The sequence below is a fragment of the Vulpes vulpes genome, chromosome 8, assembly GCF_048418805.1.
Source record: "Vulpes vulpes isolate BD-2025 chromosome 8, VulVul3, whole genome shotgun sequence".
NCBI classification, from domain to species: domain Eukaryota; kingdom Metazoa; phylum Chordata; class Mammalia; order Carnivora; family Canidae; genus Vulpes; species Vulpes vulpes.
The window spans coordinates 2,703,926-2,769,891 of NC_132787.1; the positions used below are offsets into that span (position 1 = coordinate 2,703,926).

Here is a 65,966-nt window from a genome sequence, read left to right on the forward strand (position 1 = left end):
CTCCATAGCAAAAAAGAAAAGACAAAAGTAAGCCAATAACTTGAATATAGATCAATAGAAATTATCCAATCTGAAGAATAAAAAGAAAAGAATATTGAAAAAAATACGTTAAGCATATATATATATATTCCTTGTCAACCCAGAATGCTATAGCCAGCAAAAGTATTCTTAAGAAGTGGGGGTCAGAATGACATTCTCAGATGAAAGAAAACTAAGAGAATTTGATGTCTGCAGACCTACTCTAAAAAGAAGGCAAAAGTTCTTCAGAATGAAAGGAAATGATACCAGAGAGAAACACAGAACTTCAGGAATAAAGGAAGAGCAATAGAAATGGTAAATACTGGATAAATATAAAACGATTTTCTTTCTCTTGTATTCTTTAAAATATATGTCTGACTATTAAAAACAAAAAATAAAAAAATAAAAATAAAAACAAAAATTGTAACATTATCTGGCAGGATTTCAATGTATTCAAATGAATATCTATGAAAACTATAACATTTTACATGAAGTGATGAAATATTAACTCTAGATAGACTGAAACATGAGATTATTTACACTATAATCTCTGGAATAGCCACTAAAAAAAATAATACAAAGATATATACTCAAAAGTCAATAAATAAATTAAAAGGAATACTTTTTAATATTCAAATAATCCAAAAAATACAGAAAAGGGGTACCAGAGAAACAAAAATTAGAAGGAACAAAAACAAAACAAATAATAAAATGACAGCTCTAAGTAAAACTATATTAATAATCACACATAATGTAAATGGTCCAAACACACCAAATTAAGTGGCAGAGATTGTCAGATTAGATTTTTTAAAAAAAAAACCTCAAATATATGTTGTCTACACTTTAGATACAAAGACATCGATAGATCAAATTAAAATGATTGAAACTGATATATCACAAGAACTATAATCAAAAGAAAGCTGGAATGATTATATTAATATTAGACAAATTAGGTTTAAGAACAAGAAATACTGCCAGCAGTAAAGAGATCCCATACTGTTATAAGGGTCAATTCAACAAGAAGACATGACAATTCTAAATGTGTAGCATTTAGAGCTTCGAAATACATGAAGCACAAACTGAAAAGTAGTGAAAGGCAACACAGGCAAATCCACAATCATACCTGATTTAAACACTTCTTTCTCGGTAATCAACAGAACAAGTAGACAGACAATCAATAGGAATACAAAAGACCTCAACCACATTATCAATCAAGCTGACAACTGACATATATAGAACATTCCACCTAAAAACAGAAAAATACACATTCTCGTCAGTGACAACAGGGAACATTTACCAAAACAGGCCACTTCTGGGCCATAAAACAAATCTTAACAAGTTTTAAAAACTCAACCCCATGCAAAACATGTTCTCTGACCATAATAGTATTAAATTATAAATCAGTATCAGAACAATATCTGGAGAATACCCCCCAAATACTTGAAAATCAAGCAACACATTTCTAAATAACGAGTGATCAAAGAGGAAGCCACAAGGGAAGTTAGAAAATATTTTAATTGAGTGAACACTAAAACACAGCATCTCAAAATTTTGGGATGCAGCTAATGCAGGGGTTAGAGGAAAATTTATCACAATGGATACTTAAATTATTTAAGCTTCCTTCTTAAGAAACCAGGAAAAGGGGGCATCTGGGTGGCTCAGTGGTTGAGCATCTGCCTTTGGCTTAGGTTATGATCCTGGGGTCCTGAGATCAAGTCCTGCATAGCCTGCTTCGCCCTCTGCCTGTGTCTCTGCCTCTCTCTGTACGTCTCTCATGAATAAATAATTTTTAAAAAAGAAAGGAAGGAAAGAAGGAAGGAAGGAAGGAAGGAAGGAAGGAAGGAAGGAAGGAAGGAAGGAAGGAACCAGGAAAAAAGGGGCACCTGGGTGGCTTGGTCGGTTAAGTGTCTGACTTGATTTAGGTTCAATTCATGATTTCAGGGTTGTAAGATCAAACCCAGCCTCAGGCTCCACATGGGGCAGGAGCCTGCTTGAGATTCTCTCTCTCTCTCCCTCTGTGCCCCCCTCTTAAAAAAAAAAAAGAGAGAAACTAGGAAAAGAAGAGGAAAGTAAACACAAAGCAAGCAGAAGAAAGGAAGTAATCAAGAAAAGAGCAGAAAATGATACTGAAAAGCAGAAAGACAAAGTAATGCAACTGAAAACTGGTTCTTTCGAAGACTAATAAAATGGGTAAACGTCTAGACAAGCTGTACGAGGGGCGGGGGAAGAGAAGGCAAAAAGCAGCCCTCTCAAGAGTGAGAGACAGACATCTCTACAGACACTGCAGATATTAATTAAGAGGATAACAAAGGAATATTACAAACAGCTTTATGCCCAGAAATCTGGGAACTTAGAGGGAATGGGTCAATTCCTTGAAAAACACAAATGACCAAAGCTGATTCAAGAAAAAAAAAATAGCCCAAATACAGGGACGGCTTCATGGGCATGTGTGACATTGTGATTTGTAATCAGAAATACGTGTTTGGTTTTCATCCCCTTCCTGGGATCAGATTCCGCAAACCCTTGGAATTTCCTAAGCGAGGAGAGTGATAACGTTGTCCTTCGTGTTAATAAGCTGATTTTTGGGGTGTACCTAAGGAGAGAGGCTAGTTGCAGGGGGCTCCAACCAGTGATTAGAGGGTTGGAACTTACCAGAGAGGGGCTGGAGGTTGAATGGATCAATCATGATTTTGTGCTGAAGCCTCCGTCAGAACCCAAAAGGGGTTGGTGAACACATGGAGATGGGACAGTGGTGTGTCTAGAGAGGGTCTGGAAGCCCCTCGCCCTTCCCCACACCTTGCCTTATGCTCTCTTCCACCTGACTCTTCCTTTTAATAAACCACTGATCTAGTAAGTAAAATGTTTCCCTGAGTGGGAAACCTGCCCCCGCCCCCCACACACACACACAGATGCCCACATCAGAGTGTGACCACAACTCTTAGTGTGTGTCCTGTGCAACATCACACAGGATCCTATATCACAGCATGCCCCGCACGTGGTTTACTGACGACTGTCATTAAAATCTTGAAATTTGAAATTTTTGAAAATTCTTGAAAGCCTTAACTTTTAACAACAGGCCCAACATTTTTATTTTACATCGAGCCCCATAAATTGTGTAACCAGTTCTACCTGAAGAGCTGAAGGTCTGCTAAAGGAACTGAACATGTGAGTTTTGAATCTCACAACAACAACTACAGGCCCTAGTGCTCTCGCTGGTGCATTCTACCAGACGTTCAAGGAAAAACTCAACCCAAGGCTCTTCTGAAAAACATAAGAGGAGGGAAACCTCCTAGCTCCTTTTATGAGACCGGCATTACCCTGACACAAAATCAAGCAAAGACATGAAAACAGGTAAAAACAGAAGACTGGGGACGCCTGGGTGGCTCAGGAGTTGAGCATCTGCCTTTGGCTCGAGATGTGGTCCCAGAGTCGTGGAATCAAGTCCCACGTCGGGCTCCCTGCATGGAGCCTGCTTCTCCCTCTGCCTGTGTCTCTGCCTCTCTCTCTCTCTCTCTCTCTCTGTCTCTAATAAATAAATACATTAAAATCTTAAAAAAAAAAAAACACAGAAAACTCAAAACCCATACTGCTCATGAACATAAACATAAAAATCTTCAACAAAAAATAAAAAATAAAAAAAATAAAAAATAAATAAAAATCTTCAACAAAATAGTAGTAAGTCGAATACAGTAGCAACATTAATAAATAACATACCAGAACAAGTAGGGCTTATCACAGGATTGAGTCATCCTTCAAAAATCTATTAATGTTGGGCACCGGGGTGGCTCAGTCGGTTAAGTGTCTGCCTTGGGCTCAGATCATGATCCCGGGGTCCTGGAATCAAGTCCCACGTCAGGCTTCCTGCTAAGCGAGGAGTCTGCTTCTCCCTCTGCCTCTACCCCCTGTTCACACTCTCTCTCTCTCTCTAATAAATAAATAAATTCTTTAAAAAAAAAAAGAAAAGGATCTTTTTAAAAAATCTAATAATGTCGTTTATTATATCAAGAGGCTAAAGAGAAAGAAACCCTGCGGTTATCTTCATAGATGCGCAAAAGACATCCAGCATCCATTCCCGGTCCAAAGGCGCGGCATGCCAGCTCCAGACGGGAACGTCTTTAACCTGGAGAACGGCGCCTACAGAGGGAGGAACCACGACACAACAGATCTGCAGCCAGCAGCGTACCGAGGCGGAAGGCTGCGTGCTTTCTGCCCCGAGACAGAGCCAGGCCAGGGTAACTGCCTGCACCACTGCCACAAGCCGGCCTCACCAGTGACCTGGGGCAAGAAGAAGAAATAAGTCCCACGGGTTGGGAAGGAAGAAACAAAACCGTTTCTGTTTTCAGAAGGTTTATCGTTTTCTACAGAGGAAATCCCAAGAAATCTTTTGAAAACCTTCTACCAAGAATACGTGAGTTTCGTAAGGTTGCAGAATGCAAGGTCCCCCCCAGAGAGCCTCCCCCAGCGATGACATAGGCTTCAAAGCCACGGGCTCCCGTGTGGGCCGAGCCACTCCGTATCCCAGGCCCTAAGCTCCCCAGCCGTGCGGCCAGAGGCCATAAGTCTTAGGTAGCGATGTCCCCGGCTTTAGCTCACTTGGTTCTTTCAATAACCTGATGTGGTAGGTACTTTTACTGTTCCCGCTAACATTCCTTTATTATTACTTGAGAGGTGAACAAAACCAAGGCCCAGAGAGGCTGAGAGGTAGAAGCAGCGGCATCCTGACTCCAGAACCCACGCTGGTCGCCGCAAAGTTCTGGTGTCACTTCAGCTCCAGAAGCCTCTTGCCCATAAATTGAGAAAATATTTCCTACTGCAAAGAGTCGTCATGGAGATGACACACAGTGACACGACTGAGGTGCTCAGCACCTAGCCCGGCGCGCAGTGGGTGCGCAGCGAATGTCTGCTATCGCTCTGCTCATGGTGGCAGCGGTGGTTCTAGTTTTATGACTGATGGAGAGTCGCTGTGTTCGGCAGCTCAACCAGTCCAGGAGCAAACGCGGGTGGATGCTGAAGTGTCAGCCGGCTGTTTCTGGCATCTTCCTCCAAAGCCCTGTGTCCTGGGCCACAGGCAGGCAGGCAGACAGGTAGGCAGGCAGGTAGGCAGGTACGCAGGCAGGTAGGCAGGGAGTAGGGAGTTAGGCAGACAGGTAGGCAGGCAGGCAGGCAGGCAGGTAGGCAGGTAGGTAGGCAGGTAGGCAGGTAGGTAGGTAGGTAGGTAGGTAGATAGGTAGGCAGGCAGGCAGGTAGGTAGGTAGGTAGGTAGGTAGGCAGGCAGGCAGGTAGGTAGGTAGGTAGGTAGGTAGGCATGTAGGCAGGTAGGTAGGTAGGTAGGTAGGTAGGTAGGCAGGTAGGCAGGCAGGCAGATAGGTAGGCAGGCAGGCAGTAGGCAGTTAGGCAGACAGGCAGGCAGGCAGACAGGTAGGCAGGCAGGCAGTAGGCAGTTGGGCAGATAGGTAGGCAGGCAGGTAGGTAGGTAGGCAAGCAGGCAGGTAGGCAGGCAGGTACGTAGATAGGTAGGCAGGCAGGTAGGTAGGTAGGTAGGCAGGCAGGAAGACAGGTAGGCAGGCAGGCAGTAGGCAGTTAGGCAGACAGGTAGGCAGGTAGGTAGGTAGGTAGGCAGGTAGGCAGGCAGGCAGACAGGTAGGCAGGTAGGCAGGTAGGCAGGCAGTAGAGAGTTAGGCAGGCAGACAGGCAGGCAGGCAGGCAGGCAGACAGGCAGGCAGGCAGGTACGCAGGTACGCAGACAGGCAGGCAGGCAGGCAGGCAGGCAGACAGTAGTCAGGCAAGCAGGCAGGCAGCTCCCAGCCCTCTCGCTCTGCATCCAGGGCGCAGCCTCACCTGCCAGCGGTGGGGGGTTGCTGCCCTCTACTGGTCACCAGCTTCCCAGGAGGCCCTACATGGGATTTTTGAAGCACACTGACGCTGTGGGCAGCTGAGACTCTTATATATTTTTTTTTTTTTCTGAGACTCTTTAAAAACAATTTTTTCCTCCAAGATTGTGCTTAGGACACAAACATTACAACAATGAAGAGCAACTTTGAAAAAGAAGCCCTCTGTCTCACCAGGCCCAACACCACCCCGCTTACACCATTCTGTGTTTCTGTGTTTGTTCCCACAGGTGCTCAGAAAACCACCACCTTTGCCCAGGAAAAAGCTGCGGTGGGCCCTGAGTCCTGCGAGCTTCAAACAAGGTGACATTTTCTGCCAATACCAAATACCTAAACTGAGATTCCCGTTCACCTACACGTGTGATGGGTCGACAAGTACTTACTAAGCACTTCCTACATCCCCAGTGCTGCCCTAAGTGCTTGGGAGCCGTCAATGAACAAAGCACACAGAGTCCCTGCTCCCGTGGGGCTCCGTGTTGGCTTGGTTTGGCTTGATGGGGAAAAGCAGAAAGACTGACAATAATCAATAAATAAAATAAGTCGATTATCGAGTGTGTGAGAAGGTGTTAAGTGCTGTGGGGGGGAGAAAGAAAGAGGCCAGAGCAAGACAGACCTGTTGCAGAATGCCCTGGAAATGGGAGCCTAGATTGTCATTTTAAAGAGAAGGGCTGGGCAGCCTCTTCGAAGGTGAGACAAGACCCAGAGGTGGCGATAGAGCGAGGCGTGCGGCGGAGGGAAGAGCATTCGGGACAGGAGGGACAGCCAGTGCACAGGCTCTGAGTTAGGAGAACTGCAGGTGTGTCCGAGGAGCCGCAGGAGGCCAGGGTGGCGGCCGAGAGCATGGAGATGAGCCGAAAGACATGACACCAGGGACAGGCGGTCCGCGACCTTGTTGGGCATCCCCAGGACTGTGTCTTTTGCTCCGAGTGAAATGGGGAATCCTCAGAGCATTTGAGCAGAGGAGTGACATGATCCAACCTCGTGCTGTAAGGGGCTCACTCTAGGTGTTGAGAATGGCGTGCAGGGGGACAGGACAAGCAGGGGAAGCAATGTGCCAATCTCACCTGTTTTATAAATAAATCAATCTGTGCGTAGAGTTACATAGTCATATAGACGGCTTTAGACCCCTGTTTTCCTCCTGAGATTCAGGGAGGTGGTTCTAGTGCCGAAAAAGACAAGAAGAAACAAGAAAAAGGCTCCAGACCAGTACTAACGTACAATCCTAAAATTGGAGGTGGATCGACTGCTCTGACCCAGAGCGGCTGCGGGCAACCGCAGAGCCGCCAGGTAAGCTGCCTGCGAGGTGTGGGCAGCTTTCAGGAGGGAAGCACACTGCTTCTCGCAGCTCCTGGTGGGGAATCCTGTGACAGGGAGGTGGGCAGGCCAGCTTGCAGCTTGGGGGCTGCAGGGGAGCCCTGCCCTACGTGCACTGGGCTCAGCCCAGTGGCTCATCCAGCTCCTCCCTGTGGTTGCTCAGACCTCGCTCCTCTCACACAGGGTCAGGAGTCATGCCCAAGTTTTAGGAAAGCCAAAGAAAGTGTCACGGGGCTAGAAGACCCTTAAAGAGCTTTGTCTCAGCCCAGGAGGTGGTGTAGATTCACAATCTGAAAGGCATGGAGAGGATCAGCAGAGATGGTGGGTGATGCCCAACTTGAGCGAGCTGCGCGGGCGGCCGCCGAAGCCCTACCTGGGCATGATCCAAGGGGAGTCCAACAGGGTTGATTCTAGAGAACCAGCCAGCCAGGAAGGATAGAGAGACGGTCCACAAGAGCCCAGAGAGACACAGATACAAGAATGCAAGGGCCGGCCGGCAGCTCTAAGGGCAGACAGGGAAGGATGGGAAGATGTCAGCACGCCTTTGTCTTTGGACAAATCCAGAAAGCCTTCCTAGAAGCAGGGGGGTTTAAAGCACAGTAGACGGAGCAGAAGGGAAGGTAGGTAGTGATCCCCGGTGTGGGGAAGAGCAAGCGTGCCCCAGCAAGTAGGTAGCACACAGGAGCAGGGTGGCTCATCTGCGGGGAGGCGTGTGGGTGATAGGCCTCTGCGGAAACCCCAGGAGATGGAGCAGATTCCGAGGGAGTCGTGGCAGTTGCCTGGGTCTCCAGGGTGGGGTGAAGAATCTCTGTCTCTCTCTGGGGTGCCTGGGTGGCTCGGGGGGTTAGGCATCCAACTCTTGATTTCATCTCAGGTCATGGTCTTCGGGTCGTGAGATGAGCCCCACATAGGGCTGCGAGCTGAGCACAGAGCCTGCTTCGGAGTCTCTCTCTCTGTCTCTCAGATAAATAAATACATTTTTAAAAAAGAAAAGAATCTCTGTCACTCAATCAGCTCTTGAATGCTTCCTGGACCAAGTGCCCGCTTGGGAGCATTTTACATTGCAGAAAGGACGTGGGTTCTTTTTGGTTTTTTTGTTTTGTTTTGTTTTGTTTTTTAGGTCGTGGGTTCTTAAGTGCCCGTTCTCGACACTGGGTGTGGCCTTCAAAACATATGGGGGTAGGAGGGGACAAGACCAAAGAGGGTGATGGATGACAGCACCTGGGACAAGAGGGTGTGGAAGGGGATAATTGGAGTTACCTGGGAAGCCCCGGAAAGGGCATTTTATGAGCTGCCTGCTGAGACAGAGGAGGAGAAATCACAGCCTCCCTCTGACTAGCTCACAAAGGCTTCCTGGAAGAGGTGGCCAGCCACTTAGGAACATTCCAGGCAAAGGTGTGACCAGAGAGGAGGTTTGGGCGTAGGGAAAGGGGTGCAGGGAACCTATAGGGCACAGTGGCAGTAAATGAGGAGGAGGCAGCCAAGGGAGGTCAGGCTCCCACCGGAGAGTGAGTCCCATGAGCAGAGGTGATGGGTAATGAGTAGAGCCAAGCGTGGGGCTATGGGTCCTCGGTCCCTTTCTTGGGTAGAACCAGACGGCGAAGGCCCAGGTCTGCTGCGTCCACACAGACCCTCCAGGGCAGCTGTGTCAGACTGGCCTGGTCTGTGAGTTTCTCACTTGCTCTGCACAACCTGGGAACAGCCTCGGTAAGAACTGAGCCTCCCTCTCCAGCCCAGCCTCTCTGATCCAAAGCACCATGCAGAGGGCGTCCCTGAGCAGCCCCAGCAGCCCTGGGTTCAGCTGCCATCTGCAAACTTCACCCAGCGCCCATGAGCACATCCCTGTGCCAGGCTGGGCCTCCCCCCACCCCCACCCCGGCACACTCAAGCTCCCCCCAGGTCTCCTGAGCCCCCCAGCATCCTCTTCCCCACCCTCAGTGCCCAAGCCCAGTTCAAGGTAGAGGTTTGGGAGGGGTGTGTGCACGTGTGTGCACGCCTGTGCGTGCATGTGTGTGTTGGAGGCTGGAGAACAACTGACTCAGGAGCCTCTCAGTGGCACAAAGCCTCCACTCTCTCCTGCCCCAGGGAGCAGCAGAGAAGGATCTAGCTCCGTCCTCTTCAACACGCTGAAGGAGAGCAGAGGCTCGTGGGGGTTGAGAAGAGGAGGTTCGTGGGCTTCCCAAGCCGGCTGAGCAGGGGGCCCACCCATCTTCTATCTCCCATGTTCACTTGTTCCCCTCCCCCTGCCATGTTCAAAGGGCCCAAATCCTTTTTTGGTTCCCAACACACCAGCACCAGCTCCACACAACAGGCAGGCAGGAGCTCACCACCCAAGGCACCAGGACACATCCCTGGGCCCAGGCCACCAGGGCCCCCACTAGGGAGTGGGTGCTGGGAAACCAGCCCCCGTGCTCCCTAACCTCCCCTCTCCACCCCCAGACTCCACCCCAAATTTTTATACTAGTGAAATCAGGTTAAAGGAAACATTAAAAGCAGCCTTGAAAGGGTAAAGCCGTCATAAATGTGCCGAGGAGGTGAAGACCATGGGTGGGGCAGGGAGCACACCCACTCCCTGCCGGGTGAGGGGTGCGGGAGTGGCAGCGGCGTTTCCGATAGGAAGCAAGAAGCTCCTTCCTTTATACGGAGTTTCCTGGCCCCCAAAGCACACGCTTGCGTATTAGCCACACAACCTCCCAACAGCCCTGGAAGGTGAGGATGAAGCCCACACTGCGGTCAAGCGCACAAACGCTCAGAGAGCCGAGAGGGCCCTAGAGCCGCACGGTGGGAGGCATCGGAGCTGACACTGGAACCAGGCCCTCTGCCTTGGACTCCGCTGCCCGCGTTGACCGTGACCCGGAGATCCTTCGGGGCCAGCTGGTGAGGCTGCCTTGGTCCCCCTCACCCGCTGCCCCAAGTCTCTCTGCCCTCCTTGGAAGAACACGTGTGGAGTGTGGAGACAGAAGCCAATCGCCTGGCTGCGGGGGAAGACCTGCAGGGGCCCAGCCAGGGAGATGAGGGCAGAACCAGGATGGAACATCAGGCACGCGAGGGCCCCACGGCGGCAGGGCTTGGCTCTGGGGGGCTCCCCGGAGGGGTTGTCCCCCTCCTCGAAGGATGCTCATCTGCTCTTCTTCCCTTCTTGAAGTCCCTAACACCTCAGGTGCCTGGTTAGCCTCCCTGGGGGCAGAGACCACATCCCCAGCTTTGTGCTCAATGACCATTAAAAGAATAGCAATCATTATCCTAATAAGTGGCTCCAGGGTACACAGGGAAGCAGGGACGTTATGAGGAGCCAGGCCCCCAGAGCCCCCGGTCGCCAGAAATCACAGCATCCTCAGACAAGATAAATAAAGCCACTTTCCTGCCCCCGTCTCTAAAAGTTACGGTTGTGGGGCTGGCGAACGGGATGTGCCCCTTCTCTGGCCGGTGGTCCTGGAAGGGAGACTAACAGAACCTGTTTCTTCTTGAAGAGCCGAGGGAAAGTGCCCAGAGCAAGTTCACAGCGGGCAGGTTACCCCAGGATTGGGTTCCTCCATCCTTGCCGCCCAGTGGGAGAAAGTGGCTGAAGGGGAGGCTCCCCCATTATCCACAAGTAGCCATTATTGTGGCCACTGGGAATGGAGTGGTTTGCAATTTTGCTGAGTGAGGAACGAAGCTCTAAGACAGGGCCCCTGGGCTGGAATCCAGAAGGTTCTAAGAGACCATGTGCTCCAGGCCCGTGTCCTGCAGGGAGTGTGGTCAAAATGGTCCCACGGACCTGAACCACCTTCCAGGCAATGGTGCCTGGCGGGGCCTGGACTTGCCTGATCCGTCAGCCCCTGAAACACGGTGATTTACCCGAGAACACGTCCTGCATGGAGCCGGGAGGACAGAGCTAATGCGCTCCTGGGGTCTCACCCAACCTGGGACACTGGACCTTCCCCCTTGAGACAGCAGGCCCAGCCTCTACCCCAACGCCAGCCACCTCAGACTGTTGAGTTCAGATCCGTCTCCAGGTGTGGGTTGGGGCCATCTTACAGGGAGACTGCAAGAAAATTAATTGCTTAATGTATGTAAACGAGCTTTGAAGATGAAAAGTGCAAACACAGTGTCCCTAATAACATCTTCAACCCTTTTACGGAGGCCCCACGTCGCCGCTGAGCTCACCTTTAAGACGAGTCTTTGGGGAGTTGCTGGCAAACTCCCCAAGCCAATAAACAACATAAAATGGCTTTTCACTCCTTTTATGCAGCCAACCCCAGCTCTCCCCACCAATAAAAGGACCAGGGAGGATCAGAGAGGCCAGAGGATCCTAAGCAGCGCACCCGAAGCCCTCACTTACTCCCGTGGCACTCGGCCTCTGCTCAGACCCGCACGATGTCCTGCCGCTCCTACAGAATCAGCTCAGGATGTGGGGTCACCAGGACCTTCAGCTCCTGCTCGGCCGTGGCCCCCAAAACTGGCAACCGCTGCTGCATCAGCGCCGCCCCCTACCGAGGGGTGTCCTGCTACCGGGGGCTGACCGGCTTCGGCAGCCGCAGCCTCTCCAACCTGGGCTCCTGCGGGCCCCGCATGGCTGTGGGCGGCTTCCGCGCCGGCTCCTGCGGCCGCAGCTTCGGCTACCGCTCGGGCGGCGTGTGCGGGCCCAGCCCGCCCTGCATCACCACCGTGTCGGTCAACGAGAGCCTCCTGACGCCCCTCAACCTGGAGATCGACCCCAACGCGCAGTGCGTCAAGCACGAGGAGAAGGAGCAGATCAAGTGCCTCAACAACAGGTTCGCCGCCTTCATCGACAAGGTCAGTGAGGCCCAGGACGGTCCGGGGAAGGCCCCAGCCTCCGTCCCCTCGGGAAGGTCCTCGTGTGTCGGGGAGACAGCACGGAGCCGGGCTGGAGGCAGCAGAGGGAGAGAAACGCAGGCAACAGAGGCAGAGGATCGGTTTCCGTCTTTTAACTCCAGCACAGGGGCCCGGTGGGGGCCAGAAGCGGAGTCTGCGGCCTAGAGCGTGTGCGCGTGTGTGTGCGTGTGTGCACTTCAGCAGACAATGCAACCCAGAAACATCAGAGGCGCCCCCGGAAACCTGGACGGGGTACTGGGTGCCACAAGAGTGGGAGATAATGGGGAGAGTAAAAGGCACACGGCTCCCAGCCCGGCAGCTCGGGCAGTGGGCGGGCTTGGCCCGGAGCCACCGGCCTCCCCGTCTTTGCTCTGCCCCTCGGCAGCACGAGGCCTCGGCCGTGTGACCTGTCTGGATACCAGAACCAGCCTCGTATGCGTGTTTGTGGGCGTGGATGGCACACAGTAGGTGCTCAATGAGTGCTGGCTGTCAGCATGATTGTTCAAGGATAGAGGGCCAGGAGGTGTGACGGGAAACCGAGCCCGCCGTGGACGGAGGGCTGGGAAGGCGGGAGGGGGCGGCCAGGCTGCGAGGAGCAAGCCCAGACGTGCAGAGTGTGGGAACCCCCACGCCGTGAGGCCGCCTCCCAAGCCCCCCGCGCCCTCCCCGCGTGCCCACGAGGCCTCACTCTGGCAGAGCAGATAGGACCGGGCTCTGGGGGTGCAGTCAGGAGCTCCGGTTACCATGTCCTTTAGCAAGTTGGGTTCATCTTCGAAATGGCCCAACGGGGTCGGCAGTGCTGTTGCCATTTTTCTATTATCAAATTGAAGCTGAGAGAGCTCAGATGAGCTGCTTAGACGTGGTGGGCAGGCGAAGGGGGCTCAGGGGACATCAGACCCCGACTCTCACTGACTATCTGTGTGACAAGGCGCTAGTCACCTCAGTCTCCCCATCTGTATTATGAGCAGAATAATACCCCCCTCTACCCGGGGGCTTGGGAGAACTGAGAGTGATGGATACACGGGTAGAGAGAGATCCACAGTTGACCCTTGAACAGCACCGGTAGGAGATGAACAAATCTACCTCCATGAGGATTTTTTTCCCGACAAATGCAGTACTGTGAATGCATGTTCTCTTCCTTATGAGTTTCCTAATAACAGATTTTCTCTAGCTTACGCTGCCGTACAAATGCAATATTTAATACACGTAACATTCAAAATGTATGTTATTCGACTGCTTAAGGTCGTCAGCGAGGCTTCCGGGCAACAGGGCGATGGGGGGGGGTGGGTACTAGTAGTTCAGTTTTCCGGGAGTCAAAAGTCATACACCAATTTTCAACTGTGCGGGGTGGGGGGCCGGGGCAGGCGTCGTGTCCCGCATTGTTCAAGGGTCAGCTGTAGCTACAGGTGGATAGGTGTGGGCGGCTTAGCATGGGCGTCACACCACACAGGAACGTCTCAGGAAGCGTCCCCACCTGGATTAATACATGAGGAGCTGCCGATTACAGGGGTCGTTACACGAGCTGAGCGCTTACCGCGTGTTGGGGATGTTCTAAGCATTTTCCATGTATTAACTTGTTCGACCTTCAGGACTTCTAAGGGAGGTTCCATTATCATCTCTGGCTCAGAAGCTTGCCCGCTTCAAGCAGCACAACTGGACTTGAACCAGACGGCTGGCCGGAGGCCCCGGGGCGCGTTCCCCCCACTGCCACCCCATTGCCTCCAAGGGCCGGGGCCGGGTGGGCCGGGTGGGCATGGAGAGTCTCAGACTCTCAGCCCCATGCTCAGCCCTTGGCCGGCCCTGGCCGTTCAGGAAGCACCAAGGGCAGAGAGGGCTCTTGGGGGGAGCAGGGGGGTCAGGCTCCTCCCGGGCTCCCCCAACCCCAAGTCTCCTCCTCCCGCCCCGACGCAGGTGCGCTTCCTGGAGCAGCAGAACAAGCTGCTGGAGACCAAGTGGCAGTTCTACCAGAACCAGCGCTGCTGCGAGAGCAACCTGGAGCCCCTGTTCAACGGCTATATTGAGACGCTGAGGCGGGAGGCCGAGTGCGTGGAGGCCGACGGCGGGAGGCTGGCCTCCGAGCTCAACCACGTGCAGGAGGTGCTGGAGGGCTACAAGAAGAAGTGAGTGCGGCCTGGCAGGGGGGCACCAGGGAACGCAGGAAGGCCTCGCCCTCAACTTCTTGAAGCGGCTTAAGATTCCCGCCTGTCTATGAGCAGGGCTGCCTGGAACCCCCAAGGCTGTCGGGGGGCCAGAGCCCATGTTTCTTAGATTCTTTGGCCTCACTCTACCTTTTGGAGGCTCGGCGGGTCTTAGAGCTGCTTTCTTGGGGACTGAGGAGAGGAAACGCAGCGGAGTTCTACAGCTTTCTGTGGGCCTACCCGGCTCAGCTCACTTTATGCCGCTCGCTCTATGTTTTCACAGCCCAGGCCACTGGCTCTCTCTGCATCCAGAATGCACAGAGGAGCTTAGATTTGGGGAACAGGGCGTGCATTCCCTGACCTCATCCCAGAGGCAGCAGGACTGGGGTGGCATAAGCCAGGCCGGGACAAGGGAGGGCTGGCCCCAGGAATAATGCACAAGCTAGATCATGGAGAGGACAAGACAACAATTGCACGGACTCCATCTCTTTTGACCCCTGGGAGAGCTTGCCCAGAAGCTAGGAGGGTGTCCGAGCTCCGACCCCTTGGCTGCAGCCCTTCCCTTCCTCCCAACCCAGGTATGAAGAGGAGGTGGCTCTGAGAGCCACGGCAGAGAATGAGTTCGTGGTTCTAAAGAAGGTGAGGGGGCTTGGCCATGGGGCAGGAAGGGAGGGGGACCCTTGGGGGCAACCTCCAGTGGGGGGAGCATGGTTACCACACTGACCTCAAGGCCTCCCACTCATACATGCCCCCCTTCCCTCCACCGCCAGGACGTGGACTGCGCCTACCTGCGGAAATCCGACCTGGAGGCCAACGTGGAGGCGCTGGTGGAGGAATCTAACTTCCTGAAGCGCCTCTACGACGAGGTGAGGGGGCCCCTGCTGACCAGCCAGGGCAGGTAGACGGGAGGTGTGAGCCCCCGAGAAAGAGGGGAGAGCGTGTGCCGGGAGTCCACGCTCGCCCCTTGTGCATGATGAAGGCACAAGAGAGCACACACAGCTGTGATGGACACACATACGAACGTGCCCCGGGAGAGCCCGGCAGGCGTCGGACTGCGGAGTGTGTGTGGTTGGGCTCCTCCGCGTCCGTGAGTGCCTCTGTGCGCTGCAGTGTGTGCGCCCGTGTGCCGGCCTGGGGCGGGTCCGTCTGCACGTGGATATGAAAGCGTCTATTTGAGGGTGGGGGTCAGGGCGAGTCTCTGGTTAATTAGTGGACCAATCACCAGCCCGGTGTTCGAACCCCAGGTCCCCTGCTGGGTGACTTTGAGAAAACCTAGCACGGGCTTCGGTTTTCCCATTTGTTAAGTCAGGGGCAGTCAGTCCGCAGCTCCTCCTGGGGCCCTTCCAGCTTTCTTCTCTGATGATGAGCCTGCGTGGGAATGAAGGCGGCAGGGGAGCCCGCGGAGCAGGAGTCATGCCACACGCATGACCACTCCAGGGAGCGGACACCGCCCCCAAGGGTGGAGCCCACGGCCTAGACCAGGCGCCAGACCCAAATGTATTGGCTCTTGGCCCCCAGGAGATCCGCGTCCTCCACGCCCACATCTCAGACACCTCGGTCATCGTCAAGATGGACAACAGCCGGGACCTGAACATGGACTGCGTCGTGGCCGAGATCAAGGCCCAGTACGACGACATCGCCAGCCGCAGCCGGGCTGAGGCCGAGTCCTGGTACCGCAGCAAGGTTGGGGCCCAGCCTCCCCCTGCCAGAGCCCCAGAAGGAGGGATGCTGAAAGGGCTTTGGGTTTTGTGCAGGTGGGACGGACGAGGGAAGGGCCGGCAGCCCTCGGGTTGGGGTGGCAGTTGTGCAAGGTGTGGGGCTCAGCGGGATGACCCGTCCTGAGCCTCAGGAGCCCCTGTGAACCGTCCCCCCCCCCCCACCGCAGTGTGAGGAGATGAAGGCCACGGTGATCCGGCACGGGGAGACCCTGCGCCGCACCAAGGAGGAGATCAACGAGCTCAACCGCATGATCCAGAGGCTGACGGCCGAGATCGAGAACGCCAAGTGCCAGGTAGGGTACGAGGAGGGGCCTGCATGTCCAGCACGGGCAGACCACAGTACCAGGAGCGCAAAAGCCCGGCCCCAGTCGGGCTTCACAGCGTGCCCGTGAGGAAGCAGGGACCCAGCCGAATCACTCGGCACCCGCAGCGGGACGTAGCACGTCACACGCATCCGCATCACCCTCCTTGGCCACCCTGAGGCCACCATCAAGGAGACATGGTGAAAGGCCCCCTCTTCTCGCTCACTGGCCAGGTCTCGTTAAGCACCATCGTACATGGTTCACCTGGCTTCTCCCTGGACCTCTGGCCCCCTCTCCCTGATGCAGCTCCACGCGCTCAGGCGAGCCCGGCCGTGCCTTCTCTCTCTCATCCCTGATCCCCCATCTCCCTCCCCGCAGCGGGCCAAGCTGGAGGCCGCAGTGGCCGAGGCGGAGCAGCAGGGCGAGGCGGCCCTCACCGACGCCCGCTGCAAGCTGGCCGAGCTGGAGGCCGCCCTGCAGAAGGCCAAGCAGGACATGGCCTGCCTGCTCAAGGAGTACCAGGAGGTGATGAACTCCAAGCTGGGCCTGGACATCGAGATCGCCACGTACAGGCGGCTGCTGGAGGGCGAGGAGCACAGGTGGGGCTAAGGAGGGTCTGGTGGGATGGAGGAGGCCCTGGCCCCCGGGAGTGTGTTTCCCTGAGCCCAAGTGTGAGCTACATCTCTAACCACTGCTAGTACAGGTTAAGCTTCAATAATAGTCATAACTTACCAAATACTTATTATGTGTTTGGCCTGTGCCATGCGCTCAGCTCAGTCCTCACAATCCAATGAGGTAGTGACCATGTTTCACACCCAAAGGTGAGGGAGTAAGGCCCCACGTGCAGTGACGTTCTCGTGGCCTCAGTTACTAAGCGCAAGAGGTGCAGCCTGTTTCCAAGCCACGTGCCCCCCAAACCCATTTTCTCCCAGTAGCTCCCTACGGGAGGCCGCCGCGTGGCCGCCCCACGGGCTCGCAGGGCGTGAGGACAGTGCGCTCCCTGCACGCGAGCTCCTCGCTGGCGCTCCGGCCCTTTGCACACCCTCCTGCTGCTTTCTGGGCGCCTGACCACACTCCTCCGGGCGGCCCGGGGGACCTCAGATCGGCAGCAGCCGGCGGAGCTCAGCATCGTGCCAGCTCTGCTCGGAACCGGAAGGCCTTGTCTCTGTGGTCAGAGAACGGTCAGAGAGAGACGGGGGTCCTGTAACGCAGACGTTGGGGCGCCCTCCCTGACTCGGGGGGCGGGGGGGGCATCTGTTCACGGAAGGGCCCCCCTGTCCCTGAGCAACCACTTGGCTTGAGGATCCCCGCTCCGTGTGCAGCGCTAACGGAGTTTTCTTTCCCGCAGGCTGTGTGAGGGTGTGGGCTCCGTGAATGTCTGTAAGTACCTGCCCGATCACCTGCCCGCAGAAAAGCAGCTTTGCTGATGGGCAGAGCTGAACCTGGGATGCTTCCGGACGAGTGGGAGGGGTCTTTCCTCCTCTCAGGGCTCCTCACTGGGGAGCACCCAGGGGAGCACCTCCCCAGGTGGCGATGGGACCCGCAGGCCAGGGAAATGTCCCCTCTGGGTGGGGGTCCTCACCCCCTTCCTGTCCCAGTCCCAAGAAGGACTGAGATGCTGGGGGCACTGGGCCCTGAGCTCCTAACCACTAAATCCCCCTCCGCTAGGCGGGAGCTCCCTGGGGCCCATCACCAGGCTGGGGAGACGGGGCAGGCCACTCACCCCCAGTGTCCCCTCTCTTCCCCCGCAGGCGTCAGCAGCTCCCGCGGCGGAGTGGCCTGCGGGGGCCTCACGTACAGCAGCACCCCGGGGCGCCAGATTGCGTCGGGGCCCGCGGCCACGGGGGGCAGCATCACGGTGATGGCGCCCGACTCCTGCGCCCCCTGCCAGCCCCGCCAGGCCAGCTTCACCTGCAGCAGCAGCCGGTCCGTCCGCTTTGCCTAGAGCCCCCGGCCGCCCGCGGCCCCGGCCCCGGAGCGCGGAATAGCGTGTGAATGGAAATCGTGTGCTTGCTTCCGGAATCTTCCACATGTTCCTAGAGAGGGAAAGACCCTCGGCCGTGCTCCCGCACCTTCTCCTTCTAGGGAGTTGTTTCCTGGTTCTCCTCTGGGCTTCAGTTAGAGAGGCATTCCCAGTTTGTCCAACCTAACTCCAGTTTGACTCCAAAAGACCCGTGGCCGGTTTGCATCATTCTCCAAGCTCTCTGGGACACTACCAGTCACCCAGGGTGGCTGGACGTCCAGGAGCTTGGCCTTCCCCCGAGACAGGGCATGAGCCTAGTGCCTGCCGGGGCCTGGCATTCGCATAGGCTGAGAGGCTGAGAGCAAGTCCTCCCTCCCAGCAGCTCCTCCCCTGGCTGGCACGTGCAGGAAGCACTGGCCCTGGGTCTCTGTTTGTCTCTCTGACCGATGCCTCCTTTGGGTTAACCTGTCCCAGCCCAACTCCTCATGTGGCCTCCCAGTTGAGGGCCCATCATGGGGGGTGAGGGAATCCTTTTGACTTGGGACGGGTCTTGCTCTTCATTGTACCTTTATACATTTCAAAGAAAACTCCAAGGTTGCTCCAGATCTCCCCCTTCCCCTGCGGGTGCAGGAGGGGTGTGTCCAATGCAGAGCCGGTGGGATGGAGAAGGTTAGGCCACTTCTGAGTCTCCCTCTTGTTACGACTGTCTGTGGGTGCCTTGCCTTCTGGGTTGTCTCAGTCTCTGTTCCAATAAATGCTGCTTCGATGCAAGGATGCGTGGTCTTGTGGATGACAGTGTGGCCGCCCTCTCCAACACAGATGCGCGGCCCCTCCCCAGCTCGGCAACCCTTTCCAGCCCCAGGTCGTGTTTCCCGAACCCTCCAGTGATTGTGCCTCTTCTCATCCACTGATCCATAGCCTGATTCCAGCTCAGCCCTGCCCAGTCCAGTCGGGCCTGGACCTCAGCTCCAGCTTCCCCCAGGATCTTTTGCCCCAAGCCCCCCCCCCACCCCGCCCCAGGCAGCCAGAACCCACCGCAGATCTATGGCTCTCACCCCCTACTGGTTCAGATCAGTTCCCAGGTGTGCGCGCCCTGCTGATGCCAAGCACCCACTCCCTCCATCTCTTTTGCCACCTGCTCCTCAAACCCCTGCCAAGGGCTCCCTCCCCAGCGCTGCTCTTCCCAGATTCAGGCTCCACCCCATGGAGCCAATCCCACCCTCTAAGCCACCCACGACCATCCCACACAGACACACAGACATCCCAAGGCTCTCCCCCCGTTGGCTACCCTGCTCTCTCCGCTCTCCCTCCCTTCCCTCCCTCCCATGTGCACAATCCCCCCACCCCTACCCCACACGGTCTCCAACCCTCAGGATCTCTGGTTCTGACTTTGTGGCTCAGCGCCGGGGATGTCACCGGGCGTCCGGAGCCTGGATCAAGCTGGAAGTTCCTTGAGGAAGTTCCAGGAGGTATCTGCTTCTGGCTCTGACTCCCCCCGCCTCCCAGGATGGGGCTCCAGGACTCATCAGGTCTGGGATGGTTGGATGGCCTCAGGCAGCTGGCAGAGCACGAGAAGACATCAGCCCTGTTGGACTCCCCTCCATTGCTCCATTTGGAGAACAGACGGGCTGTCCCCATTCTGGGTGGATGTCCACCTGCCAGCCCGCTGGGCAGCCTTTCCCTGGGAGGAGAAGTTACGACTCTGCGTTCTGATGATTCCTCGCTTCAGCCCCCAAAGGGCAGCAGCTCCTTTGAGGGGGCTGCTGGGCTCTTCTGAGAGCTCTGGTGCTGCTGTTTGAGGTTTGCCGGCTGCCACTGGGCAGGCCTGTTCTAAGCTCCCCGCTGGCCTCTCTCCTTTTGCCCGCCTCTCTGGTCCTCAAGGGCATGGTCCTCTGGTCCTCACTCACTCATCCACAGGGAAGGTTATAAGTCAGGGGCTGAAAATCAAAATCTGAGCATGAACCCTGAGGTGTCTCAGTGAGACGTCGGGCAGGAAGTGGCCTTCAAGCTTTTTGCATCAGCCTGGGGGTCGGTGAGCTGAGCCTTCCCCAGCCCTGCTACCTCCTGCGGGTCTGGGCTGCTGGGGTGAGTCTGTGCTGGGGGAACGCACTTGGATGTTCCCATGGATCTGGGCCAAGCATTCCTAGGATGCCAACTCTGGTACCCCCGAAATAGGACAGTGTGCATTAAAAAGTCAAAAGGCCACAAACCGGGAGATAATAATAAGCTTTTTAATGAGTTTTCATGCTTTGTGTGCAAAGACCAGTCAACCTACTCAGCCGGCAGAGGTGCCATTGCCTTATAAGGAAGAAGCCTGCCCTCCCCAGCCCTCCTTCCGGCCAACAGCAAAAATGCGGAGGAAGCTTTTCCAGTTCAAAGGCTTCTGGGGCTCCCAAGGCCCTCTCCTGATATACACAAAGCAAATGATTAATCCAAGGGCAACTAAGGATTAAAGTCTTATTAGAAAAAAAATTTAAGGAGAAGTGACGTGGTCTGAAATCAAGAGATCAGGTAAATTCTAGAGCAAAGTGGCCCAAACAATAAAGTTGGCCCATGTGGGTGAACCCCGAGTGCTTTGCTGGGCTCCCTTTCCCTTGAAACTCCACAAACCCAATAAGACCTTCTTCAGAGAAAATCAGACTTGCTGCTTGTGTTCTAGCCTTATTCAAATATTCAATGTTCCCCAAAATACAAGGATCTCCAAGGGATGAGGGAAGTATGGCTCATAGTCCTTTCAAAACAATCAAGTCAGCTTAGGCCTTGGTATTTCTCTTTCCTCTCTAAGGCCACCAGCTCCCTCCACCAAGTCTCAGGTACCCTCCCCTTGGACCATCCTCACAGACACCCACCCCCTGGTCGGCTCCTTCAACCAGCCCAGCGTCTCCAACTTCCCTGCTTCAATCTTTGGGATCCCGGGAAACACAGACTGGTGCCATCGGTCACTCGAACCAAGCATAGTGAGAAATGGAAATTAACCACACGGTCAAGGAAATGACAAAGCATATGGCTCCTTGGAATGGACGTGACCCTGGAAATGGTTATGCGGGAATCACCCCCTGTCCACATACGCAAGCCACCGCTGCTCTCTGGGAACGGGGATATTAAGAAGAGACTGTATGGAGTGGCTTGTTCATTGAAAATCAGAGCAGTGAGGACACACGAGCTTGGTTCTGCTTTTGCTTTGGGCGGGGGGGACTTGCGCTGGGGAATGGCTGAGTTCCGAACTGCCTCACACCACTCTCCTGCCCCATCTGTGACCCTTACCAGACCCCCTGTGTGCCCCTTGGAAATCCCTGCCCACTTCCGCTTTGCTTAAAAATGGAGAGTTCTCCAAAGCGCCCACTCCTATTCTCTTGGTGCTATAGGGCAGAGATGGATAGCCAGGGAATGAGTAGGGTGGAGGCAGCCCTCAGAAGATGAGCTTTTGCTTTTGTTTTTGCTTTTGTTTTTGTTTTTGTTTTTGTTTTTGTTTTTGGAGAGAGAGAGAGAAAGAGCAAATGGTGGGGGCAGAGGGAGAGGGAAAGAGAGAATCCCAGGCAGGCTCCACGCTCAGCACAGAACCCAACACAGGGCTCAATCTCATGACGCCGAGATCATGACCTGAGCCAAAATCAAAAGTGAGATGCTTACCCAACTAAGACACCCAGGTGCCCCGAGAATGAGCTTTTGCATTAAAAATAAGGAAAACATCAGAGACACAAAAACGTGTATATACACCCTCCCACCCCCATGAGAGAGGAAAGGCAGAGGGCCCCCTCCCCATTCCATCCCCTGTTCTGTCCCAGGGCAGCAGGGGCCCCATGAGACTCCCCTTCGTCCTCAGAGCAGATCCGGTGGCCCTTTGAAGCTGTTTTTGCCTCCACCCAAACTTGGTGGGATCTAGACCATGGTGTGCCCAGCATGCAGCCCCTATGGGACCCTCTAAGGCCAGGAGGCAGAGACTAGGAGAGTAATATTCTAAGAAAGATCTTGGGACTGCTGGGTGGCTCAGCGGTTGAGCGTCTGCCTCTGGCTCAGGGCGTGATCCTGGAGTCCTGGGATCGAGTCCCACGTCAGGGTCTCTGTATGATGCCTGCTTCTCCCTCTGCCTGTGTCTCTGCCTCTCTCTCTCTCTGTCTCTCATGAATAAATAAATAAAATCTTTAAAAAAAAAAGAAAGAAAGAAAGAAAGATCTTGGTCCTCCCAGGGCCCCAGGGAACAATGTGCCCCCTGAAGACACATTCTGAAAGCCTCAGAAGGACTGCATTGCCCAGACAACTGTCCATCGCTTTTTCTATGTCTTGAGATCAAGTATGTATTCTTATGGCAAGATATTCTCTACCCAGTCGGGCTGGTTTTGAATCTTTCTTCTTAAATCCCAAATAAAATAAAATGGAAGAAGCGGAGCAGCTCTTCCTATAACTCAAATGAAACAAACCTATCGGGATCCCTGGGTGGCGCAGCGGTTTGGCGCCTGCCTTTGGCCCAGGGCGCCATCCTGGAGACCCGGGATTGAATCCCACGTTGGGCTCCCGGTGCATGGAGCCTGCTTCTCCCTCTGCCTATGTCTCTGCCTCTCTCTCTCTCTCTCTCTCTCTCTGTGATTATCATAAGTAAATAAAAATTAAAAAAAAAAAAGAAACAAACCTATCCATCAGAAAGCTCTCTCTGCACCTCAACAGGAGGACACCCCTCGGGGCTCCAAACAGACTTCCCCAAGTGGGACTTCTCGTCTGTTCAGGAACGTCCAGGCCGCCAGGGAAAATGTCCTCCCACCAGAAGTCTGGGTTTTACTTCTGGGTTCCCACATAACTGGCCTGTACTACCCGCCCCATAAGAAGATCTGTCCAAGATTCTTGGAGAGCAGAGACCGTGGGAGCTGTTTCTCCGAGAGTTCCAGGAAGTTCCTTTGTGCCATCTTGCGTGTTTTACTCCCGAAGTGTCTGACCAGCAAGCGGCCTCCTCCAGGAGCATTCTGACGAGCCAGGATGTCCCATCCCAAGGAACAGGTGGCCTCAGACAGAGGCTGGACTAGCTGCGTGATGTCAGAGAAGTCACTTAACCTCTTCGGGTCTGGACTTCCTAATCTATAAAATGAAGGTAAAATGCTGCTGCTGCTGCTGCTGCTGCTCTGAGCCATGAATGAAATTCAGATATCATGTGCCAGACGCTTAGCAGGTGCTTGTGGATACAGGCTCCGGTGTCCTCCCCTCTTCCACCTTCACCTCCACCCCACCCAGGTGTGGGACACCCGGATTGGCTCGGGCAAAGTCAAAGGAGAAATGCGAGGAGGAGAACCTGATCCTGTGAGAGTCACAGAGGAAGTCAGCTCCACCGTCAGAATTACCTGACCCTCCCACTACCCCCTGCCCACAGAATCCAACGGTTCTCGGCTTTAGTTCTTTTGGAATCACTTGGGAGCATGTTGAGGTTCAGATTCCTGGGACGCCCAGGTGGCTCAGCGGTTGAGCACCTGCTTTTGGCCCAGGGCATGACCCCAGGGTCCCGGGATCGAGTCCCGTGTCGGGCTCCCTGCAGGGAGCCTGCTTCTCCCTCTGCCTGGGTCTCTGCCTCTGTGTGTGTGTGTCTCAGGAGTAAATAAATCTCCAAAATAAAATTCAGATTCCCGGGTTCATCCCTGGAACTTCTGATTCAGTGGTTCTGGATGGAGCCCAGCATCTGCCTATATAAGAAGCCCCCTCCACCCGCCACCCCCGGGGACCCTGATGTAGGTGGTGTCCGTGGACCACACCTGGCAGGAGCGCTGAGATGGTCAGGGCTCTGGGGAGGAGGAGGATAGGGCTGGGAAAACCTCAAAGGAAGCAGGCATTAATTCATTTACTAGGAGAAAACGTTTTACCATCAGTATTTAATCACACACATGCAAAGAGAGAAGAAGCCACAACAGGAATTGCATCCCCCCCCCCCACCAAAAAAAAAAAATCCAAAGCACCAACCATAAATAGCTCAGCCGTTAGCTTCAGTCAAGCCTTTCCACCCTGACGTGTGCATAGCTGGGGGACACTCTTGGGGACACACAATGTCTCAGATCAGTGAGGGGCTTCCCGGACCCCCAGCCCACTTTCCCCGCAGCCCCCTCAGCGCCCAGGTGACATGCACCCACCCACAGCCGTTCCCCTACCCTGCCCCCTTCGCAGAGGGCCTGGCACACGGTCAGTACCTCGTAAATGCCTGCCAAGTCGAAGTTGGTTGGGAAAGAAAGGGGCCGAGCAGCTTATCTCAGAAAGCTGGGCCACTGGGAAGGGAGACGGGTGCAGGTGGCAGTAATGCCAGCCCCAGGGTTCGCACTTGAAGGTGAGTCATAACTGCTGCAGGGAGGAAACTGGAGCGTTCATCTGGGTTCCCAGCCAGGGGAAAGTGCCGCACGGACACTGAGGTCTGAGAGAGCGATGACCTCCCCCTGCACCCACCCCCGCCCGCCCGCTACGCAAAGCGCACCGATCGGGCACTGGAGCAGGCCCCCGCTACGGAGGGGGCACACAGGATGCCGCTGCTGGTGGCCACGCCCCCCAGGCCACGAGGGACAGTGGCACTGAGGTCCCCGCAGACCACGCCGCCCTGGGAACGGCTCACACCTGTGGAGGGAGACGCCGCGTCAGAATTCTCTTCCATCCTTGACATGACATGACCCAGACTTTTTTGGAACCAATGATTTACTCTCTTCCCATGCAGGATTGGGGGGGGGGGGGGGGGCAGCAACATGAATCTTTACAACAGACATTCATCCGAACCCATTGCCGTCAACACCTAACTCTCCTTGGACCAGAGACTAATGTCGAGATGTATTTATACAACCTTTGACCAAAGACTGGATGGTCAAAGTGGAGGAAAAATCGAGAAATACGACTGCTGCAAAGATGAGAAGAACAGATAGACACCGGGCCTGGGGCCTGCGTGTACATTGGATTATTAAAGATTCAACCGTTGCCCGCCATGGCCCCCCAGGTGATCAGAATAAACATCTGGTGTCTCTCATTAAAACATTGTGCCACTTGAGGAGTATTCCACGTGTGACTGAAAGACTCGGGCTATTTTTGCAGAACCAATTAGGGGGACAGAACCTGCCACGATCACTAGCTTGGGGTCCAGGTGGATCTGCGTAGGGGGCAAATATTTTAGACCCTCCTTTTGTCCAGATCCCGGAGACCTCAGCCCACTTCTCCCCCACCCAGTGCCCCACAGACAGAGGTTCTGTCACCAATCAGCTGTAACCCAACATTAAGACCCAAAAGGATGATGCCCATGACGGACACCCGACTTACAGATATTGACGGAGCCCACGCCTTCACACAAGCTGCAGGGGAGAGAGAGAGTGAACATTTAGGACCGTGTTCCTCTGCTTCCGCTCCATCGGGCCTGTTGGGCCCCATCCGGAGAGAGGGAAGCAGAGCTGAGGGGCTGGGGGCCTGTTGCCCACTCTCTGCAGAGAGCATCGGTGTTGCCCCTGCTCCCAGGGATCCCAAAAGGACAGGGGAGTGTTAGGTTGCAGGACCCCAAAGGCCACTTTATGCCTTGTTTGCTTCTCGGCCATGGAAGGCTGGTGTACTGAAAGGGGGGCGTGGGTTACCGTGGGGGTTACCCTCCTTGCCCCCTGGCTGGACATTCCAGCACAGCCAAACAGGTGATGAGAGGGAGCAGCCGCTGCCCGCGGGACGCCTCTGGGTAGGGAAAGGCTTGCCTCTCATTCTAGTCAACCGGGCTTTACCCCGTGAGCTCACACGCTCTCCCGGAGAGGCACCCGATTTGATAAACCCAGAGGGAGAAGCAGGAGGGTATAGTGGTTAAGAGCCTGGACTCTGGAGCCAGGCCTCCTGGGAGCAAAGCTGGCTGAGCCACTTACTAGCTGGGTGACCTCGGTCTCCTCATTTCTGCAACGGGGGTGATGATACCCAACCTTCCAGGATTGTTGCAAGCGCTACATTGCAAAGTGCGTGCAAGCGGAGCCTGGCCCACAGGAAACCCACCGCGTTTGCTGTGGACGTGGTAACCATCTCGTGAAGGATGGGACACGTATACCCCTGCGGTGGGCTCCTCCCGCACACCCACCCGCACTTTTGGTTCTACGTGGCCCTCTTTGGTAACGTTGGCTTCCAGCCCTTCGCTCCAGGAAAGCTCTAGTCTGATTCCTTCTGCCCGACACAGAGCACTTGCACACGCTACAGCTTTTCCGCGAGGATCTATGCTTCGGGCTCACTCTCCTGTCACGTGAATCTGACCCTACCACAGCCTTAGAACTACGCCTTTCCAGAAGATTCTAGTCATGGTGCCCGTGGGGCCACAGTGCCAGCAGCAGCTAGCTGCTACGAGTTGAGGGATTACGGCCACTTTTCTTATTTTCTGCCACGAGAGTTCCTTGTGTCACCCAATTAAACTTGTAAATGCCACGAAGAGAAAGTCTGTTAAAAGGTCAATGGCCACCATATGCAAAACACCATACACTAAACCATCCTTTAAAATCCCATTGATTAGGGATCCCTGGGTGGCGCAGCGGTTTGGCGCCTGCCTTTGGCTCAGGGCACGATCTTGGAGGCTCCGGATCGAATCCCACGTCAGGCTCCCGGTGCATGGAGCCTGCTTCTCCCTCTGCCTGTGTCTCTGCCTCTCTCTCTCTCTCTGTGACTATCATAAATAAATAAAAATTTAAAAAAAAAATCCCATTGATTAAAAAAAAATCCCATTGATTATATGATTGAGGTATTAATACACGAATGATGATGATTATTGCAACGACAGTAAGCTTCACGGTGCAAATGCCTAATGCTTCACTGAAGGCAGGTGAGTGGATTGGGGGCTTACGGGTACAAAGGAGGAGGTAGTTCTGGCGGCCTGAGGACGTGGACAGGAGAGTTTACCTGCTTTGGTCAAGCGTGGCCCAAATCCAGCGGCACGGCTAGCTGCCTTGGGCGCCACACACGTCAGATTTCTAAAGCTAACCTGGTTAGTAAGGAGCCTGTCCATGGCACCGCCCGGCCTGGCCACCCCGGATAGAGAGTCTTATTCTGATCATAACCTGCTCCTACTTATGCTCTACTATGCACAGTAACTCATTTAATCCGTGCAACAGCCTACAGTGGCAGGTTTTATGATGATCTGTTTTACAGGTGAGGAGGCGGAGGCGCAGGGGCTCAGAGCTGGAAAGTGGCAGAGCTGGGATTTGAGGCCGGGCGGTTTGGCTCGCAGCCTGGGATCTTAACCTTTACGTTCCACCCCCAGTCTAGCCTGCTCCCCTGTGACGGGACCCAGCTAGGAGGCAGTAATGATGTACGCACCTCTGGGCTAAGGGCCCATCACTGCCCCAGGTGTAAATCCGCATCGCTCCTTCCCTTGCTGACTTCACAGGCCCCGATTCTTGCTCAAACTGTCGGCAAAGCCTGATGTGCCCTTTCCTTTCCCACCCACTCAGCTCTCCTCCTCTGAGAAGCTTCCAACAGCCTCCCTGGGACACTAACCCCCGTCACCTGGAGGCCAGATTTATGCCCAGCTCTGTCTTTCCCTGCCAAGCAAGGATGCTGTGCTGCTCGTTTCCATTTGCTGGTCCTGAACACGGGACTCTAGGGTTCCCTGTCTCTGCATCCCAAACCAAATGGCCTTTCATAAAGCTTCTGGACGATTCCAGCCTTTGCAACCCACTGAGATGTGACTGCAGAAACATCCTTTCCGCCAACAGGGCAAAGCAGCTGTGTTGGAATGAGCTTTAGGCACAGCCAGAGGGGCAGTGGAGGAGGGGAAAGATCACTGGAACGCTAACCAGGAGACAGGTGTCATGTAAGCATAGCCACGACCTAGCTGTGACCTTGAACAAGTTCCTCAAGGCCTCAGTTTCCCCATCTGTAAATGGGGAAATGGTTGGATTCCCGTGATTTCTGGAGTCTTTCTGGGGTCCTTCCCGGTGTGAGTGCTCTCTGCCTGGAGAATTAGAGTCCAGCAAGGCGCTCTTCAAGCCCTAAGTGGGGATGAGAAGAGACCCTGAGTCCCGGCCCTTGCTCACCGGCTCTCCTCGCCCTCCAGCAGCTTTCGGTAGGTGGCGATCTCCACGTCCAGGCCCAGCTTGGAGTTCATCACCTCCTGGTACTCCTTGAGCAGGCAGGCCATGTCCTGCTTGGCCTTCTGCAGGGCCGCCTCCAGCCCCGCCAGCTTGCACTTGGCGTCCCGGAGGGCTGCCTCGCCCTGCTGCTCCGCCTCCGCCACGGCGCCCTCCAGCTTGCAGCGCTGGGGAAGGAGAGGAGGGAAGGAGCTTGAGTGGGTGCAGGCTGTGGGAACACTGGTACCCCCATGGCCTTGGTCAACCTATTGCACCTCCATCCAAAATGGTCAGCTTGCAAATTAAGTAGGTAGGAAAACAATGACCTTTTGGAGCTTTCTTCCTCCATTTTTGCACGACGGTGGTTGTAAAACTCAGGTCTCCGGTGAGCCGTTAGAGGGAGGAAATATTAGCACTGGAACAGGGCTAATAACAAGTAATGATATTATCTTATGTTTGTTTACTGTTGTGAGTTTACAAGGCACTTTCCCAGATGTTACCTTACCCACCGCCAGTTACTCTGCGAGCTTGTCGGAACAGGCATGGCTATTCCCCTTATGCAGATGGAGAAATTGAGACTCAGAGAGGCTGTGACTTGCCCTACGCTAGCTACCCTGAGTCATTAGTGCCACCCCCAGGTTTTCATAGGCCCCTGTCTGGGGTCCCATTCTCTGACCCACTGAGATCAGCGTACTGAAAGAAGTCCCCACACAAACACCCAACACACGAACTACAGCTCCTCCCTTCTGCCCCCACTTAAAGCAAAAGGAACCCAAAGAGACATTTCTCTCAAGAAGACATATAAACGGACCACAGGTACATGGGAAGATTGCTCAACGTCACTCATCTTCAAGGAAATGCTAATCATAGCCACAATGAGAATCACCTCACCCCTGCCTGGTTGGCTATTATCAAAGAAACAAGGTAAGCGTTGGCGAGGATATGGAGAAACTGAACCCCTTGCAAACTGTTGCTGGGAATGCAAAATGGTGCAGCCGCTTTGGAAAACCGTGTGGAGGGTCCTCAAAGAGTCAAAAATAGAACTACCCCATTGGGATCCAGCAATTCCACTTCTCGGCATTTATCCCAAAGAAGTAAAATCAGGATCTCGAAGAGATATTAGCGCTCCCATGTTCATTGCAGCACGATTCACCACAGCCAACACATGGGAGCAACCCGAAGTGTCTATCTACAGATGAACACACAAAGAAAACATGGTATAGACGTACAATGAAGGGGCGCCTGGCTGGCTCAGTGGTTGAGCGTCTGCCTTTGGCTCAGGCCATGATCCCAGGGTCCTGAGATCGAGTCCCTGATCGGGCTCCCTGCATGGAGCCTGCTCCTCCCTCTGCCTGTGTCTCTGCCTCTGTGTGTGTGTGTGTGTGTGTGTGTGTGTGTGTGTTTCTCATGAATAATAAATAAAATCTTTAAAAAAAAAAAAAAAGAATGCAAGAGGATATCTCGAGGACCTCAAACCTTCACAAGTGTAAACCACTAAGGGAAGAACTGATGGATTTGGCCACATCCGGGCTAAAGATTTCTGTTCAATAAAGGACACCAGAGCAAAGCAAACAGACAAGTGACAGCCTGAGAGGAGATGAACTGCAACACGTAGAACTGACAAAGGGTTGTGATCTAGACAGAATGGACAAGGAACTGCTGTAAATCATCAAGAAGAAAGATAGGAATCACAACAGAAAAATGGGCAGATGATAGGAATAGGCAGTTCTTAGAATGGGAAATGCAAATGTGTAAGTAAGCATATGAGGAGACATTTGACATCACTAGTTAACCAGAGAAATGTTTTAAAAACAATTCATTACACCTCTTAGATCCTCAGGGATTGGAGCAGAAGCCCCCACCTGCCTGTGGAGGGAGTGTGTGCCGACACAGAGCTCTGAGGGTTCTTAGGGGAAGTAATTCAGTGAATATCCTGCAATTCAACATTTCCATTTCCTGCTTTATGCCTTTAAACCATCTCTTATGGGGATGCCTGCCTGGGGGCATAATAACCCTTCAGTGGTTTGGTGCCTGCCTTCAGCCCAGGGCCTGATCCTGGGGTCCCGGGATCGAGTCCCACATCGGGCTCCCTGCATGGAGCCTGCTTCTCCCTCTGCCTGTGTCTGGGCCTCTCTCTGTGTGTGTCTCTATGAATAAATAAAGAAAATCTTTTAAAAAATAAAAAATAAAATAAAACATCTCTCATGGAGATGTACATGGAAACAGGTATACATGTATAAAAATATATTTAAAAAGTTCATGATACAACTGGTTGCCATACCAAAGACTTGGAGGTGAATGGAGCAGCCATCCATGGGGGAATGGACAGGAAACTCCGGTTTAGGAATATTCAGCATTCAATACCACAGAAAAGATGAAACAGATCATTTATGGCAATAGTCGTGGACTTCAAAGACTTTAAACTGGCTATGGGAAGAATCAGATGAGATTTATGGTGTAATGTCATTATGCAAATCTAAAACACTAAGAAGTTTATATAAATTTATTTTAGGGCATGCATATGTATGTATATAAATATATGTGTGACAGAGGGACATCTATTAGCTGCATGCAAATGAGCCTGGGGACGGAGGGGAACGGAATGAAGATGAAGGAGAGACCACGTTCTCCTGCAGAGGTGTGCAGACGGTGGTGGTGAGCGCTTTGAACAGTGGCGTGAGATCAGTTCAGATCTGTGCACCTCACGTCCATCCAGAGGGTCGGGGAGAGAGAGTGGGACACAACCTGCACTAGACCACGTTGCCTGAGGCATGTTTAAAGGAGAGAAACAGATGCAGGATAAGAAGGGAAGTAAGAGGGATCCCTGGGTGGCGCAGCGGTTTGGCGCCTGCCTTTGGCCCAGGGCGCGATCCTGGAGACCCGGGATCGAATCCGACGTCGGGCTCCCGGTGCTTGGAGCCTGCTTCTCCCTCTGCCTATGTCTCTGCCTCTCTCTCTCTCTCTGTGTGTGTGAGTATCATAAATAAATAAAAATTAAAAAAAAAAAAGAAGGGAAATAAGAACAGAATTCAGAGAAGGCAGGCACATCAATCCTCCCCCTGAAATGTTCTGTGCAAACAGCGTTTGCACGTCCTTCCCATGCAGGTGGTTAAAACAGAAGCCTCTCCAAAGGTCACAGCAGCCCCTCCAGGTAGGAGGAAAGCAGGGAGCAGAGCAGAAGCAGCAGGGACACGGAGCGGGCGAGCTCTCGGCACCCCCTGACCTGCTGCTTGGCGTTCTCCACCTCCGCTGTCAGCCTCTGGATCAGGCGGTTCAGCTCGTGCAGTTCCTCCTTGGTTCTGCGGAGGTGCTCACCCTGCTGGCTCACTGTGGCTTTCATCTCCTCGCACTGCGGGTTGGGAGACCAAGGTTGAGAAACAGCCAGTGGTTGAGACACTGCTGGAGGGGTGCTAGGCTGTCACTACGGGGACCCAGCCCGCTGTTCCCGCCTCCGCCCCCCGCTCTGCTTGGGCCTCTGCTGTAGCCCCATGAGTGCATGGCTGTGCTTCCCAGGGAAGCTCCGGGTTCTGGCTATCCTCCCTGCCTGACGGGCAGCCGGCCCTCCAGTTCACCTTGGTTTGGTACCAGGACTCAGCCTCGGCCCGGCTGCGGCTGGCGACGTCGTCATACTGAGCCTTGATCTCGGCCACGACCGAGTCCATGTTGAGCTCCCGGCTGTTGTCCATTTTGACCACCACCGAGGTGTCAGAGATTTGCGAGTGAAGAAGGTAGATCTCCTGTAGGAGACAGCAACCAGTGCCCTCAGCCCCAAATCCCCCTCTGATTCCCATCACTGTAGGTTAAAAACCTATCTGAAGCTTCAGGAAATAAATAAGACAATTTCAGAGGGGAATTTTATGAGAAAAGGGATGAAATTTGGACCATGGCCTCAAGGCAAACAGGTGGAATTCCATTAAAGCCTGGATCAACAGAGGCAGATTTCTAGGGATAGAGACAGAGGGGATCCCAACTATCCCAATCAGCTGTAGCTATCCATATAAATCTGATCAACCAGATAATGGACAGATCGAGATTTCTGGGTTTTCTAATTAAGTTTTCACATCACCCGAATTAATAAGCTATTATTATCTCTACCTATACCTATATTGTCAAATCTCCACTTCGTGTTGCATTGTGTAGCCAGGCAATGAATCATCATCTTTCAAATCATTTTAAAGGAAGGGCATCACCCTCTTCCATCTTGCAAAGAGGCCTGAGCAAGAGAAAAATCTCCTCTGGTCACAGAAGGAGAGGGTGTTTAGGCCCTAGAAGAGTTAGGGATGGACAACGCTCTCTAGAGCCAAGGGGCCAAGACAAGCCACAACCCAAGAAGCCGTCCACCTTCCCCTCCCTCACTTTCTCTTCTGGAGCTGGGGAGAAACTCACCTCCTCGTAGAGGGCCTGCAGGAAGGCCGTCTCCTCCCTCAGCACCTCCACATTGGCCTCCAGGTCAGCCTTGCGCAGGTAGGCAGAGTCTATGTCCTGGTGGACACACATGGGAAAGGATGGAACACGGGGTCACCCGGTGCCCCTGGACCTCTGCTCTCTCTAGGGGACCCTGAGACCATGTTCTGGCCCACTGTTCTCCTACCACAGAAACATCCGTGGGATCACCGAGGAATAGGGAGTGGAGAGAAGTGTGACCCCTACAGACTTTTTTCTGATTCCTGCAGAATCGGAGATCTTTCCGAAGCAGGTAGCCTAATATCACAGGCCAAAATGTCAGACTGCTACCACGAAGCCAGCCTGGCCCATGGAGCATGACCGTGTGGTGGCCACTGAGCCACGAGTGCGCCGCCCCAGCAAGTTGTCCTTGGCACCCAGGTCAGGTGCCACCCAAGTAGCTGGCTCTCCGCGTGCTGCTGTCTGCTTTCTGTAGACTCCCCGATGCGCCACCATGGTCACTTTTAAATCGATTTCACTCTCGTAGGGACACTGCCAACCGCCTGGCCTCCATTTGTCAGGGGACTCGAGTGCCGGGCCTCCATGACTGGACTGGTACAATCATGGCGAGTCTCAGAGGCCCAGCATCCAAGATTTCATTCCTCCCCACGTGGAAAGAGTCACTCACCTTCTTCAGCACCACAAACTCGTTCTCGGCGGTGGTCCTGAGGGCCACCTCCTCTTCATACCTGAGGACAGAGAGCACAGGTGGAGAGGCCCCTGGGGAGGAGGGCTGTGGGCCGGCCAGGAGCCCTAGGTATTCAAGACTTGTTGTGTGCCTTGGGAGAAGAGACTTGGCCTCTCTGGACTTCTATTTTTCAGTCACAAAGAAGCCACCAAAAGGACACTGGACATGGAGCTCAAGGCCCTGGTTTCGGGTCCAACCTTGGACTGAAATTGCTGCAAAACTCGGGCAAGTCATTTAGTCTCTCTGCATCTTGGGCTAAATTGGCTGGTGTGCAGGAAGTTTCTCTGGACATATTCGTGGGATGAGTGGAAGACAGATACTCCAAGGGGGTCTTTCAACCCGAAAACTGTACAAGACATAAAGCTCCACGAAGCCATCCCCGTGATGTTCTCTTCCCTCCCCCCCACATCAAGGACTTGAAATCCTGGAAGCTCCCCACTGTGCCCAGCCTGCTGGAGGGGCACTTCCACAGCCCTGCTCCACCACCCGGCACATTGGCTTGCTCCTGCCCAGGCCATTCCTGCCGCAGCCCTGCCCGGCCGACGGGGAGGAGCAGAGTTCCCACCACTCGCTTTCCATAGCTTTTTAATGACAGAGTAATCTGGGCTGCTATAAATTCTGCGCCGTGTAATTACCAGCCCTCACACGTCCTGGGCTGGGAGACGGACCTTGCCACCTCCAAACAGAATTGCGTCTGCGTTTGCATCCCCCCGAGGAAAGTTGTAAGCTCATCGCCGGGCCCATCTGGATGGTAAAACCTGATCTCCCAAGATCAGAATTCCAGTTACTTCCAGTTAGTATGACCAGGACCGACTATGGGAGAATCACCCTTCTCTCTGTCCATATCTAGCAGGTAAGGAGGAGCAAATTAGGGGTGACCCGGTGAGTTTAAACTAGGTGATGGCCAAGCCAAACAGTCAGGTTAAAATGAAAGATTTACATGGGCCTTTGAATCGATGAGCCTTGCAGAACCAGAGCCTGGCGATTTATCTACAGAGCAGAAGAAAGATTAGAGAATTATCCAAGCTCATCAGATACCTTGAATGGCATGGGCCAGATCACCTTCCAGATATCTCCCCAGGGACCTTTCCTCTGTGCCCATCCTAGCACGGACAGCCCCCAAGTTTGCTCCTCCAGCCCAGTGATCTCGGTCCTCCCAGATTGTCGTTCCTCCCTCTCGGTCTCTGGGCCGCTCCGTGCCCTCCCAGACTGGGAGTAGCTCTTCTCCCCAGGTGTCTCCTCATTCCCCAGGATGGGGCCCCAAAAGCTGAGTGCCAAGACCAGATGGAGCAGGCTGATGAAACGGAATATCTGAGTGCTAGCCGGCAATGACCCTGCCCTGCCGCCATCTCCACCTCCGGGAGAGTCGGGTGGACCCAGCCAAGAGCTGCCCCATACCCGTAACTACCCCAGCCAGGCCGCACTCACTTCTTCCTGTAGCCCTCCAGCACCTCCTGCACGTGGTTGAGCTCGGAGGCCAGCCTCCCGCCGTCGGCCTCCACGCACTCGGCCTCCCGCCTCAGGGTCTCGAGGTAGCCCTGGAACAGGGGCTCCAGGTTGCTCTCGCAGCACTTGCGGTTCTGGTAGAACTGCCACTTGGTCTCCAGCAGCTTGTTCTGCTGCTCCAGGAAGCGCACCTGCCACCCGGGGTGGAGGAAAAAGACTCAGGGGGAGCCCAGAGAGGTACCCAGGATCCCAGAGCCCTCTCTGTCCTGGGGGATGGCCCCTGACCTGCAGCAGCTACCTGTGACCTCCCCCCAAAGGCCAAATCATTTGGCAAAGCCTGAAAATGTTCCCCCAGTCGTGTTCCCTCACCCTCTCCCCATCTCCCAGTAGAGCACACTATCTGTGATGTGTTTCTTCTGTGCAGGATGAAATAACTTCTGATCCTGCAAAAAACACCCTAGATCGTATATGGGGTGGGGAGCCAGAAGTGGCCCCCAAAGATGTCCACATCCCAATCCCTGGAACCTGGGAATATGTTCTATTTTACGGCAAAAGGAACCCTGCAGGTGGAATTTAGTTTACGGCGCTGAAGATCAGGAGATCTGGAATTATCCAGGTGGCCCCAAATGGGCCTCTTAAAGTGGAAGCAGAAGGCAGAGGAGTGGAGAGATGCACAGAAGGGAGAGGTGGAGGAGAGACTTAGAACCTGAAATGGCCTCCACCACCATCACCAGCTTTGGAGGCAGAGGGAGAAAGGACCTAGGTCAGGAATGCCAGGGCCTCCAGGAACAGAACAGGCTCCAGCAGCAAGCGAGCAAGGAAACAGGGACCTCAGTCCCGCAGTCACATGGAACTCAGCGCTGCCCAAAGCCTGCATGTCCCTAGACACAGGTCTCCTCTAGGGCCTCCGGAGAGAAACGCGGCCCTCCCAACACCTAGATTTCGGCCTCACAAGATAATAAGTTCGTGTTGTTTTAAGCCACTACATTTGTGGACATCTTTATGGCAGTGATTTTAAAATGCACCCACCAGGGCTCTCCCTCACTCTGGCCCTGGGGCATGAGAGCCCCGCTGGGAGGCCCTGGACCAGGAGTTAGGAGACCTCCCACGGGCTGACTCCGCCACTAACCAGGCCCGTGCGCCTCGTTGTCTCTGAGCCTCAGCGGCTGTACATCAGCAATCGCACACTGGCAGGCCCCTGGCTCTTTCTGCCCCGCAGGCGTGTTTCACTTGGCCTACAAGCTGCTTTATTGAAATCTAACTCATTGCCAACATTTAATAATCAAGTCATTTCAGACAAGAATCTGGACCTCTGTGACCTTGACAAACCAGAGGCTCAGGCAATGCTGGGCCTGGGTCTGGAGGTAAGTCACAGCAGCTGCCCCTGCAGGCAGGCGTGCATCTCAGCCCGGCTTTATTCATGTCCTGCCAAGCCCCATGCCCTTGCCAGCTCTACGCTACGTGTCTCCTCCCAAGCCCTAACCTTCTGGGAGCACAAGCCTGGTATAAAGCAGCCCTCCATTGCCCATTGTGTGGGAAAAGAAACCAAACCCCAATTAACCAAAGGCATCTGCCCTGGGTTGCCATTGCAGGTCCACTCTCTGGCTTGCCGGCTCTGCAGGCTTCAACTCACCCGGGCAATACACTTTGCACATGCTGAGGAGGTGGGGGCTGCCGGCCTCCCCGGGGAGGGAAAGCCAGCCTGGGGCAGCAGCCCGAGGCTCTCTCTTCCGACTGGAACTGACTGCTCACAACAGAGTCTGCATAGCTGGGTGCTGCCCAGAAAGCCATGCGGGGAAAAGGGGCCACTCCAAGCAGACGCAGCCTCCTGCCGGGGCACACGACCCGGTGAGCAGAGCGTGGGCTGGATTTCAACCCCCACCACCCCCCACCCTCAACCAGCGCCCTTAGTGCGTATCCTTGTGAAAGGAGCACCCCGCATGATGCACTGAGGGTAAGGAAGAGCCAGCTTCATGTTAAGAATCCACGTATGGCACCTTCGCTTGCAAGATCCTTATCTGTGATGATGGCACTTATCTGAGAGCAAAGCTCCCACGCACCATCACTCTCGCGTGTGGCCACTTAGAAAGTCCCTGGGTGTGGATGCACACACCATTCAGCCCTAGAGTCTTTCCTTCCCTGGACTTCAGTGGCTGTCCTCCCCCGGAGAGGCTCTCGCATGGGGTACCACTGAGTCAGAGGAAGCCAGAGCTCTGCATCCGACCCGAAGGTGGGCTCAGAGACTGCAGCAACAGGAAAGGTCAGTTCAACAACCCCTCTTGGGGCTTCCCCTGAAGTTTCTCAAGTCACTGTCTTTAATCTGTGTCAGTGTTGGGTGAGGAAGGGTGTGGGGACCGAGAACTCACAGCCTGCGGATGGACCGTGTCCCCATTGGAAGGAGCAGGACTGGAGCTTCCGGCCCCTCATCATCCTGGCTCCCCTCTCCACCCCGGGGATGGGGGCATCTCCTCCAGCAGTGGGGTCAGACACGGGCCTGGCCGCGCGCCCGCACCCCCACCCCGTCCCCGTCCCCGTCCCCGCGTGCTGGCTGAGATCCCGGAGATGGGGTCACAGACACACTCAGCTCCCGCTGGGCAGGGAAGCAGCACAAATCAACTTCCCGTTCTGCCCGGTGCTGTCACACCCACTGCTGATGGCCTTTGACTCTGCTCCTAACACCGGGAAACCGAGAGCTCCATTCAGTTACGTTCTCAAGGCCGCGTCTGACGGGTGGCGGGCCGGGCGCTCGGGGAACATGAACCCAGCTCGTCATCGGGTTCGAGGCCCCTGCCCGCTCCTGTGCCTCAGCCCCAGGGAGCGACCCGCAGACCCACCTTGTCGATGAAGGCGGCGAACTTGTTGTTGAGGCACTTGATCTGCTCCTTCTCCTGGTGCTTGACGCACTGCGCGTTGGGGTCGATCTCCAGGTTGAGGGGCGTCAGGAGGCTCTCGTTGACCGACACGCTGGTGATGCAGGGCGGGCTGGGCCCGCAGAGGCCCCCGACCCGGTAGCCGAAGCTGCTCCTGCTGCGCACGGGCCACCCGCAGCTCACCGCCGTCCGCGGGGACCCCACGGCGCACAGGCTCCGGCTGCCGAAGCCCCCGAGGCGCCTGTAGCCCCCGCGGGACGCCGCCACGGCCCCCGAGCAGCTGCGGGCCACGGGCTTGGGCAGCACCGCAGAGCAGGCGCTGAAGTTCCTGACCCCATAGCCAGAGCCCACGCGGTAGGAGCGGGTCGTCATGCCTCCGCTGCCAGGGCGGCCAGGGAAGGTGGACGGGCCGAAGACGCAGGCCTCCTGCTGGAGACCTGTCAGCGCCTCTGCCTTTTATGGGGCAGAAAGCAGGCCTCCCAACAACATAAAAGGCAGGAGAAAGTTCTTAAGGCCATTTACGAGCGTGGGAATCTCCCGCTAGGCAGACGGAGAAGCAAAGCCGAAACTTGTCTCCTATAATCAGCATGTGGAGGAGACCCCGCGTCACTATAAACCTGCCCCCTGCCTTTTCCGTCCCACAGGCCTAGACACGGCTCTTCGGCCCCTAATTCCCCTCCCACCTGTGCGTCCACCTGCCATCATTATCCCACACAGGCAAGCGGGGGCTTGAGCTGGCACATCCTGGATGCCAAGGGTCTCGTGTCCCACAAGGTCGACGGGCCCGTCCTTCCAGGCAGGCTGCACGTTCCCCTCCATAAGGCTGCCAAGGGAGGCTTGGCTCATCTTTCCAGGGCGAGTCCTTGCGGAGTGAACTCTTCACGCCTTCCCTGCTGTGGCATTTCCTATATTCTGTCTCAGAGTAGGGTCACTGGCCTTGGCATAGGCCCCTTGGCGCAGAAAGCAGGTCTTAACTACTTGTGCAGCCTTCGTGGCAACTGACACACAGTCGACCGTCAGGAAGCATCGCCGGAGCTGAGTAGACTGGACGCAGCAAGGAAGGGCCAATAGCCGGAGAGCGTCTTCACCTAGTCCACAAATACTGACCGTCCTGGCACCGTGTGCCGGGCCCAGGAGCTGCCCCGGGGGAGGTCCCTTCATGCACGGGCAAGTGCTGAGGCCCCACCAGAGCAAGGCCCTGAGCAGCTGCCGAGGGAAACAAAGCGGGACGGCGCTCGGCCCCTGGAAGGACCTGGATCTCCAGGGGACATCAGACTGAGGCCGGAGAGATCCGTGGCAAGAACGGGAAAGACAACCGAGTAGGTAAAGGGAACGCTCTTGGCTTTCTGAGGAGGCCCACTCGTGGCAGGTGGAATGTCACAAAGGAGGCGAGACCTGAGGCAGGTCCTGGAAGACGACGAGATGTGGCAGAGAGAATAGAAGCAGGGGTGCCCGGGAGAGCCGCTGCGCAGGCCCGGCAACCGGAGACTTTTCCCGGTTCCTGAGATCCTCAGCAAAACCAAGCTCTCAGCTGGGGCTGCTCGCCCCCAGCCTCCCACCCTGATGGTACAGGTGTCACGCCCTGTCACGCCCTGGAAGGGCAGGGTGGAAACGGGACCCCATGGGAAAAGCCCCTGCCTGCACCCCCGGCTATAACGAGGCCCAAGCCCAAGCAGCCCAGTCCTCTGAGGCAAGCCCTCGTTATAGGGAATCTCCGCGTATGAAGACAAGACCAGGAATGGTCTTCCAGAACTCCTGCTCGGGGGAACGGGCTTGGGAGGGGCCATAAGAAAAGAGCCAAACAAGACAAGAGAGGATGGGGAGGGTCTTTCTGTCTGGCCCACTGGCTGGCTCCAGCTCACGCACACACGCCTCACAGCAGGGGGACACAGAGAACAGAACCGGACCCTACGTGGGGAGTGTAAGGGTGGAGGCAGAGGCAGCAGGACCCGCCCCGGGACCACCGCTCTGAGGGGAAATGCTTGTTTCTGCCCCTGGAGGACAGAGCCCCAGCGCTGAGCCAAGTCACGGGGCGACGGGCTGGGAGACACCCCATAAACCGAAGTCCTACAGAACCAACTTGCCGCAGCCTTGTACTCTCGTGACCACAGAAGCACATCTCCCACAGTGACCCCAACCCGTGGGACGGGGAGCTGAGAGAGCTCCTCCGTGGCGGGCAGGCCCAACTAGGGAAGCAGCCCAGGAGCCAGAACCCAAAGCCGATGCTCTGGAAGGGCCTGGCTGGGCATTCACTCAACGGGTATTTACCGAGTACCTACTGTGTGACGGCCACATTCCGTGAGCTTGGGATAAATCAACGAGTGAAACACACTGAGATGTACGTTTTCATGGGCTCCCATCCCAACGAGAGAGATCGGCAATGAACTTGGGAAGCACGGCCGTCTTGATGGGGATACAGGTCGTACGAGGAAGAGATAGAACAAGGATGGGGACTCAGGAGAAAGATGGGGTCCAACTTGAACGGGGTGGTCTGCACTGGCTGCCCCGAGAAGGGGACGTGGAGCAAAGGTTTTGAGGAGGTAAGGGGCCAGCCAGGGCAAAGGCCTGAGGTAGAAACAGGTCCGGGTCTGAGCCAGGAGGCCTGTGGTTTGAGCAGAGAGAGTGAGGAGTCCTAAGTTTGGTGAGTTTGGGGGACACAGAGAGGGAGGGGAGCACCAGTGGGGCCCTGTGGGACCGGCCTGTTCCTCACTGCGCCTCGCTGCTTACCTGCGTGCACCCGAGCTGCCTCTGGTCCCAAGCATTGCATGGGAAAAAGAAAGAGCCAACTTATTTTGGTGCCTTTGGAATCAAAAGGATGTGGCCCACCTTCACACTGGGTCGCCCCAGAGTGCGCAGGCAGCGGTTCCTGCTGCTCCCTCCAAGAGGGGGATGCCTCACATGGATATTCCCAAAGACAGAGAACTGGGTTAGGCTAGTTCATCAGCACCCCATTCGGAGCACCCCTGCCGGGCAGTGTCTCATCAAGCCTGGCTCGCTCCCCGAGAACCAGGCTGGCCGTGGTACCTTTGGCCCAACTGCAAATGTCTGGCCTAATCTTGCTAATCTTGGGGCACAAAGACCAGCGCCTGGGACCTCTTTGTCCAGAAGGGCCTACATTCCGGGGGTGGGGGCGGGGGGGAGAACTTCCAGGATTACCAAATGCGTTCCTGTATTCCTGTATCGTAAAGAAAGCTGACTGTGCAAAGAAAAAAAAAAAATGCAATGGCTCTAGTGATGCATCCCCAAGATGGGAGCACCGAGCAGGGTGGGGAAGCAGTGCGCGCTGATGGAAGGCGAACTTCATCACCGACGTCGTTTAGAACTGCTCCTGCTGGGTGATCGTAAAAACAAACAGATCTTGTTGTTGTTGCTTTTTAGGCTCTCTACCCAAAAAAATGCACCCCTACGGCCTCCACTCAGGGTGGACCGGTCCCACTGCACCCCCCCTCCCCACCCCTTGCCGTGCATCACTAATGGCTCAGATATCTTCAGAAGTTATTCCTTGCTCACAAGACACTGCTGAGGGTGTAGACTGGCGGGTAGGACAGCTTGGACAGCCTCCCTCCACGCGTCACTCAGAGACCAAGGCTCTGATACATGGCGTGATTACTCACCCCTCTGCATGTGGAGAACAAGCCTTTGGGTGTAGGATATTAGACGATCCACCAAAGGAGAACTGGGGATCTTCTGTTGTGGGGCCTGGAGAGTAGAGGGTTGTACCACATGGTCTTTTCTGTTTTGCCTCCAGCTTAATGACACTTGTTTTTCTTACTGGTATCACCAACATGATGAGGGTGTTCCCCCCCCCCCCCACTGCGCCCCCCCAAAAAAAATCCAGAAAGGAGGATCTTGGCTTGAATCTTCTGCTGTGCTCAGCCCCTGAAGGAGAACTGGCAATTCCCGGCCAGATTCTCCAGCTAGAAAACCGCCAGGGCTGGGGGCTTGGGAGGCCCCTGTAAACAGAGCACATGGCTATGGAGGGGACCCTGCTCACAGCCAGCCCAGGCTGCCCTGCCTGGCATTCGTCTTTGGCAGCAAGGCCTTCCCTAGTACGTCAAGGTGTCTGGCAAGGGTATCACGGCCACACAGGTTGATGCTCTGTGCTCTAGAGGCCGGGGGAGCAGGGTGGCCACTGAACACCCATTTCCTCGTCATCTGTGAGTCCCTGGCCCAGTACGTCCACTCATCCTTTCATTCAGCAATTGCTTATCAAGCACCTGGGAGCCGTGCATGGTTCTGGATGCCGATGGCACCTACCTGGGCAAAAGCCGGTCCCTGCCCTCCAGTGGCTCACAGGCTGCTGCGGGAAACCCAACGTCCATGGCACAGTGTGGTAACAGACACGAGCAAAGACGCCAAACTCCTTTTCAAGGAAATGGTCCCTGACCTAAGTCTGGAGGCGCCCAAAGCCAGGAGACAGTGTGTCAGAGGTATGGAGAGACACCCAGCTAGCCGAGTGTGGCCGGAGGGCAGGGCGTCCCCTGCAGAGTGACGAGGAGGGAGGCAGGACGGGGCTTCCCCCAGTCCCGTCAACGGCAGAGTTTTATCCGCCGGTGCCTTAGAGGGGCAGGCGGGTTGGGCTGCGCGGTGACGGATGGAAGGGCAGGAAGAAGGCGGCTGGATGGACGATCCGATCAACTAAGAAGTGGGGTAGGGACGCCTCGGTGGCTCAGTGGCTAAGCGTCTGCCTTCGGCTCAGGTCATGATCCCAGGGTCCCTGCATGGAGCCTGCTTCTCCCTCTGCCTACGTCTCTGCCTCTCACTCTGTGCCTTCCATGGATAAATAAATAAAATCTTTAAAAAGAAGGAGGAGAAGGAGAAGGAGAAGCAGGAGAAGGAGGAGGAGGAGGAGGAGGAGGAGGAGGAGGAGGAGTTGGAGAGTAAAGACCAGATGGCAAGAACCCGATAAAAGGCAGAAAATGCAGCTAGCAAGCTATCACGTGAAACAAAATGAGAAATGCCCCGGCCTGAGCTAAGATGAAGAAGAAACGGAAGGACCACGAGGCGTCAGAAGGCCTGGCGGTTGCGTGGACGTGGGATCAGCAAAACAGAAGACAGGACGGCAAAGAGCAAGGCGACCGCCCTTCCCTGAGCCCCCACCGCACCCCTTTGGCCCTTGGGCACCGAGACACCCCAACCCCAGCCCTGCCTGGGCCTGCGGGGACAGGCGTGCAGAGCACTCAGCACAGCGCGCAGCACCCTGGATGCTCAGCCAGCGTCGCCCCCGCTTTTCGTTGCCCCTCGGGATCCCCCGCCAACGTGTGCAGGGAAGCAGCACAGCCAGCGCGGCCCGCAGCGTGGGGACCCCATGGCACGTGCGCCATGTCCGCTGCGCAGCACACCCCCGAGGCCGTTGCCCCCGTCACAGCAGACGCAGGTGTGGCTCGACATTGTGCTCCACGAGGCGCTGCCCCAGGAGCGTGCTGGCTCCGCAGCTGGCGGCTGTGAAAATGAGGCCGTGGAGTGGCAGCCTCGCAGCCCCGCATCTCAGCCTTGAGCTGGCCCGGGGTCCAGAGGGCCAGTAGGAGGACAGCCCCTTACGCTCCCTCTCGCTCGCTCGCTCGCTCTCTGGGTCCTTCCCCAGGTAAAGGAGGGCCTAACCCTATAACCCGGAGCCACGGCGTCAGCCTCACGCCGCGTCTGATGCACTTCACTGCAGCAGGAACGTCACTAACAGACTTCAGGGAGGTCTCCCCACACACAGAAGTTTGGGGTCAAACTTCGAGTATTGAAAATTTTACTGAATTTTACCTCTTTCCCTCGTAATTCCAGATCGGCAGACAGTTCCTGCCACTGGATTAGATCCCTGCTTCCAAGATGCTTTCAGGCTAAGGGAGGGAAGAGGACAGACAGCCCGGCACAGGACACACAGAACCTGGGACGGGACGAGCCGGGAGGGGACGCGGTCACAACGAGGCAGGAGCAGGGTTTCCGGGGTGAGGAGTCGTCGGACGAGCATGTGCATCACCAAGGACGATGAAGGGGGGTCTGGGGAGAGCAGCTTTGGGTCTCCTGCATGTGACAGGGTGACAGGGGAGGGAGACACGGGCTCTTCTGATTTCCAGCAGCTAAAACACTGTGAGGCCACGCGGTGCCGTGTCAGGGACGGAGATCCCATAGATTTTTCCCGTGGTCCCAGAAAGCAGCCAAGTCCCAAAACAGGGCACAAAAGGGCCTCAGTCTCCCAGGTTCTCGGGAGCTGCACACGGGACCCGGCCACCTTGCCGCAGGGTCACCAGGTTCGGTGGGAGGAGAGCGGACATGGAAGGCTCGGCCTTGCCAGCGCCCAGCAGCGGGAAGGGCAACCTGTGGCCAGTCGTCGTCAACAAGGCAGCACCGTGTAGGGACCTCGTGGACACCAACCGTGCAGCCACCACCCCGCTGATGGCCATGGAGCCTCCCCGGTCCCCACCAGCTGTCACCCAGGCAGACCGCTGCTCGGCGGTGCCTCCTCTGTCACAACACATGTTGGAAGTCTCCAGAAAGGAGGAGGTGACGAAACGACCGTGTCCCATGAACCAGGCCGTGAGGGCCACGAGCATGCGAGCCAGGGCTGGGGAGCCGGTTGGTTTGAGGGCAGAAAGAGAGAAAAGTTTTGAACGGACTTGAAAACTGACGTTGTATCCCGAATTCTAGAATAAGACGACTCCGATAGTCAGAAGCGGTTGCAAACTGTGAAATCTCGCCACGACGTCCGTCCTGGTAGCAGCGGCTGCGGGGACGGCTCAGTTCTCTGTTCCAGGGAGCTCCTGCAGTCCCAGGCGGCACCCACGGACGCACGGCATCTAGAGGGGGCCCCGCTCCTGCCCCCGACAGCTCAGGCCCCTGGGGAGGGAGGGTGAGCACTCTGTGCCCCCTCGCTGCGTCCAGGGGTCAGCGCTGACCATGACACACCTGGGCGCAGGCGGGTTAGGGCCCCCGGGACCCTGCGGGGAGTCACAAAGAAGAGGGGGGCGTCTGTCTTGGAGTGGGGGGAGGAGTGGAGGGCATAGGAGAGGCAGCTGTGCCCACAGCCACCGAGCGAGGCTGCCGGGGGGACAGGGCTGATGTCATGGGGAGCCCAAAGAGGACAGTGGGCTGATGCGACAGGGGACACCCAGCTTTGGGATCTACGGAAGGGCCCCTTCCAGGGCTCCCCAGCCAGCCGGGAGTTGGGGGGACAGGGAGGCTGCTACCTGCCTGGAGGGTGCAGGGGGACACAGCAGCGCCCGCCCCCCAGAGTCCCCCAACTCCGACAGCTCGCAGGCCGTGCCAGGGGAGCACTTTGAGGAGACCCCCAGGAGGAAAACGTGGCTCAGAAACCCTCGTAATCGCCCCGCCCTGTCCTGTCTTCCTCCAGGAGCTCGTCCAGCTGCATCACACCTGCAGGACCCTGCATCCCCATTTCACACACCAAAGCGCTGCTGCCTCTGAGGCTCCAAGGAGCCCAGCGCGGCTGTGAGTCACCCCTGGGCCGCACAGACGCCCAGAAAGCACGACTGGCCCCGCGGCTCCGCTGGAGGGCGCCCCAGCCCGGCGGCCACGGCGTGGGAAGGGCCCCTCCTCCAGGAAGCCTTCCCAGGGCGATGCCTCTCACGAAGCAGCAGCAGCAGCAGCAGCAGCTTCGCTGGCTCCTCCCGGCCTGCATTTTTCACTCCCCACAAGTGCTCGGCACACGGAGCGCCCGGCCGGCAGCCCCCAGGGTCCACTTCCTAACGGATCCGCACACCGGGCTTCCCTCCAATTCATCGTGTGCCCCGACGGTCCCGGTTCCCCGGAAATCTGCTTCCGGGACACAGCTCCCCGGTCACCGACGGCTGCGCAGCCCAGTCTCCGGGGGCCCGGCCAGCCCGGCCGGCTGGTCTCCTAGGCCCTCCCCACGTCTTTACTGTGTCTTCTGTGTCCCCTGGGCAGACAGGTGACCCTGTCGCACCCCCCGGTTCCTGGCACCGTGGCCCCAGGAGCCCCTGGAAAGCCGCTCTCTGTTTTGCTCCCCTGTTCCCTTCATCCCCTACCCCTGCTGTCCCTCTCGGCACAGGTGACACGTGTGACGTCCTGACATAGTCGCTCATGCCTGGAAAGGAAGCTACGCTGCTCTGGGAGCTGGCCTGTCCCACCTGCCGCCGCGGTGCAGTCCTGATGTGACATGTGCCCGCGGGACACTGTGGGGTCTGCGAGTCCATGGCCTGTGCGGCTTCCAGCAGCCCTCATCTCCCCGCACGCATCCCCCTCTCCCTGGCGCCGCGGGGCCCTGGCCTGCCTCAGCCTCCTGCTGCTGTGCCCAAGGCCACCGCAAACCACCTTGTCCTTGCAGGAGGGGGGCTTTTTGGGAGGGCGGCCGGGGGCTCCCAGGGTGTCTGCTCCCCGGAATCCACTGCGTTAGGCTGTGCTGCAGACCAGAACACCTCCCCTTCCCCTGCGTGCATGGGTCCCCACTTCCCACCGCCCCGGCCCTGGTCAGGGTCCCCATCCCCCACCGCTGCCCACCCATAGTCAGGAGCACCCACAGTCTCATCTTTACCACCCACTTCGCTTTTCCGGGGCATCAACTAGCTGTTCATGTTTTCTCCCCCACTGAACTGGAATTCTTAATTTTGATGTGTTTGTGTCAATCAAATCTTTTTTTTTTTTTTAACCTTGCAATTTCGGCTTCTAACATTTGCTTGAGAATGCTTTGCCTCGCCCTAAGCTACAAGGAAGGTCTCTCGCGTGCTCTCCTGTGTGCGTCCCGGTTCCTGCCGAGGCCTTCATTCCCCGGGGGGCGCCCACCGTGTAGGGTACACACTGGACTCCAGCTCCACGCTTGCCTTTCGCTGAGTCTGTTTGTACCAATCTCATCCACTGAAGAAATGGCCTTTTGCATGTCGCCCCAACCTTTTTTTTTTTTTTAAAGGGGCTGTTTTGGGCTCTGTCTTCCGTTCTAGTGGCCCGTTGACCTGCTGCTGTGTAGGTTCCGTACTTCATCACTGGGGCACTCAGATCCTCGGACAGTCTCTTTGCTTTCCTTTTTTCACAACCACCTTTACCACAAGTGGATTTTATTCTTTCTTTTTTTTTTTTTAAGGTTTTATTTATTCATGAGAGACACAGAGAGAGAGAGGCAGAGACAGGCAGAGGGAGAAGCAGGCTCCATACAGGGACCCCGATGCCGGACTCGATTCCGGGACTCCAGGGTCACACCCTGGGCCGAAGGCGGCGCTGAACCGCTGAGCCCCCCCGCCCCCCCGGGCTGCCTGGATTTTTTTTTTCACGTAAGTTTTAGATCATTTCATCAAGTCCCTCAGAAGAAATCCAGCCCAGGGTTTTTATTGGGTTTGCCTTATAAATCAACTCCGAGGGAACTCCTGTCTTTGGAGCATGGGGTCAAACTATCCTTGAATGTGATAGAAAACCCACTTCACTGGATTCTCTTGTATGTTCTTCTCAGAAGAGAGGCTTACGTGGCTCTTCACAGCGATCTCGGGAAGGCTTTGCTGCTACACCGTAAACACGTCCTTATTTTTATCGCTCTTAGGAATGGTGTCTTCATTTTTCTATCTGCTAACTGACGGCTGCTGACGCAGAAAAACACTCCGGATTGCTGTAAGTCGACCTTGTAACTGGCTGCTCATCTCATCTCATTATTTCTATAGTTTATCGGTTGAATGCATCCGGGCGTCTTTTTATTTATTTGTTTGACAGAGAGACTGAGCGCAAGCAGGGGGAGGGGCAGGCAGATGGAGAAGGGACAAGCAGGGGGAGGGGCAGGCAGATGGAGAAGGGAGAAGCAGGGAGCCCCATGTGGGGCTGGATCTCAGGACCCTGAGATCATGACCGGAGCTGAAGGCACATGAACCACCAGGAGCCCCAATTTTTTTAAAAGATTTTATTTATTTATTCATGAGAGATAGAGAGAGAGGCAGAGACATAGGCAGAGGGAGAAGCAGGCTCCATGCAGGGAGCCCAATGTGGGACTCGATCCAGGGACCGAGGGATCACGCCCTGAGCTGAAGGCAGATGCTCAACCGCTGAGCCGCCCAGGCGCCCCAGGAGCCCCAATCTTGTTTGGCCTTCTATGTAGCTGTGCCAACAATGCCAGTTCCCTCCTCATCCTTATATTTATCTTCTGAGCCAGGAATTCCAGTATATGGAGCCCGGCCTTGAGAGTAGGGCACCCTCGTCCTGCTCCCGGCTTTATGAGAGTGTACCCGAAGTTCATCCCGTAGACGCAACACCCCCAAGCTCCCCGGTGCCCATCCACTGCCCTTTGAAGACTCCTGGACTCTCCTGCCACCCTCCGCCCGGCACTGCCTTCACCACGCTGACTTTCCCAAGCCCTTCCCATGTTTGAAAGCCCGGCTCAAGGCTGACCTTTCCCACAGTCTCCCCATTTGCCCCAGCTCACAGAGAGCTCCCCCATGGGCCCCTGAGCCAGCACACACGCTGTCCATCGACAGCCCATGAGCTGCCCTGAAGAACTACTGTATCTCCCATCCATTTAGCCTGTGCCTATTTACAGATCTACCCCGACTAAGCAGTCAGCTCCTTGAGGACCGGGATGTTTATCACACTCCTCTTTATACCCTGAGGTACACGATAGTTGCTTAATAAACGGTTCTTGGGCACAAGAAGGCGCCACGTGCCATCAGCTCCAGCTCAGAGGCCTGCGTGCTGTGAGTTCAAGGCCAGAAGGAGCAACGGGAAGCAGCAAGGTTGCAGAGCAAAGGCAAGCAAAGGCTCAGAAGGAGATGCCCCCCACCCCTGGGCCTTAGCCGCCCCTGTGCCTTCACCAGCACCACCTCACCGCGTCTTCACGGGGTCCAGGAGGCCGATATTCCAATGGTCATTTTGCAGATGAAGAGACAGGGCGCACAGAGATGAACTACTTGTCACGCAGCCGCTGAGAATCCCATGGATTGTGCCACCTCCACAGCCAGGCAAGCAACAGCCAGGCACAACCCAGGCCAGGACGGTTGTCCCTCTGGACCCACGAATCCATGTTCAGGAATTTATTTTAAAGAAATAAGGGCGGGATGCCTGGGTGGCTCAGTGGTTGAGCGCCTGCCTTCAGCTCAGGGCATGATCCCAGGTTCCCTGGTTCGAGTCCTACATCCGGGTCCTTGCACTCAGCCTGCTTCTCCCTCTGCCTCTCTCTCTCTCTCTCTCTTCCATTAATAAATAAATAAAATCTTTAAAAAAATAAATTAGTGGACATGTGCACTCCATTAAAACTCCACTAAGAAGGGACAGGGGCACCTGGGTGGCTCAGTCTATTGAGCATCTAACTCTTAAGTCTTGGTTTGGGCTCAAGTCATGACCTCGGGGTCCTGGGATGGAGTCCCATGTCGGGCCCCGCACTCAGCGGGGAGTCTCTCTAAGGACTTTCTCTCTCCTTTTCCCTCTCCCTCGCCCTCTCTCCTCCCTCTGCTCATGCCCTCTCTCTCTCGCTCTCTCAAATGAATAAATAAATCTTTTTTTAAAAAATCCATTAAGAGGGGACACAAATTAAAAGGCCCATCCATATGAAATGACAATTGCATAAGTGGGTCAGCAGCCAGGCGGACAGGCAGGTGGCCACCAGAAAACCACTGATGAATGCAGCCAAGTGGCGCTCACAGGCCCAGGGAGGTAGGCAGGAAGCTAAGCGAGCATTCGGAGCAAGCAGTGCACTCCAGGCAGCAGGGACGAGGCCGCCCCAGGCCAACCCAGGCCAGCTGTGCAAAGGGCAGGCTCGGGGCTTGGGCCTTGGGGCCCGCACCAGTCTGGGGCTCGACCAGAGCCTTTATAGCCCATGGTTAGGGTGGAGCCAATCCAGCCTGGGACCCAGGTGGAAGGAAGCAGCCTGTTGGCCAGCTGTCCCTTTGTCAGCTTCCTGTCTAAGCCTATTTTCAAGGGCTCACCCAGTTTGCAATCCCCTTTGTTCTCGGCCATTTACAAATAGGTGCTCTAATTAAGGCTTTCTGATGTGGCCACGATTGCCTTGTAAAGCTGCTGGGCTGTTTTCTGCTTACCAAGAGTGACACTGCACCGCCTGTGTCCACTGTCCCTTTGCAAGGCCCTGCTGGAACCAAGACCAGTCAGCTTGTCAGTATGGGTGAAGGTGGGGGTGGCACCGCCCCCCTCCAGGCACCCAGTGGATCCTCCCAAGAGCCCAGCAAAGATGCTCTCCATTCATATTTTACAGGTAAGGAAACAGAGGAAACATGACTCGCCGGGGTCACAGAGCTAGTCAGTGGCAGAGCTGGGCTTCAAACCACACCTTTTTACGTCCAGAATCAGCACAACCATCATCTCCAATCAGGACAGGGGCCTGGGCGTACTCATGGCTCCCCCAACCCCCAGGAAGCGGCTGTGTCTACACAGGCTGTGTCTACACAGGGGCCCTCAGTGAAGCTTGCACCTCGACACGGAGCCCATTGGGTGTGCGTGTGACCAAGGAACAGGGTCAGAGGACAGAGGTGCGATGACCAGCAGGGTAATAGAGAAATGTTTCCTGGAAGACTCACCACCTTGTAGCTCTCGGCATTTTACCAAGAGATAAATCCCACGTAATCCTCGGATGCTCAGCACTTCCAGTTGAGACAAGAGGGGAGCAAGAGCCGGTTCTTGCTTGGAGCTCTGGCAGATATGTGAGCCAGCCAACACTCAGCCGTGCCTCCCGCAGAAGGACCCCAAACCCCCCAACCCCGGCCATTCGGCTGGAATCAGCCCCTCTCTCCCTCACCCCAGGCCTACGTGCTTGGGTGTCTCCAGCCCATAACCCACGGAGTTCCCAGTCTACACTCGAGTCTGTGAAGATGTATTCCTAGGGCCCAGGTGGAGGGGCTAGAAGTACCCCCTGTGCTCCCAGAAGTGATTTGCCCTCCCTCACCCCGGGATGTAAGTGGCTCGTGCACCCTGAGAGGCGCAAAGAGGGCAAAAGGTGAGGCCCCGGGACGGGGGATGGGGAGAGCTATTTTTAGGCCAGCCTGGGTCAGCATCTGCTTGTGGCTGGTCAGCAAACAGGTCCATCAAAGGAGTCATCATTGAGAACAAAGGCAGTCAAGAGACTTGCTCTTGGAAGGGTTTACGGGCTCCGATCCGCAGGCTCGAGGCACCTCTTGACTCGGTCCACTGTCCACCCAGCAAAGCCACCGCGGGTCCCAGCCCAAAGGGATGAGGGCAAAGCAGTTTGGCTGTCAGGGCAACCGCATGAGCTCCCCACCTCCTCTCACAACATGGGTCCTCAGAGGGGAGGACGTGATGTCACTCCTTCCTCCCATGTCCAGCACCCTTCATCCTTCCTGGTGGGCACATCCCTGCCGGGACCTAAAGACCCACATGCCCCCATAACAGATCCCAGCTCAGCCTAGGCATCTCTGGACCTTCCGTCCACCGATGGCTTCTCCCCCTTGCCCACTGGCCAAATGTCGGCACCCCTGTATGCATGCCACCCTCTCCTACCCCCAAACAGCTCAGTCTCTGCTGGACTCCCAGAACCCAGCAATGTCGACGTGCGGTAAGAATTTGCTGAACGAGGGATGCCCGGGTGGCTCAGTAGTTGAGCATCTGCCTTTGGCTCAGGGCCTGATCCTGGAGACCTGGGATCGAGTCCCACATCGGGCTCCCTGCGTGGAGCCTGCTTCTCCCTCTGCCTGTGTCTCTGCCTCCCTCTCTGTTTCTTGAATGTGAATGAATAAATAAAAATCTTAAAAAAAAAAAAAAAAAAGAATTTTCTGAATGAATGAGAGAATGCATGATTACCCAGTCTAGTCTCCAAATGGGAGCCGGCCTCCTTTCTCATGTCCTCCCAACCCTACCCCACACTCCCCCAGTCCTGCTTCAACCCACCTCCAAGTAGTCTTCCCCAGTTCATCTCTGTAGCTCTGGGAAATTCCACGCTCCCAATCCTGCCCCCCTACTAGTCCCCCAGCAACGAGGCCCAGAACTCTGGAGAACAGTCTTGGGTGTCTCATGGACTCTCGGACTCAGTTTCTCCTACATCCCATCTAGCAGCCCCTGGCTTGTCTTCCTAGAAATATGCAAAGTGCAAAGGTTATGTTACCTCCCAAACCTCCACCCCGACTGCCGTCCCTGACTAGACTCTGGGTAGGAACAGGTCAGGAGAGGCTGAGATTGACAGTGGAGAACGGGATGTGCTTCAGAGACAGAGGCAGGCGGAGAAGCCTCCTAGAGCAACGGGGGGCTTGGGACATGCAGCCTGAGGCCAGGTCACAGGTCTGGGGCCCACAGCCCGGTGATGCCCCTTCCAGAGAAGGCTCAGGGAACAGGCTCCCCCCAGTCACTGTGCCCATTCCCAGTGGTCAGAGCATGGAGCCCAGCTGAGGCTTCCAGGACCCCTTCCCTTTCTCCGCTTCCAGTAACAATGGGAGGGGGAGAGGCAATGAGGAAGCTTGTTAACAGCTTTGAAGATGAAACAGGCCTGTGGCTGTGGATTGTTGACACAACTACCCTGAAGAGGCAAGCCGGGTTGGCTCTTAAGAGGCCGGGATGATGCCAAGCCAATAAAATGCAGCTATTGTCACCCGGCTGCCCCTTTTAATGCCAGCTGCCCGTGGTGCATAAAAGGGCCTGCCACAGCCCAGGGAGTACAAGCCTCTGGCTCCTTCCTCTGCCAGCTTCTCCACTGTCCAGACACCTTCCCGTCTCCAGCATGACCTGTGGCTTCAGCAACGTGGCCTGCGGATTCGGCCCCAGGACCTTGAGCTGCGCCTCGGCCTGCGGGCCCCGGCCCGGCCGCTGCTGCATCACGGCCGCCCCCTACCGCGGCGTCTCCTGCTACCGCGGCCTCACCGGGGGCTTCGGCAGCCGCAGCGTCTGCGGGGCCTTCCGCGCCGGCTCCTGCGGCCGCAGCTTCGGCTACCGCTCGGGCGGCGTGTGCGGGCCCAGCCCGCCCTGCATCACCACCGTGTCGGTCAACGAGAGCCTCCTGACGCCCCTCAACCTGGAGATCGACCCCAACGCGCAGTGCGTCAAGCATGAGGAGAAGGAGCAGATCAAGTGCCTCAACAGCAGGTTCGCCGCCTTCATCGACAAGGTGGGTGTCCCTGGTCACCCTTCCCGGGCCCCACCCATGCTCACACTCAGGCCAGGCACCGAGGAGGGAGTCAGGGCCGCTTGTTTGCCCATAGATGCCCCCCTCCCTCCCGTCCAGTCCAAAAGGAAGAGGCAGTCATGCGCCCAGGACACGGACGGAAGGACGAGAATAGGATCGGGGCTGCCGGTCTGACGGGGAGGGCACCCAGGAAACCCGTAAGCAGGAAGCAGAAGCAGCAACGTCTCCTGGGGAGCACAGGGCTGTCGCGGGGGTATGCGACCCGTTTGCAAACAGCTGTTCCCGCGGGAAGGCAGTGCCCCCCCCCCCCCCCCCGCCTGCCGCCCCGTGCCGGGGGCAGGCCTGCGAGTTAACGCTGCAGACCGCCTGGGGTGTCCTGGGTCAGGGTCACAGGCGCCGTTTCTCCGCCAGGTGGTTCCCCGGCCGTTAAGCGGGGGCCCAGGATGCTTTGGTGCTTTGTCCGGGTCTGGGGCTCGGGATCCAGGGATGAACAGTGGCTACAGTCCCCACCCTCTGGGCCTCGTGCGGAACAGACGGGAAATGGTCAGGACACGTCGTAAGCCACCTGCAGGTGCCAGTGTCCGGCACAAGTCTGCAGCCACCTCCCCCAGCAAATTGGGGAAACTGGGCAGTGGCACGAGGGCCAGAGGGAGAGGACTCCCAGGCAGGAAGGACCCAACAAGTCTGAAATTCCTAACAACAGGAAGCACCACGGAGGGCATAGGAAAGGACTGGCCAGGGCTGTGGCAACGTTTCTAGACGAGGGGATCGGGAGGAGGAGGAGGGCCAGCCGGGCCAGCCTGGCGGCAGGCAGAGGGACATGCCATTTTCCTGGGGCCCAATGGTCCATCGTTTTTGTTATTGTGAGAGAAGAGCCCCCCGGGGCGGGGCGGGGGGGGGGGCAAACGGTCAGAGTGTGAGTCTTCCTTCTGCTACTGTGACACCTCAGGCGACACCTCAGGTCCCTGGACCTCCAGTTCCACGTCTGTAAAAGGAAAAGGGTCGGTGCCCAGAGCATTCCTGCACCAAAGTCCCAAGGGGAGCTATTATCCTAATTGCACGGTTGCTGCAAGGTCTCCATAGTTGGCACAGGCCTTATTTTTCACCTTTTGCAGTCTGCCTTTCTAGAAAGGGCGGCCCGCTCACCTGCATGCTGACGGCCGCACCTGACCTGGTGTAGCAGCTGTCCAGCACGCAGGCGCCCTTCCATGCCAGGGCTCATTAAAGCCTCTTGGTGAGGAGAGCACGAACCTCCCGCCTGGCGGAGGGGAGACATGCCCTGCCCGAGGACGTGCTCTTAGCAAGTAGCAGCAGAACCTGGACTCTGTGTAGTTTGGCACTTCCCATGGCACCAGGTAATTGCCTAGAAAAGACTGTAGCGAGCTCTCAGGAAGGACTTCCAGATGCGCCGATCAAGCCCTGCTGTGGCTTTGACATACACCTGCTATGTCTGAGAGTTGGGGACCCGCAGGTCCTGGGGCTGGGACCCGGCCTCCCACCTCTTGCCCACCCCCCCCCACCTCCTCCCCGATCCTGTAAGAAGAGATTCTCAGGCTCTGCCTCTGGGTGGCAGGTGCGCTTCCTGGAGCAGCAGAACAAGCTGCTGGAGACCAAGTGGCAGTTCTACCAGAACCGCAAGTGCTGCGAGAGCAACCTGGAGCCCCTGTTCGAGGGCTACATCGAGACGCTGAGGCGGGAGGCCGAGTGCGTGGAGGCCGACAGCGGGAGGCTGGCCTCCGAGCTCAACCACGTGCAGGAGGTGATGGAGGGCTACAAGAAGAAGTGAGTGCTGGAAGGTGCCGGCGCGGGAAAGGGTTTGAAGGAAGCTCCCAGCACATGGGGGGGGGGGGCACGGGGGCATGTCTGGGTCTGAGGCCGGGCCTCTGCCCGAGGCTGGGAAAGAACCTGCACTGTCTTGCCTTCCCCAAGGCTCGCGCGGCCTGCGGAGGGTGCTGGCCCCCTGGGGGACGGAGCTCCCCCTGCCTTCCTATCAGCGGGTCGGGGAATGATGTTGTCTCCCTTCCTCCATCGTCCGCATCCTTAGGCCTCCACTAGCAGTGTCTACAAGGTGCCGGCCGGACGCGGAGAAGGCTGCCAGCAATCCAGGGGCGGGCAGTAGCTGTAGTGCCCGTCCTGGGGGGCTTCCTGTCTGCCGGGAGGCAGGCGTGGCCGAGTCACGGACATAGGCCATCAGTTAGAGAGTGTGACACGTGACGTGGAGGGTGCACACCGGGTACTCTCCGTGTAAGAAGCTGCTTCCCGGGGGGCCGAGTGGCTTCCTTCAGCAACACTCTCCGCCCTGAACTTCCCGGGCCACCATGCTCCCCACATCAGGCTCTGAGCTGGCCCGGGGCTCCCCAGCCCCCCAGCAGGAGGAAGTGGCAGGTTGACTCCTGGTTGGCTGAGTCCAGGAGGGGAGTAACAAAAGGGGGGACCCCACGACCTGGAGCAAAGCCAGGGGCAAGGGGCAGGGGTCAGAAGAGAGGAAATGCAGAACCGGGGTGAGGACACAGGCACCTCTCACTCCCCAGCCCTCTGCACACGCACATGCACATGCACACGCATGTACATGCTCAAGTTCCAGCTCTTACCTCCCATCCCCACTGAGGAGCTCGGGGGTGACATGCACGCGGGGACTTCGGGTCCCCACTGGACCTCAGCAGGCCTGGCCAGGATTTCGTCCTGCCCCATTTCATTCGGAGGTGGGGGGTGACCAGGGAGGGGGTCTGGGGATCAAGCTCCTCAGCACGCACGCTTCGGGGCCAAGCGGAGAGGTGCTCAGACGGGCCCCTGTCCTTCCCGCCCACCTCAGGTATGAAGAAGAAGTCGCACTTCGGGCCACCGCCGAGAACGAGTTTGTGGCCCTAAAGAAGGTGAGTGCCCAAGGCCCAGCCCCCACCCTGAGTCCCCGGACACCCCTCCTGGCTGCCCCGCCAAGGCCACCCTGCCGCCAAGCCCTCGCGGTGCCCTGAGCACGGCTGGCCTCACAGCCCTCTGAACCCCACACAGGAGGTGGACTGCGCCTACCTCCGCAAGTCAGACATGGAGGCCAACGCCGAGGCCCTGACCGAGGAGATCGATTTCCTGCGGCGCCTGTATGAGGAGGTGAGGGGCCGTGGTTCAGGCAGAGAACTGGCAGCCAGCCTGGAAGAGGGGGCCCTGGCCTGGGACTGGTTGGCCTGGGATCGGGCTGAGGCCTGCAGTCATGGGGCTATAGTGGGAGCAGGCGCCGGAGACCAGGGAGGGTTGGGTCCACATGTGCTGGGAGAGGCTGGGGTGCAAACAAGATCTTCCATCCTCCCCCCGCAGGAGATCCGCGTCCTCCACGCCCACATCTCAGACACCTCGGTCATCGTCAAGATGGACAACAGCCGGGACCTGAACATGGACTGCATCGTGGCCGAGATCAAGGCCCAGTACGACGACATCGTCAGCCGCAGCCGGGCTGAGGCCGAGTCCTGGTACCGCAGCAAGGTCGGGGCCCAGCCTCCCCCTGCCAGAGCCCCAGAAGGAGGGATGCTGAAAGGGCTTTGGGTTTTGTGCAGGTGGGATGGACGAGGGAAGGGCAGGCAGCCCTCGGGTTGGGGTGGCAGTTGTGCAAGGTGTGGGGCTCAACGGGATGACCCGTCCTGAGCCTCAGGAGCCCCTGTGCCCCCCCTCCCAGTGTGAGGAGATGAAGGCCACGGTGATCCGGCACGGGGAGACCCTGCGCCGCACCAAGGAGGAGATCAACGAGCTCAACCGCATGATCCAGAGGCTGACGGCCGAGGTCGAGAACGCCAAGTGCCAGGTAGGGCTCACGTTGAGCGTCCCCAGGGCCGCCCAGGCAGTGTGTGCCCCAGGGACCACCCCACTCACACCCCAGCCCATGTGCCTGGCTAGAGGCTCTGGTGTGGCCCTTGAGGGGACCCGGCTGATAAAGGGGAGAGGCCTTTTCCTGGAGGGGGGGCGTGTACGTGGGAGCGACCAGACACATGCAGGAAATGGAGAGAGAGACCCTGGACCATAGCACCCTGTTGTCTGCGCCCCCAGAACACCAAGCTGGAGGCCGCCGTGACGCAGGCGGAGCAGCAGGGCGAGGCGGCCCTCACCGACGCCCGCTGCAAGCTGGCCGAGCTGGAGGCCGCCCTGCAGAAGGCCAAGCAGGACATGGCCTGCCTGGTCAAGGAGTACCAGGAGGTGATGAACTCCAAGCTGGGCCTGGACATCGAGATCGCCACGTACAGGCGGCTGCTGGAGGGCGAGGAGCAGAGGTGAGGCCCAACCCAGCCGCCCCAGGAATTACACCTGCGTCGATCTGCCCATATCCCAGTCAGCCCCGAGAACTGACCCCAAGCCAGACTCTGGGGTCTTGGAATCCCAGATATGAAAAGACTGGACCTTGGACATAGCATAGAGCAGGGGGGAAAATGAAGACTAGTGTCCCTGTGAGGTCTTGAGTCCCAGAGAACCCAGGTCCTTGCTAGGACGCACCTGGACACCTAGACAGACACCCACTCTCATTCCTCAAGTCACGCCATCCCCAAGTCTTGCACAGTCTCCCTGCCTGGTTTCTAGGAGGTCACCTTGCCCAGCGGCAGGCCGAAGTGGCCAAACTGGGACCCTGGCCTCATGTGACTGCCCTGCAGAGCCTTCCCCTTCCATGTGTGCCACGTGCGGTTGTTCAGGTTGTGCCCTGCACAAAGGCAGCCAGCCGAGGAGCCTTGGAGCCTTTTAAGAGCTCAAATCCAGCCCATACTCTGTTTGCCAAACACAGTGTGGCCTGACATTGCTGCAGTGGCCCGAACGGTGCTTTTGAAAAGTTACACGAAGGCGTAAATAGAGGCCGGAAATAGACCTGAGATGGTCCGTTCCGGGATGCAGGATATTCGAGGATCTCACCGTGACTTCTTTTCTCTTCCCCTTTCTTCCCTTTTCCCCACTCAGGCTGTGTGAAGGTGTTGGAGCCGTGAATGTCTGTAAGTATCTTGAGCCCTGGAAGGGAAAATTGTATGTTGGGCGACAAGAATGTTCTGGCTACGAGTGTATGGAAACGCTCGGGGGTGGGGGCAGCGCTTCCAATCATTCGCCCAGTAAATGGGAGTAGGTGGGTAGTGCAGGAGGAGGGACTACGGTTAGCTCGCAGGGAGAACCGGACAGCCTGTCGGGGATGGGGAAGGGGAAGCACACCAGGTCGCCGCAGGAAGGAACCTGAGACGTGAAGCCGAGGCCCAGACAGAGGAAGGGACTTGCCCAAGGTCACAGAGCAGGAGTCTCAGAAGCCAGGGCCCCTGGCTGTGGGGTCAGGTTCCTTCCACGCCCCCAGAAGTACAGCTCGAGGCCCTCTGTGTCCTTCCCTGGAGGGTCAGGCAGGTCAGAGAGGCCACCAGCCCGGCCTCCTGACTTGCCCCCGTTCCTGCAGGCGTCAGCAGCTCCCGGGGCGGGGTCGTCTGCGGCGACCTCTGCGTGTCGGGCTCCCGGCCGGTGACCGGCAGCGTGTGCAGCGCCCCGTGCACCGGGAACGTGGCGGTGAGCACGGGCATGTGCGCGCCCTGCGGCCCGCTGAACACCACCTGCGGAGGGCGGTGTTAGGCGGCCCCCGAGAGAGCCGGAGAAGCCCCCCTGCCTGCCGGACGCACCCGCCAAGGGGCTCTCGCCCTCGTGTTCTGAGAAGACGCCCCCCACGGCTCCTCCGCTCACCTGGGCCCCCCGGAAGTGGCTGCCTTGGCTGCAGGCCCCTCGCGCGGAGAAGGGCTCTCCTGTCCCCGAAGGAGCGCGGCTGATGCCCCCCCCCGCCCGCCTCTCTGGTCTCTTGTCTCTTGTTGTCCCAATAAACTGGGGGACCCGCCTTCTGTGCTGTGCACCTTGCTTTCCCCGAGCCAGCCCGTGTCCGCCGACCCATGAGCCCCAGCGCCACCTGAGCATCCCAGCCGCACACCTGCGGGGCCTTCCCCAGAGCCGCCCTCCCCCGGCCAGGCAGTGCCCACGGGCGCAGCACCCAGGACCGAGTCACACCTGTCGGCCGGGGAGTCTGGGACTTACTCCTCTGACTGGGTCTGGAGGGAGCCAAGGGAGGCCGGGGCCTCCTGGAGGGCAGTGTGCGGGGTGGAGCGTGTGCCTGTGGCCTTGGCCTCCTTCCCCCGCACAGACACCCCATTTTCTTGGCGCCTGTCACTGTCTCCCGTCCCCACGACCACACGCAGGCACCACTCGGGGGCTGCGCCCAGTCATTCCAGACCCAGCCCGTCCCACGCCCACTGCTGCCCATCAACCAAGGGCAGATGAGACCTTGACACCCACCTCTTGCCCCTCCCGGCCCCGTGGGTGGCACAGCCGGGACAGCCTCCTCCTCCCGGGAAAGCCCCGTAGCTGGCGGGAGGACACCGCGCACCCACTTCTCAGCTCCCCGCGCCCCTGCTCTCCTCCTCAGGCGCCTCAGAGCTTCACTCCCAAGGCTGAGAGGGCTCCCCCACCCCCTGTGTGGCCCGGGCTCTCCTGGTCTCAGTTCAGGAAGAGTCCGGGAGTTCTCAGGAGGAAAACCTTGAGAAGCCCCTAGCCCCATTCAGGAGGAACCAGGCCTGGATCAGCCCTCGGTGGGCCCCAGCCCCACTCCTGCCCACCCATCCTCCCGGCCCCACTCCTGCCCACCCATTATCTCCCCACGCTGTCCTAGGAGCCCCTCCTACCTTCCGTCACACCCTCCTTGGATCTCCAGGGCCCTCCCGACTCCTCGCCCTCACCCAAGCCCCCTCGGCTCCCTGGGGCCCTCTCTCCCTCCCCTTTCCGGAGCCCAGAGTCTCGGGCCTCCACTGCCTTGTTCTCCTGATTCCACCTTCTCCCAGGTCCTCAGCGGCTCCCAGGCTGCGCTGCTCCCTGGTTCATGTCCCTCATCCAGACAACCTGGCCCTGGACCGTTCCAGGGCCCTGGGGCCCTTCTCTCACCCCTCTGCACACACGGCCCGGGCAACGACATCAGCCTCTGGCCTTCAGTTGCCCCCACGGTTAATGGGTTAACGGCCTTCCTGGTTCAAATCCTCCACCCGCACTTGCGCATCCCAACACTCCGGCTGCCTGACCTCACTCCCCAGCTTCAGACCCGCTTGCCCCAGTTCCCACTCACATCTCCACTGGGTCTCCCGCAGCCGCCTCTACCCAACAGACCTTCCAGCTGCACTCGCTACTCCACACTCTCCACCGGGACCCCCTCTCTGTCCCCTGGCAAGGTCATCAACACCGTTGCCCAGACCTATGATCTACCCTCAACCTAACCCCCAAGTGCTCTCCTCTTCTACCTCCTCAGTACCCCCACCCAGTCCGTCTCTTTCCTCTCTCTCTGTCTCTCTGTGCCGCCGCCACCCACATTCTGGCCCCACCATCTTGGCCTGAGGGCTGCTGCTCATCCCCCTGCCAACCCACACAGCGCGGCAGCCAGGGGGCTTTACAAAGCACCAGTCTGACCTTTCAGTGGGTCCCCACTGCCCTCGGGATGAAGTCCAGACTCTTGAACGTGGCGTACCCCTCTGGTACGTACCAGTATCTGGCTCTGACTGGTCTCTGCCTCTCAGCACTCCCCACCGCCTCGGTCTTCCTCCCCTCCTCTGGCTCAAGATGTCCTGAGCTCGCATCAAGTGAGGGCTGGCCCAGGGGCTCTGCGAGGGCCTCTCCAGCTGACCTTCTTTCTTGGGCAGTGACTCTGAGCTCCGCTCTGGAATCCTAACACTCCCCTCCCAGGGACTTAAGGAAAACACTGTAAGAACTTCCGGTCTTGGCAGGTCATCCAGGTGCCACCGGGGTATCCCAGGGAGACTCCATGCCTTTGGACGCGATGCACCTTCCTTCCACCCTATCAGCTTGAGGAGCCAGGCAGGACCGACAGTGCATGCTCCCAACTACCAGAGCCTCCTTTCCTGAGCCTCTGAGCCCCACCTCCTCTGCCGCCACCGCCACCCCTCCATAAGCAAGAGGTGCAGCCACAGAGAGGCCTGGGCCTTGGTACAAGGAGGAGGGGAGAAGCATGGCTGGAGGATTATTAACCAGGGAAATCTGGTTACTCCCTGAAAATATCGAAGCTGAGGCCTAAAGGAAGAACAGGAGTTGATTTACTCTATCAACAAATAATTATTGAGCACCTAACATGCACCAAGTACTGTTATACAAGCCTGGGTTCGTATACGTGATGGAAATCACCACGGATGCCTGTCCTCCGGGAAGTTAATACTTTACAGCAAAAAAGCAAACATAAGTAAGGAGTTAACCAGGAGGAAGAGATGTGTTCTGGACATAGGGGAAGAGCATCCAAAGAGGCGGGCTGGAGAAAGAGCATGGAAACATCCAGGAACTCTATTAAGTCCTCAGGCTGGTGGGGAGGAGGGAGACTGCTCTCCGGAGCCCTCGGAAAGCTTGAGATGAGCCCTTCCTGTCCATACTCTCCTCCATGGCCCACTCCTGCCCCAACCCCAACTCCACCCCAGGAAAGCTATTATTTGCCCTTGGTCGGGCTTTCCTCATTCACCCAACCTTCTTCCACCTGCGCCCCAGGCCTCCTGCCTCCTGCTATTTAAAGGCTCGGGATGCTGGGCTGTTGTGGTGCCACAGTCACAGAAATAACAACAATGATAACAGCAGCTGTTGAGTATCAGTTATGTGCCACATCTGGACTTTTATCTGTAAGGTCTCATTTAATGCTCTCGTGGCAGCTGCCTTCAGAAGCGGCCCCCAGCTACTCCCTCCCTCCCTGCGCCAGCCACCCCTCGTCTCAGACCTGGAGCTTATTTCCCCTTCCCCAGGTCTGGGCTGGCCCTGTGACTGCTTTGACCAATACGATGTGGTAGAAATGACATCATGGGGCTTCTGTGCCATCAACCGCACCCCCAGCCTTAGGAGAACCAGCAGCACGTGGAGGGGAGCAGAGGGAGGCTCCTGGCCACCAACCCCAGCTGAGCCCGCACCAAGGTCAACCACATGAGCGAAGCCATCCTGGACATCCCGGAGCCCCGGCCGATAACAGGAAGCAGAAGAATCATCCAGTCAAACTACACGATCGTGATTGTTTTAAGCCGCTAGGTTGGGGGCTATTTTTGAACAGCAATAGATAAGTGAAGAAACCGGTGCCCGGAAGTCGGCGCTACTGTAGGAAAATCTAAACCCCGTGACATCACGAAACTGTGCCCCACAGAGATCCCGAGATCGAAACTCACAGAAAACGTAAAGCTTGTTCTTCAGGGAACTGTTTCTCCCTGATCAGCCGCTGCGTCTTCTCAGGTCCCACGGGCAAATCCACGAGCTGTCTCTGCAGAAGCCTGGACTCCAGGTCAACCGCTAGGGGTCCAGCCTAGGAAGCAGCAAGGCGCCCGCTTCCTTACCCGAGACAAGGAGCCCTTCCAGTCTGTAGGGCTCTCGGAGCACACCCATAGACCCTTCTCCTTTGTTCTAAGAAAACCACTTAACGCTTAACGGCAGGAGCTAAATTTTGCCTCCTGCTGATATTAAGTGCCCGCCCCAAGGTGAGCATGGCATGTGTGTCCCATCTACGTTTGCTCAGTGCACGTGCTCCACCTGTTTTCCTGACTAGTCATAGGTTCCCCTGCCCTTTCCGTGCAGATGTATATAATCTCATCTCCTATGATTGTAGACAAACGTGTCCTCTCCCCCTTCAGAGAGGAGGGCTGGAGGCTTGCCATCCCGTCTCCTTGTCTGGCTGCCTCTCGAATAAACCTTTTCCTTGCTGCGTGCTCTGTGTCTCAATGATTGGCTTTGCGGCACGTTGGGCAAACGAACTTGAGTTTGGTTACAACTGGTTCGGGGACCGGGCACCAGGCTGACTCTGGATGTCCTTAAGGAGGCCATTGGTGAAGGCTGCTGGAAGGACAATGAGGAAGTTAGTAGATGCTGTAAAAGGTGACACGTGGGGATCCCTGGGTGGCGCAGCGGTTTGGCGCCTGCCTTTGGCCCAGGGCGCGATCCTGGAGACCCGGGATCGAATCCCACATCAGGCTCCCGGTGCATGGAGCCTGCTTCTCCCTCTGCCTGTGTCTCTGCCTCTCTCTCTCTCTCTTTGTGTGTGACTATCATAAATAAATAAAAATTTAAAAAAAAAAAAAAGGTGACACGTGTTACGTAGTGGTGACGGGTTTGGCAGTACTCTGGACTGTGGTGACAAGGAAGACAAAAAAGGACATCGAATGGATTTGTGGACCTGGCTAAGGTTTCCAGGAGAATGATGGGAATGCCGCTGGCTTCCCCTAGCCGCCTACGATAAAATATAAGAGGAGACTAACGGGCTAGAGAAGGAAATGATTAGCTGCTTAGCACAATTCAGAAGAATAATGGAGACGGAGACGGTCTTTCCAGTCGGCCAACGGTTCTCAGGGTAAGAAAAGGCCTCAGAGGGACATTTGGGTGGCTCAGTGGTTGACCATCTGCCTTTGGCTCAGGCCATGATCCCGGGGTCCTGGGATCGAGTCCCACGTCGGGCTCCCTGCATGGAGCCTGCTTCTCCCTCTGCCTGTGTCTCTGCCTCTCTCTGCGAGTCTCTCGTGAATAAATAAATAAAATCTGATGAGAATGAAAGAAAGAAGAAGAAAGAAAGAAAGAAAGAAAGAAAGAAAGAAAGAAAGAAAGAACGAACGAGCAGGCCTCAGAGCAAAGATCGCACACAAAGCACTGCCAGTAAACCATGCCCTCACGTCAAAGTCAAAGACTGCAGCTGTTAGACCCTTCGCTGAGATCTCAGAAAGATTTAATTCAGAGTCTCTTAGACTCACTCAGCCAACCAAAAGTTTTCTGAGAATCTTGAAGGCACCTTTACAGATCCTCCCCCTAAGCAGCAGGGCTTCGGAGAATCTTCGGTGTCGTCCCCAAGCATTAGGACTCACAGCCCAAGGGTGAGAGGACCCTATCTCAAAAACATTTATGGGGATAGCTCTCTGTCTAAGGAAGTCTGCTATCATTTGATACACCAGAAACAACATTTTTATAAAGAATTTTAGCAGTTCTCACTAGAAGGAACAGAAATGGTTCAAAATGGAAATGAGCCTCTGGGCACCTGCCCTCCCACAGACAGGAAGCAGGCTAAGGAAACATGGCCCACTTATCATGGAAAAGGAAGAACAATTCAGAAAAGGGAACCAAGATTCCAAAGGATAGAGCCAAGAACAGAGGGCGACCACTTCTAGGGAACAAAAGTAGGCACCGATGAAACACGCTCCCTGCCCCTGCAACGGGAGGGGTTAGCAGTGCCTGCCTGACTCTACTCGGAATTGCTTTGGACCCGCGACTTCTAAGTGCCCCCAGCTTTTCCTCCCTCTGACGGGAGTGACCAATGTGGCGATGCTATCCCTCTCTCGCCATACGTGACAGGTGTGTGGTGGCCATAAAAACACAGGCCTTCAGACTGAGGTAAACCGCGGCGGGGAGCTGCTACAAGGGAACCACGTCCCAAGAGCCTTGTGCATACTCGGATCTGATCCAAATAGTGAGATTCTGAACCTCAAGTTGATGCCACAACACGATGAAACTTTGCGGGATTTGGGAGGGGCGAGCACACACGTTCTTTGTAGGGGAGACATGAATGGTTGTGGCCAGCAGGTGCGCTGCGGGACCAACCATTCTTTCCTCCCTGCACAAGAAGCCGTCAAGAGATGGAGCCCGATTCCCCTTCCCTTGAATCAAACCTGTGACAGGTTTGGCCAATAGAACATGGTGGAAGTGACCTTCTGAGGTCAGGCCTGTAGGGGACTGGTAATTCCTTGCTTCATTCTTCTAGGAACCCTTCCTGCGAGGAAGCCCAAGGAGCCACATGACAGAGGTTCATACAGAAGAGAACCAAGTCCCTGTAAGCCAATCATCAATTTATGGTCTCTCAGCTCCCAATTCATATCCATCATTGCCCACTCTGTGGACATTTAGACGGGCCTTTTAAGTGTTTTTCATCAGCTGACACGACATTGGGCTTTGTCAGTAGAGGGTGCTGGAAAGACGGTGCAGGAGGAACGGGGTTTCCTTCCAGGTTCCAGCGTCCTCCTCTTGGCAGATTCCTGCAGCACCACACTTCTCCAGAACTCAGCTCAACACCTCTCGCTGGGCTCCCAGCCATGTGCGAGGAGACTGCTTTGGACCTCACAGACATCCTACACCCCACACAGCAGCACAGAAAGGAGAGGAACTTCCCAGCAAGCCCACAATCATGAGCGATGGGGAAACGTGGTCTCCCGCTATCCGAACACAGAGCATTCCTAGGAAACATTTCAGAAGCTCATGTGACATTAAGTGGAGAAGTGTTTACCACTAATTTATATGGAAAAAATTTATAAGCATCCCAGACTCAAAAAAAAAAAAAAAAAAGCCCCTCTTAGGCTTTTCTGCTACCTTAGGGTACATCTTGCAAAGAGTGTGCAAAATAAACGGAGATAAAGCCCAGATGCTCTCAGCCGTGGTTCAAAGCTCTAACAGCTTGATGCTAACAGGAGATGCTGAGTGTAGTTCCCGGGGAGGGGGCTTAGGGGGCCCCCCTCTTGCTGCTGGGTTGTGCGCCGCCCCTGTAACAGCGGCTGTAAAACACGTGCTGAATGCTATATTTGCTTTTCACCTTTTTTTTTCCTTTCAATCAGTGAAAACAGGTACTACTGTCTATGTCCTTTGTAAAAGGGAAACCGTGTAACACAGACTTTCAAAACGCAGAGGATGCCCGTATTGTGTTAAGCCTCTAAATTTCTTCGGAGGGCTTTGTCACAAGCAACAAATATCTGACTACAGCCCAGCAGGTGTCATTATTCCATTTACAGATGAAAAAGCTACAGGAGAATGAGGTTAGTGATTTGCCCCATTACGGAGGAAGTAAATGGCTGAACCAACATTCAAACATAGGTCTGTATTAACAACATCCTTTTTTTTTAAGATTTTATTTATTTATTCATGAGAGAGAAAGAGAAAGAGAGGCAGACACAGAGGGAGAAGCAGGCCCCATGCAGGGAGCCCAATGTGGGACTCGATCCCGGGACTCCAGGATCACGACCTGGGCTGAGGGCGGCGCTGAACCGCTGAGCCCTTAACAACATCCTTTTAAATACATAATCTCACTTTGGAAGCCAGAAGGGACCTTAGGAATATTATCCAATCGCCTTCACTGTATAGCCAAAGAAACTGAAGCTCAGACCATAAAAGGACTTTGCCCTAAGCCCCACGTCTGGGAAGTGGCAGGGTCAGGACTCTGAATTAGAAGCCTCCTCCTGCCTCTGAGCCCAATGCCCTTCCTCTCCCCCCACATGGCTTGTCTCACACTCCTTCCTTCCATTGTCATCTTCACGCCTTTCCTCTGCTCCTTCCCCGCCCAGGAATGCCCCCGGGGAGAG

General features: G+C 56.2%; 3 protein-coding genes across 3 annotated transcripts; 2 read left to right on the forward strand and 1 right to left on the reverse strand.

Annotated features, from left to right (window-relative positions):
• Positions 1 to 11,360: 11,360 nt before the first annotated feature.
• Positions 11,361 to 18,927, forward strand: LOC112920995 (keratin, type II cuticular Hb5). Its single transcript, XM_026000031.2, has 9 exons — positions 11,361 to 11,996; positions 13,947 to 14,155; positions 14,752 to 14,812; positions 14,944 to 15,039; positions 15,692 to 15,856; positions 16,059 to 16,184; positions 16,572 to 16,792; positions 17,542 to 17,573; positions 17,945 to 18,927. Exons 1-9 carry the CDS (start codon positions 11,577 to 11,579, stop codon positions 18,136 to 18,138), a joined length of 1,524 nt encoding a protein of 507 aa, XP_025855816.2. The 5' UTR covers positions 11,361 to 11,576; the 3' UTR covers positions 18,139 to 18,927.
• A 5,062-nt stretch (positions 18,928 to 23,989) lies between these two features.
• Positions 23,990 to 38,088, reverse strand: LOC112921256 (keratin, type II cuticular Hb5-like). Its single transcript, XM_026000498.2, has 9 exons — positions 37,590 to 38,088; positions 34,738 to 34,946; positions 33,250 to 33,310; positions 32,565 to 32,660; positions 31,751 to 31,915; positions 31,402 to 31,527; positions 28,146 to 28,366; positions 25,420 to 25,451; positions 23,990 to 24,732 (listed from the first exon to the last, which is right to left on the reverse strand). The coding sequence occupies exons 1-9, from the start codon at positions 37,995 to 37,997 to the stop codon at positions 24,581 to 24,583; spliced, it is 1,470 nt and encodes a 489-aa protein (XP_025856283.2). The 5' UTR covers positions 37,998 to 38,088; the 3' UTR covers positions 23,990 to 24,580.
• Positions 38,089 to 52,066: 13,978 nt separating this feature from the next.
• LOC112920994 (keratin, type II microfibrillar, component 7C) lies at positions 52,067 to 58,465 on the forward strand. Its single transcript, XM_026000030.2, has 9 exons — positions 52,067 to 52,620; positions 54,212 to 54,420; positions 55,451 to 55,511; positions 55,648 to 55,743; positions 55,948 to 56,112; positions 56,303 to 56,428; positions 56,671 to 56,891; positions 57,565 to 57,596; positions 58,040 to 58,465. The coding sequence occupies exons 1-9, from the start codon at positions 52,237 to 52,239 to the stop codon at positions 58,207 to 58,209; spliced, it is 1,464 nt and encodes a 487-aa protein (XP_025855815.1). The 5' UTR covers positions 52,067 to 52,236; the 3' UTR covers positions 58,210 to 58,465.
• The last annotated feature ends 7,501 nt before the right edge of the window (positions 58,466 to 65,966 follow it).

Bases quoted from the DNA above. Each gene is read 5' to 3' on its own strand.
- LOC112920995 (XM_026000031.2), top strand. From the start codon at position 11,577: ATGTCCTGCCGCTCCTACAGAATCAGCTCAGGATGTGGGGTCACCAGG. The intron at 14,156-14,751 runs GTGAGTGCGGCC...CTCCCAACCCAG, and splicing joins CTGGAGGGCTACAAGAAGAA to GTATGAAGAGGAGGTGGCTC. The intron at 16,793-17,541 runs GTGGGGCTAAGG...TCTTTCCCGCAG, and splicing joins CTGGAGGGCGAGGAGCACAG to GCTGTGTGAGGGTGTGGGCT.
- LOC112921256 (XM_026000498.2), bottom strand. From the start codon at position 37,997: ATGACGACCCGCTCCTACCGCGTGGGCTCTGGCTATGGGGTCAGGAAC. The intron at 31,528-31,750 runs GTGAACTGGAGG...CCCAACCCGCAG, and splicing joins AGTCCTGGTACCAAACCAAG to TGCGAGGAGATGAAAGCCAC. The intron at 28,367-31,401 runs GTCAGGGGGTGC...CTCCTTCCCCAG, and splicing joins TGGAGAACGCCAAGCAGCAG to CGCTGCAAGCTGGAGGGCGC.
- LOC112920994 (XM_026000030.2), top strand. From the start codon at position 52,237: ATGACCTGTGGCTTCAGCAACGTGGCCTGCGGATTCGGCCCCAGGACC. The intron at 54,421-55,450 runs GTGAGTGCTGGA...CGCCCACCTCAG, and splicing joins ATGGAGGGCTACAAGAAGAA to GTATGAAGAAGAAGTCGCAC. The intron at 56,892-57,564 runs GTGAGGCCCAAC...TTCCCCACTCAG, and splicing joins CTGGAGGGCGAGGAGCAGAG to GCTGTGTGAAGGTGTTGGAG.